Genomic DNA, 72089 nt, shown 5'->3' with positions numbered 1-72089 from the left:
AATCTGATGTTCCAAGATCGAGATGCTTGTTTCAGCCCATAAATGGACCTATTAAGCTTGCAAACTCTTTGCTCTTGATCTGAAACTACGAACCGCTCTGGTTGAGTCATATAGATGGTCTTCTCAAGATTACCATTCAGAAAGGCAGTCTTGACGTCCATTTTCCATATTTCATAATCATAAAATGTGGCTATGGACAGAAGAATCATGATAGACTTTAGCATGACAACAGGTTAGAAATTTTCCACATAATCAACTCCTTCAACCTGGGTATAACCCTTTGCCACGAGTCTAGCCTTAAAGGTTTGTACCTTTCCATCTACACCTCTCTTTTGCGTATAGATCCACTTACACCCAATAGATCTCACTTCATCAGGTGGATCAATAAGTTCTCAGATGTTATTGAAGTACATAGACTCCATTTCCTGGTTCATGGCCGTAACCCATTCATCTTTGTCAACATCCTCCATTGCTTTCTTAAAAGACAACGGATCCTCGACCCCATCAGTCGTAATGATGTTTTGGGCTTCAGTCAAACCCATGTAGCGATCGGTGGGTTCATAACCCTCCCACTACGTCGAGGCAGTCTCAACTCTTAAGCTGGTTGACTAGACGTTCCAACTTCAACAACTCTTGTTGATCTGTCGGTCTGTTCAACAACTCTTGTTAAACCCTCAACAGTCTCAGTCTCACTAGAGATCTCATGTAAAACGAGCTTATTTCATGGCTTATGACCCCTCATGTGATCTTCTTCAGAAGATGGCATTAGTGGAAACAAACACTTTGTTCTCACTCGGATCATAGAAGTACCTTTCTCTCGTTTCCTTGGGGTAGCCTACAAAGAGGCAAACATTCAAACACGGTTCCAACTTCTTTGGATTAGTTGTTAGCACATGTGTCGGACAACCCCAAATCCTGAAGTGACGTAAACTACCTTTACGACCTCTCCATAACTCAAAAGGTGTTTTAGAAACACTTTTCGAGGGAACGTTGTTCCAGGATACAACATGCAGTCTGCATTGCATGACCCCAAAACGAGTCTAGAAGATGAGCATAACTCATCATAGACCGAACCATGTCCAACAAGGTCCTGTTTCTATTTTCTGATACACCGTTCTGCTGAGGTGTACTAGGGGCCGAGAGTTGGGATGCAATCCCATGTTCTATCATATAGTTTTAGAATTGGAGGTCCATATACTCTCCACCACAATCAGATCATAGTGTTTTTATCTTCTTACCTAACAAGTTTTCAACTTCAGCCATATATTCCTCGAACTTGTTAAGAGCTTCAGACTTACATTGCATTAGGAAGAGATACCCAAACCTTGAATAATCATCTATGAAAGAGATGAAATACTCATACTCACCTCGAGCTCTAACATTCATCAGACCACAGAGGTCTAAATGTACAAGCTCCAAGGCTTCCAGTAAAAGGTTGTTTGGTCATCTTGCCTTCGAGGCATGATTCACATACCGGCAAGAAGTTTTCTTCTAAACTCTTTAAAAGTCCAATTTTCACCAACTTCTCAATCCTATTGAGATTGATGTGACCTAACCATAGATGCCAAAGATGGGCATTTTCCTTTGGAGAAAACTTTGGTCTTTTAGCTGTTGTTGCCATATTGAACATTTCAGTATTAAACAAGGCTTTTATGACTAACGGTCTTAGTACATATAAGTTATTTTCTATTGAACCATAACCAATCTCCATTCCATTCTTGAAAATAAACACTTTATTCTCAAAAAAGGATACGATATAGCCTTGTTCAATGAGACAAGAAATCGAGATTAAGTTCCTCGTAATATGAGGAACGACAAAAACATTCTCCAGTAACAGATAATGTTTCTTGTCAACAAATAACTTCAGCCTGCCTACAGCAACAGCTGAAATGACCTCACCTGTACTGACTCGAAGAGTCATCTCTCCCTGTGACAACGTTTGCTACGAACTAAATCCTTGGTAAGAATAACTTACATGATTGGTAGCACCTGAATCAAGGATCCAGGCAGAATCATCATTCTCTACCAGACATGTCTCCAAGACCAATAATTCATATTTATTGTCTTGTCTCATCTTTTAGAGAGTAGTGGGATCGAGGTCGTTTGCCATGAAATTCGTTTCACACAATTCTTTCCACTGTAATAAATCAGTCATTATAAAAAACTTTAAACGGAAATACTAACGAGTTGCTGAAAAGAAAAACACATTGACTACGTTAGGTTTTAAGCAAATACCTGTTGTAAAACAAAACAACATCCAATAAGGTTTTAGCAAAACCAATATGAACCCCGTGTGACATCAAATTTCGCAACGAAGGGAGGTCAGTTATCCCTCCTCTGAATTGAGAAGTTTTCAACCTATCATTAATAACAGAACAACTCTTGTTCCTATAACGAAAAGTCATCATTGATTTGGCCAAGAGATCATTAACTTACTTAACAATCTCCCGTAAGTGTGACTCACCATTTTGAGCCCTAGAGGTCCATCCCAAAAGGCCAATCCAAAGGGAAAAAATCCGATTGGGGCAAAACCTAAAGCGACCCTATCCATATCTGGAGTTCACCTTGATATTGACCAACTACACAAAACCCATCCGAATGGGGACGCTTCCAGGGCGACACGAGGGCGTACAGAATGACCTCACGATGTGAACCAATGACAGAGACCATAGAACATGTTGACACACATCGTTTAGCTCACCCAGCCGTCGTTTAGTAAATCAATATTTACTTGACGACCACCGTGAGTTTCTATACGCCAAGAGAAAACTCAAAAATCCTTTTCAATTTTTGTAAAACTTCTTTTTCAAATAGGAAAACCAATTTTTCTTTTAAACTCACGGTTACCATGATCCAATAACCACCCACTATTTTGGTTATTTAAAAGAAAAATAATTAATTATCCAATAATTAATATTATTATAAACATAAATGATAACCAACTTATCATACTATATTTATAACCTATAGTTTTAATATTTCATCTCATGAAACATATAAACCATAGTTCTTTTTCTATTCCATGGTACTTAATGTAAATCTCATTTACATCAATCCTCCACTAGATGTATCTTATACATCAAACCGATTATATCATATATAATCAAAATAACTCTTGTCAATTGAACATTTCAAATCAACACCAAAAACTGATCCTCAACTGAATCCAAGCTACCAAGGGGACCTCATGGACCTGTAGCTCCGAAGCTCCAACGGTACGTGAATAACTGACTAAACTCTTTAGTCACGGGATCCACCATCCGTTAACTGCCAGGCAGACACTAAAGACCGACAGCTAAACTCTCCTTACTACAGATATATTATGTGTCCATCTTAACCAATCAGCAGTGTGACAACCCTTCACAGATCGCTCGTAAGTACAGCTGGGCCAATAACCGTTATGCCCCTGTAGTTACATCTGTCTTTTTAAGTACCATTGATTCCTCTAATGAACATAAGTCATAGTCCTACTATGACTGAGCCTTCTCTTTCCAAAGAGAAGTTGTGGCCACTATGTTCTAGCCCCATAATTAGCCCTTAAGGGAGCAATCTCTCTACTTATCCCTGCTTCAGAAAGAAGTGAATTCCATCTTGTAGATTGAGTTCCCAGCTCCCAAATCAGACAAGTCCCCAAAAAGGTAGGCATGTTGAGTTGGCAATCTGGCCACTCTCACCCATGTTAATCAAAGGACAGCCCTCAAAGGCAGAAGTTCCCAAGACACTCAAGATTAAGGTCGTGTCACCTATGGTCGTTTAAGTGAAATGTAAGTCTCTAGTATCAATGGCGTTATATATAGAGTCTAGTCATCTCGTGGTCCAGGTCTTATACAAAATCTTTGTATAGGACACCCCCGCTCCACGTCTCCACACGAATGGTCAGGATCTACCATCTATAGTAGTTTACAACACTTGCAAACCTCTACAAAGCGGGTTGTATCCATAGTTTCACCAAGATCAGGTATCCCACCTTAATCCTTATACTACAGACCGATTTAGGTTATCACTTAAGGCATGATCCACTTGTATATCACATATACATGCTTAAGTTCACATAAGATAACCAATGAGCTTTCTTTATTGGATATGAGTAAATGTCAGAATTAAATCACACTTATTTTATTCATTGAACAATATGTACCTTTACAAAACAATGAGACTCCGGAGAATTAGAACACCAATCTCAATAATCTCCCACTTGTCCTAATGACTCGGGAGACTAATGTATAATACAATATAAAAATGTACAATATACAATAAACTAGGGCATACCCCAGTCCCGCTTGGTCTTCTTCTTCGTTGAGAACTGCATCGCCATGCACTGAAGCTTCATCACGAATGACTCGACGAACTCGAACTTTTCGAATTACAGACTCGATTGCAAAGTTAATTTCACCCAAAAATGTAGGGGCCTTTACAATCAACACATTGTAATACTGAAAGCTTTAACAAACAGGAAATTTAAACCCGAAACTTTCATCAAATTCATCCACAAATACAAAAAACGGTTAACCATAAATGCAGAAACCCACTGTGACTGAAAAATGCGTTCGATTTAGATCTGTAATTTGGAATATTAGAGAACCTGGCTCTGATATCAATTGATATCAGAGCCAGGTTTCAATCCTGGGACCAATTTGTAACCTGGCTCTGATACCAATTGAAGAAAATCAGAACTCGAAAGATTTCCATGAGCAATGGAACAAGACTATTCCAAATTACAATCATGAATGAACATATATTTACAGTCGTCGTCAAACATAAACAGTTATGCAAATCATACATAAATTACAGCATGAAAATCTCAAAAGCACAAAAGGAAAATTGTACAAACAATGGTAGTAGCGTCTCCACGCTTCGTTGCGCAACCGCTCGAACAACAGCGACCACGAACACTCGATCTACACGACTGCAACACCGCACGAACACTTCATGCTCGTCCTCAACGATCTCCTCGGTCACGAACTCCTCCACAACATGAACAGCCTCCACAGCATGAGAAGCCTAGGCAAGGTAGAGGTAATATTTAGGAAGAGATTAGGATAGAAAGTAATAATGACAATGGTTCAGTGGTATGAATAAGGCATCATGAGAAGCCTAGGCAGGGTAAAGGCGATTGAAATTTTGAGAAATCTTTAGTTTATGCTTGAGGGCAAGCATTGTTTTAAATTTGGGTATGTGATAACTGGTAGAAATACAAGTTATTAAAGCTCAAATTATTAAAACAATGGGAGAAAGCGATGGTGAATAAGCAATATTACGATTGAATGCGCCAAACTAAAAGAAAAATTGTGATCGCTAACTCTCATCACATAAAAGCAGTTAAATGAAGTTATTCTCTGCAGGAACAATGCGATAGCGCGTTTTGAGTTTGCGATCCAAGGATACCTCAAAAGATGATCGTGTGATGACCTTACATAAAGGCGGTCGCCTAATATGATAAAATGTGATGGGACGTAAAGCCAATAACAGTCAGATCAAAAATTCAGTTGACGATCGTTGAAGACCATACCGTTGCAAATACATTGAACTTTCGGTGACTATCAGACGATGCAACAGGGTATGAAAATTAATGTTGCCCATCCACGCAATCATTAGAGAGAAGAACTGTTTTATCTGGAAGTCTACAAATACCCAATGCTACCAAACCAGCAGGATTTCCAAGTGAAGCGAGGCGAGGCGAGGCGAAGCCGAGGGAAGGGAATTCTTGAAAAGAAATTAATTTTCGGAGAGGTCGAGAGACTGTCGGAACCCTTGCGAAAGTAAGAGTTTACAACTTGGGAAAGAATTGAAGTGATAACAGTAGTGTAAAATGCCAGAGGAAGCAAGACGTTGCTTACCTAGCTTAATACTTACACCATTTATTGTTTTGTACTTAAACACTTTATTTGCATGAATGAAAACTTCATTTCAATTTATGTTCAGTCTCTTCACACCATACATGAGTAGCTAAATTTGTGAATGGGTTGAGAAGCACTTAGCTGGCATGACTTATGCTATGCACTTTATGCGATCATTTTGTCTTATGTATGCTTCATTCATCATTTAGAGTACTTGAGAAAGTAGTCTAAAGATAGAATCTAGACTTTAGAGAGATGGATTAGATCACATAAGGAAGAGTAGAGACTTAGAAATAAGTTCTATCTGCTGCATTCTATACACATCGCATGCATCCTAGACATAGGAAATGTGTCGTTATGCATTAAGAAATGTAGTGCTTAATATTTGTTTATAGCATGATCGCATGACTTGTACAATATCTTAAGAAATGCTAGCAAAACCTCTTCTCAACCCCTTTATCGCATATTTGTTACAACACTACCCTTTTATCGCTGTGCATTTAATTCCATCGCATTAGAAAATCAAAGTTAAATCACCAACGCAATAGGATCAGAGAGTCTGCCGCATATCTATTTAGTAATCCTTGCGTTCAACCCTAGACTTACCAGGGCCCTAAGAAGGCTTATACTTGCGCTTTGTTAAGAAAACTTGCATGATAAATCATCGCATCCACACATCCTTTCATCGCATCATACACCATACACAAGCATATAGTCCCTTGTTCTTCGACGATACTTGAGGATGTTTTTAATGGCAGTCCAATGATCATATCTAGGGATTGAACTGATATCTACTGACAATTCCAATTGCATAGCATATGTCAGGACGTGTACACAACATAACGTACATCAAGCTCCCGACTGCTGATGCATAAGGAATTCTTTTCATTTCCTCAATTTCTTGAGGTGTCTTAGAATATTGTTCCTTATACAAATGAAGCTTTGTTCCTTAGACAAATGAAGCTAACATATCTTACTTGGAATTTTTCATTTTATATCAAGACAACATCTTGTCAATATAAGATGTCTGAGACAATGCCAGCGTTCTGCTCTTATGATTCCGAACTATTTGGATCCCAAGGACATATTGTCCTTCTCCTAAATCCTTTATTTGGAATTACGTAGCCAACCATCTCTTAACATCAACTAGAAAGTCTACTTCATTTTCTATGAGTAGAATATCATCAACATATAAGACCAAAAAAGCTATAATTTTGTTGACAATCTTCTTATAAACACAAGGTTCGTCAACATTCTGTTCAAATCCATAAGATTATATCGCTGTGTCAAATCTCATATTCCAGGATCGAGAAGCTTGTTTTAACCCATAAATGGATCTATTAAGCTTACAAACCTTTTACTTTTGGCCCTATTTAATAAACTCCTCTGGTTGAGACATATAGATAATATCATCAAGATAGCCATTTAAAAAAGTTGTCTTGACATTCATTTATAAGACTTCATAATCATAAAAGGCGAAAATGGACAAGAGTATTTTAATAGACTTAATCATGGCAACTGGAGAGAAGGTTTTTTTATAGTCTACCCCCTTTCTTTAAGTAACCCCTTTTTCCACGAGTCTAGCTTTAAAGGTCTATACCTTACCAACTTGGTCTCGTTTTCTCTTGTAGATCCATTTGCAACCAATAGGTTTTACCTTTTCTGATTGATCTACAAGTTCCCAGACTGAATTGAAATACATTGACTCCATTTCGAGGTCATGGCTTTTATCCATTGGTCTCTATTCACATCTTCCACTGCTTGTTTAAAAGTCAATGGATCCTGTAGTCCATCATCAGGTATGATGACTTTAGTTTCTATTAAACCCATGTAATGGTTAGGCTGATAAACAACCCTCCCACTATGTTGAGGCATTCTCAATTCTTGAGAATGATGTGAAGTACTAGTTTCATCAAACTCTTGTTGAAAGACCAGCCTAATCAACAACTCTTGTTGATTTATCTATAGCTTCTCTGAGCATTTAACTCAATACTAGCTTACTGCAAGGTTGATTACTTCTAATGTGGTATTCCTCTAGGAATGTTGCATTTTTTGATACAAATACTTTATCTTCTTGAGGATCATAAAAATAACCACCTTTTGTCTCTTGAGAATAACTTATAAATAGACATACTTTTGAACGATGTTCCAATTTATTTGGGTTCTACACCAATATATGTGTTGGGCATCCCTAAATCCTGAAGTGACGTAAACTATCTTTATGTTCTCTCCATAACTCTTAAGGTGTTTCTGAAACATTTTTTGAGGGAACCATGTTCAAAACATACACTGCATTATGTAGTGCACGACCCCAAAAAGAACTAGGTAACTGAGCATAACCCATCATAGAACCATATTCAATAGGGTTCTATTTCTCCTTTCTGCTACACTAGTTTGTAGTGGTGTGTCAGGCACTGTGAGTTAGGACTAAATTCCATGCTCTATCAAATAGTCCTTGAATTTTAAGTCCATGAACTAACCACCTCGATCTAATTGAAGTGTTTTAACCTTTTTAGCTAATTGGTTCTCAACCTCTGCCTTATACTCCTTGAACTTTTCAAGTGTCTCAAACTTATGATGTATTAGGTGAATATAGTCATATCTTGAATAATCATCTATAAAGTTGATGAAATATTCATACCCTCCTCTAGCTTTAACATTCATATGACCACAGAGGTCTGAATGTACCAGCCCCAAGGATTCTTTGGCTCTAAGACCTTTTCTAGTAAAATATATTTTCGACATCTTACCCTCAAGACAAGATTTATATGGAGGTAAAAAGTTATCTTCTAACTGATTTAGAAGTCCACTCTTAACCAATCTCTCAATCTTATTGAGATTAATGTGACCAAGTCTCCAATGCCAAAGATAGGCCTTTTGAGAAATCTTTCTTTTCTTATTTTGAGTCTCTGTTGTTTTAAACATCTATATATTTAAAATGGCTTTTACCTCAGTTGGTTTTAACACGTATAAGTTATTTTCTATATTTGCATAACATATTTTAATATCTTTCGAAATAATGAACACTTCGTTATTTTCAAAAGAGACTTTGTAATTTTGTTCAAGCAAATAAGAGATAGATATTAAATTCCTTTTCATAGAAGAAATATAATAAACATTTTCTAGTAAAATATGTTTATCTCCAATAAATAACTTCATATCTCCCACTGCTTTGGCTGAAACAACATCCCCGGTCCCTACCTTAAAAGTTGTTTTGCTTTCTGTAAGCTGTCTCCAAGAACTAGTTTCTTGAGCAAAAGCACAGATATGATTAGCGACACTTGAATCTATTATCCAGATCTTTTGATCATGTTCCACTAAGCACATCTCTATGACAAACAAATCGTATTTACTTTGTCGTGCTTTCTTTGTTTCTTCTTCTATGGTATTCTTGATTTCTTTAGTAGAAGCCATGTTCTTAGTTTTCTTAGCAATAGAATAATGTTTCAGGCCCTTTTATTTGCCTTAATCCATTTGTCATATTCATTCCAACCATTTTGGTCTACTAAAGATTTGAGAGATTGAGGACATTTCTCTGTTAAAATAAATTTTAAATCATCGTTTGCTAGTATATTTGATTTCAATGTTGAATGATTTTTACCATTAAACATATCGGAAGTGAGTAAATTTGAGGAATTCAACATGCTGGAAATTTAAACAAATTCTAATTAGTAAATTGTGTCTAAATCCAATACAATTTTAGCAAAAAGAAATAATGTATCTAATATTTATTATTTATTTGCAACGATATATAGTGAGTCGGAATAAGTGCTACCGAGGGGCAATCAAATAATCCTTCACTAAAGCAAGACATTCTTGACTAAATACTATCTCCAAAATAACTCTTATTCCTCTAGTCATTTAGTTATCATTTTTGGTCAAGAATTTACTAATACTTAGTAATTTTGTAAATGTACCATCCATTTTTAGACTTCAAAGGTTGACTCAAATGATGCTTTAGAATTGGATAGTCAAGGTTGGGTACTGACCTAAAAAATCTTGTCCATTTCTGGAGTTTGAGTTGTTCTGAATCCCATGATACGACCCTCCAAGGGGATAGTCGTTTGTCAAGCGACTAATAAAGGTTTCTTAAAGTCAACAAGAAGGTGCAACATAGGAATCTCATAGTCCAAACTAATGGAAGAGACCACAGGACACATTGACACATATCCTTCACCCACTTATTATGAGTCACTTCCCCTATTTACCTTGCTATTAACCCATACAAATACTTTCTGAATGGAGGTCACTTCTAGGGTGACTCGAAGCCGAGCATGAATCTCACTGTGTGAACTCTTAGGGATGTGAGAGCTAAAAACAGCATATCATATATGTTATTAATCTCCTACTGAAGTGTTCTAAATGTTTGGGTATAATTTGTACTTAGGTATATTTCGGCTAACAAACAAGTCTATGTGATTTATCTAAGTATAACATTTATATTTGAATTTAACCTATGATGTCTAGGTGATAAACCAGTTTTAAAACCTCACACGCTCACGCATGCTCATGAAACTGGTTAACAACACTCAGTATATCGGCTAAAATCCCCAGGTAGGAGGTGTAACATAAACCGTCAACTTAAGGACCTTAAGCCTTAGACAGGATTATAGACCGATCGAGTTTGTAACCACATTTTATAAGATAATGGCCTATTTTAACTATGAAAAGAAGTTGTTATTCAACCTAAGTGAGCATGCATCTTGTCTTTGTTATACATTTTAAATGTCTGACTCACTTTATAACCCATATAAAAAAAAAATAGACATACTATAATATTCACATAAGAATTTCATACATTAATATAACACTTATATTAAACTTATGAAACCCAACTCATGCATACTATATACATTATAACTAATTTATAACATACATCAATGTATGGAACATGCTTTCCTATGGTGGGATTTTAAATCTACATCGCATACAATATGCACATACATGTTTAATTTAAATATAACATACATTACATGCATAAAATATTTAAATAACACTTGATATGGATCAACTTTGGCATCCTAAGCAAGCAAAAACTAAATTTATTACAATAATAAATGTTAAAAAAAAACACTTGAGGAAGCCTTTGGACTGCTCGAATCACCCCTTCAAAGCTCTAAAAGAGGTCGAACCAGTCTATTTAGGGTTGAATCGGACCCCAAGCCACCAAACCGGTTGAATCGGACCGTCCCACGAACCAATTTGTGGACGGGTGCATTTCTGGGCTAGGATGAGCAGCATTGCAACACTTCAAATTCACAAAGAACAGCGTTGCAACGCTATCTGGGCAGCGTCGGCAGTAGCATCTTCTCTAGATTTTCCAGTTAAGCTTGCTTGCTTCAATCTTCAATTACAACCTAGTTTCAACTCTATTGACTCTATTAAAATGACAGACCCTTAGTCAAAAATTAAGTCTCATAAACTAAGAGCCAATTACAAATTTAACACTTCGATCAAAGAGAAATCTAAAGCCAAAGTTGAATTAAAAACTATATCAGTCACCAAACATGCATTGATAGAAATTCACCCACCAAACTCAAATTAACGTTAATTGAATGCTTCTATCATGCTCTGATACCACTTGAAGATTAAACATGCATAAAGCAGAAGTAAACAGAATCATTAAGTAATCTAATTACTTTTAATTTGAGCTACAAAAGCATGCTTAAAACAAATTTAAGAGAAAGAGGGTTTCAAGCATGTATACCTTTGAAGAATCCCTCTTGATCCTTGCTATACACCACGAATTTGACCTTTAAATCACTAGTACACCACCAAAATAATTTTCTCTACTATTCTCAGCCTTGGATTTGAGTGGATGAACTCTCAATTGAGATGGATCTCAAGTGGTTAGGAGAGTGTTTTTTGGAGAATTTCATAAAATAAGATTTTTCAGCAAATTCTCCATGCAAGCACACTTCAAATCTGAAGTTCTTTTAATCAATGAAAGCATGCAAAAACTTAGTCTTTGAGCTAATTGACACCTTAATTAGCACTAAGTGAGTGGGGAAGGTGTCCAAATATGGAAAAATCCACTACCAGCTTCAAAAGTTGGTTTTTTCCACTAAAGCTCATTTTTCAATTTTTAAATTAATTCAAAATAAGAATAATTTAAAAACTAAATTCAATTTCCATAAATTGAATTTAAAGAATGAAAAATGATTTTAATTTTGATTAATTAATTAAACAAATTTAATTAGTAATTAATTAATAATTTCATATCAAATATTAAATTAATAAAACGTCTAATTTAAACATGAATCTTATTCATGTAAGCAATATTTAAATCAACATTTAAATATCTTAAACTCTCCAAATACGTTTAATTTTGATAAATTTAAACGTTAATTATTTCAAATATAATTGTCCAAACCCTGGTTTGAAATTGTACACTTCAATATTCAAACCTTAAATTGAAATTTGAACACTTCAAATTGAAACCCTAATTTCAAATTTAAACACTTCAAATTCCTCAATTTTCTAATCCAAGATTTAATCTTTTACGAATTAGTAGAGTGATCTTATGGACCTACAGATCATGAGCTCTAACGATCTAAGATTAATCGGTTAAACTCTTTAATCCGAATTAATCAATATTCGTTAACCACCAAGACACACCACTATAGCTCGATGGTTGCACTCTCCTCACTGTAGATATATTTCTGCCCACTTGATTTAACCATAATTAGTAAGTCAACTCTTCATAGGTTGTTCGTAATAACGGCTGAGTCAAATGTTGTTTTACCCCCGAAATTACATCTTGCTCCTTAAATCTCATTGATCCTCTAATGAACAATTAGTTTATGATCCAATTACTGAACTGAGTCCCTTTCAGGCCAATGAAAGGGTGGGGCCCTTTGTTCAAGACTTGGAATAAGCACTTAAGAGAACAACCTCTCTACTAACCCTAAAACGGTAGGAGTGAATTCCATCTTACACTCTATATCCCCAGCTATCTACCCGGTCTTATTCCTAAAATGGGAAGCTTATTGAGCCGACGTTGTTGAGCCAACCCTTACCTATGCAAATCTAAGGATAATCTCGAATAAACAGGAGTTCATAGTTAGCTCAGAATTCAGGTTGAGTTATCTAGATCATCGATTTGAAACAATCAGTCTTAAACAATAACCAACATTATAAAGTAAGAGTGACTTATTTATTGGTCCCGGTCTTATACAAACTCATTGCATAGGACGCCTCCACTCACATGTCTCCACATGAACGATTGAGGATCACATCATTTGTACTATCTACAAAGTGGATCGCGTCTAATAGTGTTATCAGAATAAGGTACTCAACCTTATTCATAAACTATAGACTGTTTTTGCTATTTACTCGAACTTGACCCATCTTTATGTCTCCAAATAAAGTTCAAACATTCATGTAATAGTCATGGATCTTAGTTTATTGGATTTATTCTATGCAAGTACAATTTACCTATTCAACAATAATTTTTATTGAATAAATATCAATAACATCTTTATTTCAAATAGAATATATTAAACATTACAAACTTCAAGTTTTAGGACATACAACCCAACAGGAACCTCATTCGAAAGTATGCCTATTTGTAGGCTATCCCAAGGAAACGAGAGGTGGGTACTTCTTTGATCCAAGTGAGAATACAGTGTTTGTATCGAAAATGCTACCTTCTTGAAAAAAGACCACATGAGGGATCATAAACCACAAAGCAAAATTTTTTTAAGTGAAATTTCTAATGAATCTACTGAGACTTCAACAAAGGTTGTTAAAGGGGCTGATACATCAACAAGAGTTGTTGACATCAGCTCATCTAGTAATTCACATCCATCTCAAGAGTTGAGATTGCCTCGACGTAGTAGGAAGTTTATGAACTCATCTGTATGCTACATGGGTTTAACAGAAGCCCAAGACATCATAGTTGATGATGGTCTTAAGGATCCATTGTCTTATAAACAATCAATTGATAAGGATTAATGGATTAAAGTCATGAATTAAGAAGTGGAGTCTATGTACTTCAATTTTGTCTAGGAGCTTATAGATCAACCTGATGGGGTAAAGCCTATATGTTATTAATGTATCTATAAGAGAAAGAGAGGTGTAAATAGAAAGGTACAGACCTTTAAAGCTAGACTTATAGCAAAGGGTTATACCCGGGTTGAAAGAGTGGACTATGAAGAAACTTTCTCACCTATTGTCATGTTAAATTCTATTAGAATTCTCTTGTCCATAGTCAAATATTATGACTATGAAATATGGAAAATAGATGTTAAGACTACCTTTTTGAATGGAAATCTTGAAGAGATCATCTACATGAATCAACCAGAAGGATTCATTGAACAAGATCAAGAGTAAAAGGTTTGCAAGCTTAATCGGTCCATTTATGGACTGAAACAAGCATCTCAATCTTGGAATATAAGATTTTATATTGTGATCAAATCTTATGGCTTTCATCAGAATATTGATGAGCCTTGTGTTTATAAGAAAATCATCAACAGCTCAGTAGCTTTCCTTGTGTTGTATATGGATAATATCCTACTCATTGGAAATGATATAGGTTTTCTGACTAACGTAAAAAAATGGTTGGCCGTCCAATTCCAAATGAAAGATTTGGGAGAGGTGCAGTTTGTTCTAGGGATCCAAATCATTAGGAATCGTAAGAACAAAAGGTTGGCCTTGTCTCAAGCATCGTATATTAGCATGATGCATGTCAAATATTTGATGCAAAATTCCAAGAATGGTTTATTAAAAGAACTATGAAGTTTCGTAGCGGAAGCAGGGATCGACCCAATCTTCAATTTTTCACAGAACAATGAAATTTACAGAACCAAACAAAAAAATTATACATTCATTCTAAATTTATAGCATGTGTTTAAAGAGGAAAAAAGGGAGAAGAAATTCATACCTTTGAAGATCACAAATCTTCTTCACGAAATCCCTTCTCCACAAACAGACACGATCCAACAAACAAAATTCCAATGAGGACCACCATAAGTGAGACCTCTGTATTCTCTTTTAGGATGAGAATCTCTCAGGAGTAATGGGTATCTGATGCTCTAGTTTAAATATTCATATTGTAGTCATGGGTTAGTTTATTAGATTTATAAAAGAATGCAATTCAATAACACCTTTATTGATAGAAAATTTAAATAATATCTTTATTGTGAATAGAATATGTTTAATGCTTATAAACTACGAGCTTTAGGACATTCCCAACAAACTTCCACTTGGACTAGAACTCCAGTGGGTTTTAAATATATACATATAAATATACAATGTTGAGTATGAGAGACCCTATGTTTAGAGCTACTAGGTGTCAATCTTGGGTGCAATGAGATTACATAAGGAATCTCACCAAAACTGCGACATTTTGGTGCTGAGAAGAAGACATGCAACTGGTTTTTTCTTGGCTGAAAATAGGTTGAAGAAGAGTTCTTCAAATTTTTGCAGAAAAAATCCATTTTGCTCTTCAAAACTCCCTAAATTCGGCTTATTTTGAATCCTGCAATTTAATCTAAGGTCTTAGAGAATAGTAGGGAAGATCCAGTTGTGGTCTAAACGAACTGCTGAGGAGAATCAAGCTCAATTTGAAGATTAAAGAGTTCTTCAAACGTATATTACTGAAACCCTCTTTTTATTTGATGAACATGCTTACTTAGATGCTAAAATTAATGAATTAAAGTGCTTAATGATCCTAATTTCTTCCGCTAATTGATGAATTAGAGTGCACCTCTCTCAAACTTACCATTGAGGATCTAGTTGGTCCTAGTGTTGAGGTGGATGCATCCCTCTTTCTGTTTGATCAGAACCATTCAAGTAACGTTCCTGTGTATGTCTCCCCTATTGCTAAAATTGTCAAAGTCATATATGTTGTTGAGAAAGATCAATCATTGAATGTTGAAAATAGAAAACAGTTCCAGGAATTCTGAAATTGTTGAATCGTTAAGGGATAGTTTATCTGATAACAGTCCAAATGTGGGTGATGTTGAGTCAAACACACTTTAAATGTTGATACTATTGAGAATGATGCATTAAATGTGTTGTCAAATTTCATTACATCTGGGGTGTTGAATGATGTTAAATGTGTTGAAAATGAAAATGATCATAGAGATACTGACAGTCAAATGGACAAAAGCAACTCAAGTAAGTCAAGTTCAAAAATTGAATATGAAAATAACGAATTTGATAAGGCTTAGGAGAGAAGAAGTTCTTTTGAGGAAAGTGATTGAGGCTCTAAGGAGAAAGAATCAAATGAGAGTTCAACCAGCCCTGTTGATGACTTTTCATTATACCAATTAGTCAGTTGAAACAAAAGGAAAAGAACAAAGGTGTTAGTAAAGATGCTGGTATCTGGAAGAAAAACTCTAAAAGTACTTAGTAAAGATGTTGGTATCTGGAAGAAAAACTCTAAAAGTACTGATGTCTCTGACACTGAATGGATTAATGTATAAGAGAATTTTTCTAAAGAAGATTATCAAAGTGCGCAGATTGAGGATATTAAAAAATCTGACACCAAGAGGAGAGTGAAAAAGAAAGACATCCCTTTTGTGCCTCTAGATGGTATATCCTTCCACACTGAAGATAGTGCAAAGATGTTAAAGTTTATGGTAAATAGAAGGATTTATATTGAAAGAGATCATTCAGAACAAGCTCAAGTTTGCTTAGAAATTACGGAGTCACTCGTGAAGGCTGATATTGTTCGTTTTGTGTTGAACCTTGGGCCCTACTACCCTCAATTGGTTCATGAATTCTTTGTGAATCTCTCTTGACAATTTAACAGTGAAAGCAGCTCTGACTATAAAAGAGTTCATGTGAGAGGGCATTGTTTTATTTTTTCAGCCTCTCTCATCAACAAGTTCCTAAATCTTCGTGTTCCTAAAAATGTCACTAAACAACGACCCTCTATGTCTGATCTTGTTTTTGAACTCACAAAAGGTGTTAAGCGTGCTTGGCCCAAGAAGGGTCAATTACCTTGTTCTGATCTTAGCGTGAAATATGTGTTGCTTCACAATATATGGGTTGAAAACTGGTGTCCATCATCTCACACATCTGGTCTCTCTACCATGTCGGTAAGTCTCCTCTTTCAGATTGGCATAAGGGTTACATTTAATTATGGTGCTTTCATTCTTAATCAAATCAAACATCATTGGTTCCCATGCCGCTAAATGCCGCTTATATTTTCCTCATTTTATTTGTGGGATTCTTCTTACTCAAATGTATGATATTCTTAAGGACTTGGATGTGCCTAGTCCTCTGCCTACTGCTCTATCTTTCAGCTATAGATTATATCAAGGAAAACACATACCTGACCTGGTTCATCCTGATGTTCCTGCAACTGACAGTGGTTCTATTAGAGAGTTTCTTTTGACTCTGTGTGGGAAAAAGGTGATGTGCATTCTAGAAAATGAGTCCAAAGATCTTGGTGTGTTGATTCAGAAATATATGCTTGAAAGTCTGAAGTGGATGATATGCTAAATTTGCTTCGTGGCTCTTTAAACAATCTTGATCATGGTGAAACCTCTAGTGCTCAAGATGTTGTGGTGAAGTTTGATGTTGATGATTGGATGTGTTAATTGTCTCCCTGCATGATTTTTTTTTTAAGCTTGCCAAAAAGGGGAGAAGTGTTTGTTGTCGGGTTATTGTTTGTTCTTTTGTGTTATCAAATGTTGTTGGTTTGTTCATTAGATTGTTCTACTTTGTTTCTATCACATTATGGTTTTGATTCTCTGATGGTTGTGTTCTGGGGTTTTTTTTTTTTTTTTAAATTTGTCGTAGCTTAAAAAATATTGGCAAAGGAGAAATTTGTTAGAGTTTGTGTGGTTGGAAATACTTGTTTAAGCATCTCAAGTATTATGAGATGTGTATCTGCATTGGTGGTTTTAGGAAAAGGAATGTTTACGACAATGTTGATCCTACAAAATACTTTCCTTATTAGTGGTTTCCTTTATTATCTTATTTTGTTGATATCTTTTCCTTTTTAGCTTGTGTTTCTATGGAAGTTAGGGTTTCTTGTTGTGTTTCCACTGTACATATTTAAAGGGATTTTAGTTTTTCAAAAAAGGCTGACCATTCTATTTTGTGTGAAACTTGTGTTTGAAAAACAACTCAGTGTGTATTTGATTAACATTGCAGTGTATTGACAGAGTTGAGTTTCTTGAAGACGTACTTTGTATTCCTCACATCGAGGCTAAGAAAATCCTTTAAGAAAGGATTCTCAAGCTTAAGGGGAGCCTAAGCCATTCGAACAAAGGGGACTTTGTTCTTAAAAGGAAAGATACAATACGATTGGGAAGGGGTCTCATGACTTGAGGTAAGCTCAAGTCTTATAGAGGGGAAGTCTCGATCTTAAAGGAAGCCTAAGATTTTCTTCACCGACAATACAACTTAGGGGAAGTCTAAGACACCGTGAGAAGGAGTGTCACACCTAGAGGCCAGGGAACCTAGATTATTAGTTGAGTGATAAAGTTGTATGAGTGTCATTGTTATCGTGCGTCTATTACATATAAGTATTTTTTTAAAATTACTTATCATTGATATTAGTAAAATTATCTTTCCTGGGTACACTATCCCCAAATGTAAGTGATTCACACCGAATTGGGTTGCCAACCTCTGGTGTTATTAATTGTCTTGTGGAATGTTATAGCATTGCTCGTAACATAGTTAACTTGCAGTAGGTACCTCCTTATCTCTTTTCACCTTGAATCCTAATTAGAATTGGTTTAGAAGATTTCAAGTCAAGGTAGATATTTGTTGGGATGTCTTAAATCCTAATTAGAATTGGTCTAGGAGATGATTTGGTATGTTTATTTGAATGCCTTGAATCCTAATCAAAATTGGTTTAGGAGATGTTTAATTATTTATTTAATTTGTTTCATTTCCCACTTTGGGTTTAGATAAATGCATTATATAAGTACTTTAACTCTTGAGGCATTATTAATTCTGGTCATTCTATATTATTTGTGACATTCTCTCTAATAAAATTGTTTTCACTAAACTCCATGGACATAGCTAACATATTGGTAGTGAACCATGTAAATCTATATTTCGGTCTTCTCTATTCTTTTATTTTTCTTTTGTACTCTTTACTTGTCAATTTTGTAACACAAGTTGAGAAAGTCTTTGTACAGTTAGAACAACCTCTTCGTGCTTGGTTTGACAAACTTGCCAAATTTATGATTAATAATGATTATCATCAATGTCAAGCTGATCATACTCTGTTTCTGAAATATGCAAATAACAAAACTGTAATCTTGACTATATACGTAGATGATGTCATCATCACAAGAAATGATCTACGAGAAATCCTTAATTTGAAAAAGATGCTTGCAACTGAGTTATTGAGTTATTCATTGAGTTATTCATTGTGATTAAATATGCTTAATTTATTTATGGACTAATTAAGTTAGACCACTTAAATGCTCGTTTTATATTTAATTAGTCATTGATTAACCATATATTTTCGAATTGAATTTAGAATGTATTAAGAACGTAAATGAAAAAAATATGTATCCTAGAACTCATGAACGATTAGCATCCCAATCAAATTCTGCCTAGAATACTGTTTTCTTGGAAATATTGACTATAGAACTGGACAAAATAGATTGTTCTAGTGGTTTTAATTGGTATAACATTAAACATAGCATCTATACATTTGATAGAATTCATTACTATTAATCATTGTTGAAGAATTGAAGGGATAAGACTAAAATAGATAGACGTGTCAAATTTAACTTCATCTTGCATCAAATTTAACCTCATCTTACGATGTGAAATCCAATTTGATAACTATTTGATTTTTTTATTTTTAAATTTAAATATACTTCTTCCTAGTTTCTTAAGGTATTTGCATTTTTTTTTAAGTAAAATGTTGAATTCTTAACCAAATTCTAAAACAAAAACAACTTTTTTAAAACTTCTTTTTTCAGTTTTAAAATTTAACTTGATTTTTTAAATCTTTGATAAAAATTAGATAACAATACAATAAATTTAAAAATAGAAGAGTTGTATATAGATTAAATTTTCAAAGATTTAAAATTAAAAACTAAATAGTTACCAAATGGACAATAGATATAAATTACAATTATTTAAGAATTAATGAGTAAATTGCTTAGATAAGCATTTGAACACAATAATGCATCCTATAAAAGAACCAAACCACTGTTGTGCAAGAACAAGTTTGAATGAACATGGTATAGCAAGAGACCAATAATAGAAAGAAAAGATGTTTTTAGTTCCACTTAAAGGTAAAGAACTAAAAATATGATCACTTTTGAGCAGCAAACTTTATCAGTAAATGCACACAACCTAATAGAATGGAACATAACAAACTAGTAAATGTTAATATTAACATCCATTGACCAAATCAACCATCGCACCTCAATCATTTTTCTCATTTTTCTAAAGATATGTTTGAAAATGATTCTAAAATAATTAAAATCACATTTATCATTTTTTAAATCATTTTAGAACAGGCTCTAAATCATTCAAGACAATTTTGATATGAAAATTGCATTTATAAGTATAAGATAAAATGCCAAGTTAATGTGAGTGATAAAAAACGTGTTTTAAAACGATTTTAAGCACGACACCCAACAACTGATATAAATTCTAAAGGAAACAGAATAAGGGAAAAACCATATATAGGTATAGCCAAACAAATGATATTTTTAGTAAACAAATTAACATCTGTATATCCTATAGATGACAAGATCCATGTTCAAATCCCCTACCCATTTGTATATTAAAGAAATAATAATAAATAAATAAAAACCCCTAAGTTTTGTCATAGTTCTTCCAGTTGAGAAAGGTAATATAAACTTAACTCAAGTAGTTTGATAAAGATGTTGAAATTAGGAAAATTGAACCAAAAAAAGTGAACTCTGATTCTCACTTCATATCAATCGTAATTCAGAGTACCTGTAGTTGAAACAGTGTCCTGTTTGTTCAACCAATACTAACATAACAATAAGTTGCCAAAAAAGTTGTACAGTTATTATAACCTGTGTACAACATACATAAGAGGTGTTCTAGTGTTACATTAACTTACCCAATAATACGAAGGGAATTAAAAAAAAAAAAAAGAAACACAACTAGGAATGAAAATTATAACTGTTTCCTCTTCTTTACCAAATGATGATTGTTTCTTTGAAAATTCAACATTGCCCACAAAAAATGCCAAAAATTCATTTCTGGCCAAAGTACAGAAGGAGAATACAAATAACATAAAGAGGTCTGCCACAAAAGGAAATTGCTCAAGCGGGCCTCTCCAGATGTGCGAATTAACATATCAGGGTCGGGAGCAACTCTGGTATACATATGCTTCTCGACATCGGCTACTGTTATGGAGTTCTCACCATTTTTAGCCACACCTAATTTGCTTAAACCATATCCTACTCCACTTGCACTTTTTGAATTCATCCCATTCCATTTCTCTTCACAAGACCTTTCAACAGCATGAACAATTTCATCAGTGGAAGTGTAAGCAACACAGATAGCAAGTTCTGCTCTGTTATTGTTTCTAGTGGCTTCCATAGCTCTTTGAACTGCTCTCCTGACAGGTTCACTCAATAGATTTAAGTTTCCTAAAAAGTGAAGTCTAACTCCATATTGATTCACAAGGCTTTCTTCTCTAATCAACAATTCAACTTTTTCCAACATCAGATCCATCACACTTTGAACTTCTTTAGGACTTCTTCGAAAATTATCGATGCTGAAGGCATAAACGGTTACATACTTCACACCCAATTCATAGCAGTACTTGAGCATGAATGTCAAAGCCAAATACCCAATCCTATGGCCAGCCCCTTCTGCCAGCTTTTTTTTCTTTGCAAATCTCCTGTTCCCATCCATTATGAAAGCAACATGAACAGGAATCGAACCCATCGATAGAACAATGAAAGCGCAACTCCTAAATAAACTAATTACATATTCAAATATCTGATTAAGTATAACCCAAATATTCATACACACATTTCCAACTCTCATTCTGCTTTGATTGTTTGATGTGTATGTGTAGCACCAAGACGCCTGTCAATGAAGCCAAGATTTATTAAATATAAAAAGAACCTTAGTTTCACTCCAATCTACAACTTTCTTGAAGGTATAAATGTATTGAACCAAATATCTAAAGTTTTATCTTCGAAATTTGTCAGAAATTATCCCCAATCGGATATGGTACTCATAGAAAACACTCCATCAATCCATCTAATCGCAACAAGGTAATAGAAACAAATCCCGTCATTTATATTAGAAATAATAGAGGTGAAAGCCCAGTTCAGGTAAGATGACGAAATGGGTAGTCATAAAATAGCAAAGAAGATTAGGAAAAAAAAAACAAGAAAGGTGTAATCTATCAGTTCAATTGTTAAAAAAATATTAAAGAACAGAGATATTTAATAGATAAAACATATAAAACAATAGAAATTCTAGGCTGTTCAACTAGCAAGAACGTGTGAAGGTGAAAACTGACAAAAGATAAGGAAAAGAAAAACTAAGCAAAAAACGCATAATTTATCAGCTGAATTGGTCAAAACAAAATGTGAAATAACATTTAATCAATAAAACATATAAACCAATCGAAATCAAACCAAATCAACTAGCAAAAAGCTAAACAAAAACTGGGGGGAAGAAAACTAAATAAAAAAACAAAAAACGCATAATCTATTAGTTGAATCAGTCAAAACAAAATATGAAAGAACAGACACATATAATCGATAGAAAACATAAAACAACAAAAATCTAGGGTGTTGAACTAGGAACAACGTAATTGAAGCAGAATATTCAAAAAAGAGAAGGGAAAGAGAAAATGGAGTTGGAATGTGGGGGTGTGGAATGAAGAAGAGACGAGAGCACCCTACAAAGGTGTGTTGGAGTACGAACGGTGTCATCAAATATATGTGTTAAACGAGAGAGTTAGAAGAAAGAAAAAGCAGGGAGAAGAAGGAAAGAGCAAAGAACATGTGCTCTGATTTATTACCACAATCCAATTTAGGACGTAAGCTTCACGAGTAATAAAAGGGTTATATAGAAGGTTTTCTCACGGAAGGTCCATTTTGAAGCCCAAATCAAATCTAACTTTTTATTTAGCACTAACAATTGCAATGGTGGAGATGGAAGATCGAACCTCCGACTTCTAAAGAGGAAGATCATACTTGTTAGCTATGTTTATTTTCGCTTAAGCTAATTTTTTTAAAGAATAAATTGAAAAAAAAAGTCACTGAACTTTGTATTTTGTGTCAAAAATATTCCTGAACTTTCAAAAGTTTCAAAAGTATACTTGGAGAGCATTCGGGGCGCCAGTTCGAAATCAAAAGCTTGGAAATAAAATTCATGGTGACTTATTTGAGGTTTTGAAGCCTAAGAATCACAAATGTATGTGTTTGAGGTGCATGGTTTGAAAGTCTAGGTTTTTGAAGTTTGTGTTTGGAGTACAGGTTACTTATGCCTAAGTTTGGGTAATTTGATTTTTTTCTAGTGTTTTAGTGGTTGATTTATGAACTATATAACTCTGGTGTATCATGGATTGATTTTTTATTTTTTTTATAAGAAACAAATGAAATTTACAAAAGGAGGGCATGAAGCCTTAACCAAAGGAATTAATGAAGACTTCTCCAATTGGTCAAAAGAGATGTAAAATCATGGATCGATTTTTATTATAATTTTAAATGAAAAATTTAATCTATTCATGTTAAAATGATTTTATATTTGATATGTCTATTGTACACGTCAATTAATTTCCTTGGTCTATTAACTTCTATGATAATAATGTAGAAATGAAGATAAATTAATTATTTTTATTTAGAAAAAAATAATTTTAGTAACACAGTAACAAAGCTTTGAAATTTAGTTTTATGAGAAATTCATAACAACTGTTCTTGGATGGCCATCTAGTAAACTTGTTAACTCTTCCTATCATAGATATAGATTTACATAGCATAGATAGTGAACCCGAACACACATAAACAGTCACTAACTTATCTAGCATGCGAAATACAGTCAATTGGACTCGTATCATAGTCATATTATTATAGCTAATTTATCCAGCATACAAAATACAATCAATGAATCTCATGTCATAATCACATTATTATAGCTCATAGATGTCAGCATGCTCCTATCGACCTTATCTAGCTTAGCATAATCATCTTAGTTTGGGCATTGGCTCAAAGGCATTTCAGTAGTAGTGTCACTTACCTCGAATTTAAGCTCAAGTATTAAAACAATCTCAAGCGTAGATTTGTCCAAAATCACTTCCAATCCTTCAAACAAAAACCTTGAACCTACACCGATCATGCAATAAAAAAAAAATTAGGATTCCAATTCCACCATTTAAGATGTCAATTAGAGTGTTTCGGAGAGGTAAATTCTTGCCGAAAAGTGGTTATAACCTCTTCGAAATTGCTGTACGACTCTTGACACCCAAAACTTACCTCTAAAGTACAAAACATATTGGATATCGATCCATTGAAGCTAAAAGTTAATAGATATTCAAGATATTCCCTAAAAATCCTTTAAAATACCAAAACCTTACCCCAAAAAACCAAGATTCCGACAACTTCCAGCGGCTTCCGGCGTCAATAAAGGGCTGGGCGGTGACGGCAGAGGGCGGAGGTGCAGCGGCGTGCGAGTCTGCGAGGCGCTAATTGGAAGAAACGCCAAATCGAACGACCTAGCGATTAGTGATGATGCAGCGAACGCCGGCGACCGATCCTGAGTACCGAAAACGTGGGCGGACGGTGACTGGTGTGCGCGAGGGAGACCGACGGTGAGCGGCGCGTCTGGCGGTCACGACTAGATCTGTGCATAAACGGAGGCGAACAACTGTTGTGCAGAACTCACCGGCGAACTCCCTACAAATCGATGACAACGGGCGGACGAAGGACGCGGCAGCCGACTCGACGATCGGCTGGGTTGAAGAGTGAGAGCGAAGAAGATGAACATTATGGGGGTTCGTGCGGCGTCCAGACAAGGGGAAATTTTAATTTTTCCTTTTTTTTTTTTTTTTTTTTATTCACATGTGTATGCATAACCCCAAATTTCATATAACTATATCAAATCAACTTCGAAATTTCAAATCTCTCCTCTAATTATATTTGAATTAATTGCTCTTCACACTAATTAAATTTTAAACCCAAAAATATTGAAATTTACGCCAATCAATTCAAGATAATTATTTTAAAATTACTTGAAAGGGTGCAATACTTCAACCATTGGAAGTCCCAGATGGAAGAGCCAATTTCTTGTTTTTGTTGGTGTGTGTGTGAAAATGAGTAAGAAAAGGAAGTGGAGAAAAAAGAATGTATGATAGGAAAAAAGTTGTCAACGGCCAATGGCCAATAACAACTTTCTTATGACAATGGTCGACTATCATAGATAAGTCATGCATCAATCCACAATCATAGTAGTTGGTCACTGATAAATGTGATGGTCAAGGGTCAACGCTCACGACGGTCGGTGATCGACAATTACAATAGTTGGTCGCTGACGATCGTGATGGTCAGTAGCCATCATAGAGTTTGGTCGCTAGATGTCATCATGGTCAATCGTTGATGGTCATGACGTTTGGTCACCAATGGTCAAAAGGTTTGGTCGTTGATCGTCAAGATGTATTAGCTTATGATGGTTGGTCTTCGATAGTCAACATGATCAGATGCCCATGATCAATCAAGATAATCGGTTGACGTTCACCAACAATTGATAAGAAGTAGGAGATGAAGCAAACATTTTCTCAAACTCATGACATTCATTTAAAAAAATAAATAAATAAATCATATTCCAAACTCTTTTATTCTAAGGGCCAAACATGGGTTTGGCTTCAAATATCAAATCCCCTAATTTTAACTCTATTGGACAAGTACTCACTTGAGCTTTCAAAAAGAGTTCAAAAATACTCTTACCATTAATTTTGAATGGAAACTATTCATGTTTTATTTTAAAAATACCTTTGAATTTTCAAAAGTTTAAAAAATACCCTTTACTTGAAGAAAAACACAAAATTGATCTTACTTAATATATGAACATAAATTGTTGAATACCTCGTTGCAAAAATACTTCCAATCTCAAAAGTAGCATTAGTACTCTTACCTTAAAAAAAAGTTAAAAATATTTTTATTGTTTTATCAACAATTTCCCTCTTCCATGTTTTCTCTCTCCCTACTTTAATTTATGACCTAAACTTCTCTATTTCTTTTTTTTTTCTTTTTTTTTTTTACTATCTTGTTCTCTTTCTTGTTAGTTGTTTGACGTTTGTTGATCTCATTTAACAAATAGTAAAAGAAATTACCCATTCAGTTATGATATATAGATTATAACAGAAGGATAATAATCAAAGTCCAAGGGAGTCTTAAGACTTAAAATGCTTTAATGAAATTGTATGTTAATAATTGAGCGTATTCATAGCCTAAAAAGTCCTTTTTGTATTTGGATATTTATCGTTTTGGTAAGTTTTAAAAAGAGATTTTGAATTTTGAATTTTGAATTTTTTTTTTTTTTTTTGAGATTTTGTGGAATTTTATGAACTAGTGTTGGTTTATATTTTTTTATAAGAAAAAAATTGGTACGACAATAGGACAAATGGGAGAAAAATGATATATATAATTTGTTTTAAAATTGACGAATGGAATAAAATTTCAAACAAATTAGTCGCTTTATTTTTATTTTTTATTTTGTAAGGTTAAGAGTATCAATGCAACTTTTGAAAGTTTAAGAATATTTTTATGAATATTAATGCTTTGGGTCCCAACTAAGAGGTTTTTTTTTTTTTTTTTTTTTTGAGTTTAAGCATATTTTTTAAACTTTAAAAAATTCAAAGGTACTTTTAATTAAATCAAACATTAACGATTTCCATCTAAAACCAATGATAAATATATTTTTAACCTTTTTTTAAGTTTATGGGTATTATTTAAACGTTTGAAATTTCAAAGATAGTCACAAAATACAAAGTTTAAGCCTATTTTGTATAATTTAGTCTTTAAAAGAAACTATATATCGGAAAAATACATTTTTGGTCCTTAGATTTTGGTGTCTGTTTTCATTTGGACCTTAAGTTTCAAAATATTGTACTTTTAGTCCTTAAATTTTTAACATCAGTTTCATTTTAGTTCATATGTTACAAAATGTTATAATTTCATTATTTGTATTTGAGTTTTCTTTCAATTTGGTCTCTAAGTTTTAAGATTTATATTTTAACCTTTTTTTTCATGAAATATTCACTTTTAGTCTTTAATATTAATGTCTATTAATTAATATAAAAAAGTAAAAAAAAAAATTTGTGATTAATTAAGTTTCATTATCTTCTTCATCGATATTAAATTTAAATTTTTATTTTTATTTTATAATTATTTTTAATTAATTAATAGACATTTACGGTACAAATAAAAGTGAGTCTTTGATAAAAAAAAATCGAGTTTAAAAATTTTAATCTTCAAATCTAAAGATCAAATTAAAGCAAAACACAAAATTGACTAGAAGTATAATATTTTGAAACATACTAACTCAAAACTTAAGAATGAAACAAGTATGACCAAAAAAGTATTTTTTTCAAAAATAAAAAAAGGTTTTTGACCTTCTACTTCCTTAATTGGGATCTTCCTACTCTCACTTTTAAAATCATTAAATGCTAACAAAGAGCTTACTACATATGTAATAAAAAAATCCGTAAGCTCTCTATTAACATTTAACAGTTCTTTTAGAACTGAGAGATTATTTAAAACTATTCTAGAAAACTAGAATAAAATGGTTCATTTTAAAAATTCAGAACCAAACAAACACGTTAAAAATATGTTTGGTCCTTTTACTTTCATGTAAGTAATAATCTGGCCTCTATACATAGTTACAAATTTTAGTTTATAATAATTTAGTCGTTGTACTATAAACTTTAAAATAATTTAATTGAGCAATAAACATTTCCATTAATTTGTATTATGTAACAACATGGTCTTAATTTGTAATTTATAAATACATTTGATCACCCATCAGTTTATCAATCTACATTCATTAGAAATTCCATCAAGTTTTAATAATACTTTTTATGACACGGACTTGTTATCAAAATTTTTAAGATACAGGGACTAAATCATTATATATTAAAGCTTAAAGACTAAATTGATACAAAATTGAAAGTGCACATATTAAAATGTTCCAAAACTTTCATAGATTAAAGGGAAATTGTTTCAAATGGCAAAACTGTTGAAAATACTTATAAATATAGTAAAATTTTACTTTTTATTTTGATAGTGTTGAGATTGATGTCCTAAATCTAGTGTATCTCGTTGTTTGTAACACAAATTATTTATCTAATAAAATCAGAAGAAGTTTATTTGACATTTAGACAACATTAATTCAATCCAATAAACTAAGATCCAAAGTTATATGATGTCACTTGAACAGTATGTGGTTGAAATATAAGTGGTTCATGTTTAAGTAATAACCTAAAAGGCTTGCAGTAAATGGATGAAGGTCGGGTACTTATTCTAATAACACTACGGATACAACCCACTTTGTAATTGTTACATGAGATGTAAGTGTTACAAACAATATGAACCATATTGTTCGTGTAAAGACATGTGAATGAGGATATCCTGTATAAAGGAGTTTATACATAGACCGGACCATGAATAATTAGTTTCTCTTTATAACACGATTACTTGAAGAAACTAATATTTTACTAGGATGACCATAGGAGACTTGATCTTAATCTTAAGTGAGTTGTGAACTTCTATTTATGACGACAATCCTTTGATTTATGTGGGTGAGAGTGACCATGATAGCCAACCCAATAAGCCTACAACTTTGGGGATTTATCTGATTAGGGAGCTGGGAACACAGCTACACAAGATGGAATTCACTCATTCTCATTGAAGGAACTCTTATATAAGAGTACCTCTGAGCGGAAGCGGATCGTTCCAAACTCAATGTGATAGAATTACCGCATTTACATTCTAACAAAATAGATATGCAATATACAACAAATTACTGGCATGCTTTTAAAACTAAACAACAAAGAGAAGAGATACGTACCAGTTGAAGAACCTTTCTTCACCAAACCTCGTTTTCTCCAAGGATTGCTCCTCTCGCTAAGCACGTCCAAGTAATCGTTCACCAAAATACCAGACGTCTACCCACAAACGACCTCCACATGAATACAGTAATGGGGATGACACCACCACTTAGAACCCTCGGTATTCTCGTTGTGAGAATCTAGGAGATGTGGGCTCTGTTAGATTTGGTAGAGGGGAGGAGGAGGAGAGGATCGTATACCACGACTAAGCAAGTGGGAGAATATCGAGTCTATCATATAGACAATGCTTGATCATTTAGGAAAAGGTACACGATCATTTAATAAATAGGTTGCGATTGTATAGATGATTTTTTAGTAAACGCTTGGGCACACGATCATTTATGAAAGAGCTAGACGATCGTTTAGCAAATTCTATGCGATCGTTTAGAAAGAGGTGCGCGTGTATCCTATCGTGTAGAAATTTTGAGCCATCATGTAGTCTCTCAGTTTGCTATGCGATAGGCTGTATACATAAAGCGTAAGTAAATGACCAATCTCTTTGCAAAATGAAAACGATTTTCATTTTATTCTTCAGTTACAAAAACTGAATGAAACCTCCCACTATCACACGGTTACGGAGAAAACGTTGACATAATTATTCCATAATTTTCCAACTAAAAAAAATAAATATAATCATATTATATTCATTAACCTATGGTTTAATATCACATATAAACCATAGTGTTTTCTCCTCAACTAGATATAAATCATATTTATATCATTTTCCTCCAAATTAATGTATCTCATACATAATGTCAATCATATCATATATAATTAACCAGTTCAATTATATCATATATAATTAGACTTCCTCTTGTCAATTTGAACACTTCAAAATGACCGAAAACTGATTCTCAACTTGAATCCATTGAGCTACCAATGGGACCTTATGAACCTATGACTCGAAGCTCCAACGGTGTGTGAATAACTTACTAAACTCTTTAGCCACGAGATTCGCCATCTATTAATTGTCAGACATTCCACTAAAGACCGACAGTTGTACTCTTCTCACCACAAATATATTTCTGTGTCCATCAAATATAACAAATCAACAGTACGATAACCCTTCACAGATGCTCATAAGTACAGTTGGGTCGATTTACCATTTTCCCCCTGTAGTTACATCTAACGCCTTAAGTACCATTGATCCCTCTAATGAAAAATACAACATAGTCCTACTATGTGTGGACATCTCTTAGGCCATGAGAAGGTGTGTGGCGCCACATCGTTCAAGCCTCGAGATTAGCTCTTAAGAAAGCAATCTATCTACTTACCCCTACTTCGGGGAAGGAGTGAATTCCATCTTGTGTAGCTGAGTTCTCAACTCCCAAATCAGACGAATCTCTAAAGTGGTAGGTTTGAGTCGACGATCTGGCCACTCGCACCCATGCAAATCAAAGGACCGCCCTCAAAGGCAAGAGTTCCCAACTCACTCAGGATTGAGGTCATGATACCTATGGTCATCTTAATGAAATGAAGTCTCTATCATGAACGACGTTATATAGCGAGACTATAATACTTCGTGGTCCGGTCTTATACAAACTTCTTTGTATAGGACGCCCTTACTCGCATGTCCCCACATAAATGATCAGAATCAGACATTTGTAGCAATTCATAATACTTGTAACTATTCTACAAAGCGGGCCGCATCCGTAGCATTACCAGGATAAGGTTTCCCTCTTATATCCATATACTACAGACAATTTTGGTTATCACTTAAGACATGATCCACCTGTATGTCACCATATACATGCTTAAGTTATAAACGACAATAAGAGATTTTAGTTTATTGGTTTATAGTAAAACAAATAAAACATCCAATGTTCATAGACAATAAGTGAAGAAAATATCATATATTATACATCACAAGCGTTTGTTCAAAACTATGTTTACAAACTACAGGACACGAAAGTTTAGGGCATCATCCCCAACACCCATTCCTTGGGAAAGTAGATAAATTATTTCCTTAATAGCTGGTTTCGGGTTTTGAACAATGAGGCTTCAACCTCTCACTAGCAAGTATTAGTTTATAGTTGGATATAATTTGTTTGTTCATTAGAGAAATCAGTGGTACTTAAGGAGTTAGATGTAACTGTAGGGGTAAAACGATATTTGACCCAATTGTAGTTATAAGCATTTGTGAATGGTCATCGCTCTATTGATTGGTTATATCCATGGACACATAAATATATCTACAGTGCGAAGAATGTAGCTATCGGTCTTTAGTTGAGTGATCGGTAGCTAATGAATATTGATTAATTGGATTAAAGGAGTTTAATCAATTAATCTCATATCATTGGAGCTTCTAATTTGTAGGTCCATCTTGTTAGTTCACTAAATGATAGTAATGAGGAATGATTTAAATTGTTCAAATCAAATGAGAGAATTTTATATTAGGGAGATTAATATATAATGGTTAATTATAGATATGATATATAATCCAAATTAGGAAGAGAGAGATATTTGAATAAGATTCAAATATTAAATTTATATAAATTGGATTCATAAAGAGACATACACATATAAATATTTGATATTTATATGTTAATTAACTCCATATTAAATATGATTTAATATAGTTATTTAATTGATTAATTAATGATTAATTAATTGATTAAGAAATAGTAGAGATTGGAGGTTAGTATAAATATATGATATTTATGATAATTAAATAAATGTGTATTGAATAGGATTTGATATATGGTTATTTAATTAATGTGTAAATTAATTAAATAAGGGTTATTTAATTAGTTAGCACTAAAGGAATAAAGAGAAATTTTTAGAGAAAGGGTTAACCTTTTTCCATATAAATATGTCCTTAAAGCCCATTTAGGACAATGAGTTTTTTACACAAGCCTCCACCTTCTCTCTAGAATTTTCTACAATTTTCTTCCTTATAAGTTCTTGGAGACCACTCTTCCAAGTTCTTTGGAGCCACAGAGAATAGCAAGGTAACTTTGTTGGTGATATCCTTCTTCTTGGAGAAATTTGAGATCACCGATACTGGTGGAAGAGGAAAACTAGAGGAATCAACAAAGGTAAATTTTAATTTATTCTCTTCTTCCTCTTTTCTAGCATGCCTATGTTTTTGTTTGAATGTTTATCCTACAAATACATGTGTTTATTTTACTGTTTTTGTTTCCATAATAAATGACTGTCTAAATGCAAGACGCTCACACGCTTTTGCGAGAATGCGATTCCTTCAAATAGATCGTAATAGACTCAGATAGACATCTATCACTTTAGCGATAGACCCAGATAGACATCTGATGTCTATATGGGTCTATCGCAGTCTATCACAACTAGAAAGTAAACTTTTGTTATATTTGTAAATATTTTCAATAGTTTTGCTATATTTGAAAACATATTTGAACCTTGTTGGTCCGTGATGAGCTAGCAAGAGCACCTTTTAGACTTACAGGTTATAAACTCCAATGATCTAAGAATAATAAATTAAACTTTTTAAACTAACCTTCATTCATTAACTACATAGTTGACTTTTATGCACTGCATAACAACTTGCGTCCATGGATATAATCAATATAAGCAAGTCGATTCTTCACGCGTTGTTCATGTTTACAGCTCAATTGTTCGTTTAAGCTTTACAATTACCTTTTTTTCTCTTAAGTACCACTGATTCCTCTAATGAACAATTTGTTTATGGTCCAACCATAAACTAAATTCTCTTGAGATAGTGAAAGGGTGTGGTTCCTTGTTCATGATCCAAATCACAACTTAAGGGATCTACTTACCCTATACAGGAAGGAGCGAATTTCATCTTGTAAAATTATGTTCCCAGCTCCTCATTTAGTCAAGTTCTCAAAATAATAAACTTATTGAGTCACAACCCGGACCATCTCACATGTGCAAATCAAAGTACTAATCTTATAGATATGAATTCATAAATCATTCAAGATTAAGATCAAGTTGCACATGATCATCCTATGAAATATTAATCTTATCAATTAAGGGATTTAAAAGGAGAGATTAAATATTCCACGATCCAATCTTATACAAACTCTTTGTATAGGATACTCCCACTCACATGTATAGGATCAAACCATTTGTAACTATAACAAAGTAGGTTGTATCCATAGTGTCACCAAGCTAATACATCAAACATCATCCATTTACTATAGATCTTTAGGTTATTTCTTGAACATGATTCAACTTGTATGTCAACTACACATTGTTTAATACTACATGTAATAACCTTGAATGTTTAAATGTTAATAGATAATTTAATTTTACATGATTAATAATTACATTAATTAACTAATAAACGATGAGAGTTTACGGCATAAGTTCCAACAATCAACTCCACCAACATTTAAAGTTGGTGGGCCAAACATCCCCTTGGAGATTTTTGTGTATATTTTGATTCTGCTTTGGTTTTCCCTTTTATTTAACCATATTCATGCAAGAAATGTAGTTGGTTGATTGTTATTCATTACAAAGAAAAACTTAAAAATAAAAGAAAATTAAAAAAATAAAAGAAAAAGAAAATACAATCCATATTTTATTCAAACAAAGATAGGTAGAATTATTGAATAAAAAAAATTTAAACAAAGATAATAATCATAAAACCATTATGAAGAATTAAAAAAATATACCAGATATCTTTGACATATGAACTCAACTCTGTACTCAAAATACAAACATATAAACTTAGACAAAATAACTCTACACCCCAAACACAGATAAATGAACTTCACAGATATGATCTTCACAAATATATAAATTCAAGTCATCTTGTTTCAACTCAACGTTTCAAATAATCTCTTAAAAGTTCTTCAAAGGGTGCCAGTTTTTCACTAATACAAGTCCCATAATATCTAGAAGAAAGTGCCAAGAATAGCCAATTAGTTTTGCACCAATATAATTAGGTTAAAAAATTATTATTCAGCAAGTGACTTATCAACCATTTGAGACTAAAAATAATACTCCACAAATTTTATAAAACAAACTTTATAATAGAAAGTTGTTTAAGGATCGACAACATTAATAAGTGCAATGGATATCTCACTTAAGAGTGTCAAATCAAAATTCAAAATACTTAAGATAGAATTAGATTTGTTTGCACTGAAAAGATAAATTGAGTTCATTAAAATTTGATTATAGACTTAACTTACGAATGAATAGAAATGAAGCAAATATTGCAAATATTGCAAATATAAAATAAATATACTCATACATTATTGCGTTGAGAAATAAACTTAAATATATTATGGAGATTCAAAAACATTAAATAAACATTAAGCATATATTGAACTCCTTATTTGGAAGATACGACAATATATAACATTTAAATATAATTGATGCTAAATTTAGTTTCACGTGATTAAATTAGATACATTAGTTATCTTTGGATATACCAAAATATCTAACCAAACATCTCAATCAACATTTGGATGATTCAAAATGTTTTATAATAATGATCATTAATATATTCCTGATCAAATCTTTAGTCTTTTCTTTATTTAGTTTTCAATTGGAATCTCTTTTGAAATCATTTTTAAGTGCTTGGGGTCTCTTCTTATTTCAAGATTCCATATCTAAGAAAAATTTTTAAACAAGAAATTGAATATAGATAAGATGGAGATTCTATATAAAATTGTTGGAGACCAAATTGAAAGTAGATAAATATTCTTAAATTCATACTAATTGAATGATCAAATTAAAATATCGATGTCGATATTGTTATCATTATTTTAGTTTTATAGATATATTGATAGATCTACAATAAAATATCAACATCAAAAGATATATATATATATAGTAGAAAAAAATTAGATATTTATCTTAATTTACAAGTTATTTCACAAATGTCTTAAATTTAAATTATACTTCATAACTAAATTTCTACATAAATTTGAGATAAGTTTAACCTTATAACATGGGTCTCTTATTAAATTTTTGTATTTTTGTATAATTAAATATTAATAAAAAAATGGTATGAATTTTAAATCATGTAGAGTTTGTTTTTGAATAATCACTAATTGTTGTATATATCATAATTAATGTTGTATTGTTCATTTGATGATTATTATTATCCCTTATCGTTGACCGTATTGATCTTACCGTTGATAGTGTGGATGATATGCACAAATGAAAAACTTCAAATTGGTTGTGTTTGGGAAAAAAAAAAGAAAAAAAAAAGAACAGTTTAGGAAAGAACTTCTTATAAGCATGTATTTCTAATATTTTCCATATGTAACGTTTCATATTTAATTTCTTTTAACCGTCACAATTATGTAAGGTTGTATATGATTTTGGGGCTAAATTTTTATGAAATATCCTAACACATTAAGCTATTCGTGAAAAATATAGTGACTTTAGGCTATTTCCATAATTAGGCCTATTTAAATAGATTATTAATGTAGAAAACTTTTTTTTTTTTAAATGATGAGAGAGAAATTGTTACATTTGGGTTAGAGATATGAATTGTTATTTATTTATTTTAATATGGACAAGAAGTAAAAGATTACTAATGTGAAAAATGAAGTCATGTGTAAAAGACATTAATGTAATATAGACTTATATTTAAGCATTATATGTAGACATCCTTTCCTTATGTATTAATTACGATATTATAACTAAAATGTTAAATCACTCCCATGTCAATGATAAACTCATAAAAATATAAAAATATTGACAAAAACATGAGAAATTGTGCCACATGAATTTACATTAGAGCATATTTTAAAAGTTGTTTTCTACCAAACCATGATATTGATCTTGTTAGTGATATTTATATTTATATTTGGTGAATATAGATATTGACCAAGTATTTATATTTATCTTTAAATGAATTTCTTGAATTATTTATTTTTTAAGCTCTTTCAACAAAGGTTGGATTTCCTTTACTTCTTTATTTTCTCCAATACTTCAAGATTGATGTATAAATTGGATATTCTTGAATAAACTTCAACATCATACTTGTTGTAGAACCACCGATTCTTGAAATTTTTTTGAACATGTCTCAATCTTTTGTGGTCGTTCTCCATGACCAAAATAATAACTTTTTGAAAAAGAGGGAAAAACATGTAAAAGGGTTACATCACCATAATTACAAATTCCTCTTCCTTTTCTAAAGTAATTAGAAATATAATTTTATTTTCACAAGGTCAAATAAACGGTAAGTTATTCTTATCAACTTATGGGTTCGTTTGGATTGACTTGAAACAAAATGTTTTTCAAAAAATACTTTTGACAAAGATTATTGAAAATACACTTCAAAAGTTACTTTGAGCGGTTGTCAAACACTTCAATTTTTTTTCTAAAATGACTTATTTTTTAAATTAAACATTCAAAAATACATTTCAAACACACACTAAATCAGCCTTTTTAGTTTTCTTCAATTGATCAAGTATAAGTTGTTCAGTATTATGAGCAGCCCATTAAACATGTATAAAACATCTAAGTTTCATCAATAAAACACCTACATGATCAGAAACTTCCTTGACCTCTCCTCATCTGAAGATCTAAAATTGAAATGCCACCTACCTCAAAATTAGACCTACTCAATGAAGCAGCTCCTTGCCATGTGTTCTGCTTAGAAATGTTAGAGATGACTATTATAGATTAGGGGTTTTCAGAAATCCAATGATCCAAAAAAACCGATTAACCTAATCCAATTCGTACGGGTTGGGTTGGGTTCAAATAAATGAAAATTTTAAAGGTTAGGTTGGTTCATAGGTTCACCTAATATAACTCAAACCAACTCGAACCAATCCAAATTTATTATTAACTTTAAAATATATTTTTTATTATTTATAACACAATTATTTATATATATATATTAATTTTAATTTTATTTAATTCTAATATTTTTTTAATAGTTTATTCTTCAACAACTCTTAAAAGTAGTTTCTTTGTACTTTAGAAAAAAAAATTCACTATATAAATTAAAATTGAGTTGTTAATCTTAATTCAATATATGAAAATAATTAAATTTGATTTTTACATATTTACGTTTTGCTACTTTTTAGAACAAAATTTTAAATAAATGATCCGATTAACCCGAACCAACCCAACCTAAATATTTCATGATTGGGTTGGGTTGGATTCATTTTTTAATAAGGGTTATTTGGGTTAAAAAAATTTACAATTCAAACAATTAGATTGGGTCTAAAAAATCTTTCAACTCAACCCAACCCATGAACACCTCTATTATAGATCGAGTTTGATTTGGTAACTATTTGATTTTATATATTTCCACTCAATTTTTTTAAAGGGTACGCGTTTTTCTTAAATAACAGGTCGATAACCGAATTCCAAAATCAAAAATAAGTTTGTAAAATTATTGTATTTTTTATATTGGATTAATTTAAAAAAAAAAGAAATACAAACCAAAAGATTATCAAACGAAATAATAGAGATAAATTTCAAGTATTTAAGAGTAATGAGTAAATTGTATATGAAAGATAATAATGCAATCCTATAAAAGAGCCAAACCATTGTTGTGCAAGAACAAGTTTGAATGAACAAAGTAATGCAAGATACCAAAGATAGAAAGAAGATATTTCTAGTTCCCCATGGAGGGAAATGAACCAAAAATATGATCCACCTATGATAAGGAGCAACAAAACTTTATCACTAAATGCACAAAAGATAATAGAGATGGGACATAACAAATTAATAACTGTTGTTCATTCTTCTAACAAGTAACATTTCGTTTGAAATTGCTGTAACTTTTAGAATAATTATTGACAGTTGTATTTCAAAAAAATTCAATTATGAAAAGAAGTAAAATAATTTTTGGTGAATTCTAGCTTAAACTTGAAAAAGTAGATTAGAGTATTTGGTAAATAAATACAAAAAATCTTATTTTAGATATAGTAACTAAAATAGACTTATAGTCCATTTTTTGTTTTTAAAAAATTGTAATGTAAAATTTTAAATAATTGTTTAATATGATAAATTTTGTTTGTTATAGATTAGTTTTTAAATATTTTGACAAATAACTTTATTTAGAAAAATGAAGATGGTATACATTTTTAAAGAATGATGCATTTAACTCGTGAAAAATAGAAAATAGATTCAATTAGGTGAGAAATGATAGATATATAAAATAAACCTTTTGTTTAAAGTATAAAATTGAGAACTAAATATTAATTAAAAATTCTACCTGATTTTAGGAAAATCTAAAACCTAGAAGGATAATGCTTTTAAAGTATGAAATTAATTGATTTTTAAAAGTGATTTTAATATATTTAATTTAAATCTTGTTTTACAAAAAACGAAAAACAATTAAGATTTTTTCCAAATGGTTTTTTCACACGGCTAACACAATGCCAAACGTAGCCTAAAATACGTTTTAGAGTGATTATGAAATGATTAAAATCACTTTTATCATTTAGCCCCGTTACTTATGAAAATCAAAGTGATAATGATTAAAATCACTTTTTTTCACACGGCTAAAAATGTTAATTATGAAAATTGAAGTGATAATGATTAAAGAAATGTTAATTATTGAAGTGATTAAAACGTGTTTCAAAGTAATTTTAAACATGACAAAAGTAATTTTAACCATTTAAAAATCGTGGTCAGAAGTTACTTAAAAATATATTCTAAAGGAAATAGAAGAGGTATAAAAAAAACCATAAATAGGTGCAACCAAATAAATGAACAATTGAAATACTTTGAATCTATTTGCTGACACTTCAAACAACCAAGTACGAGGGATTATGACTTTAGGATTTAGAGTAGTGCACTATATAAACTCTTTAACCCTAGAGGTGCGGTGCCATTACCACATATATCTGTGTGTTAGTCTTCCCTATCTCTACGTCCTTTTTGTGTTCTTTAATTGACGTTTTCGCAACATGAACACATTTAGGAAACAAGTTAATTATGGTATATATAAAGTGTTGCCATAGTTCTTCCAATTGAGAAACGTAAGCATGTAAGCATATAAACTTAACTCAAGTAGTTGGATAAAAATGTTGAAATTAGGAAACTTAAGACAAAAAATGAACCCTGATTCTCACTTCATATAAATTCTAATATAGAATGCCTGTTATTGAGACATTGTTCTGTTTGTTCAAGCAAAACCAACATAACAATAAGCGGCAAAAAAGTTGTACTATTATTATAACTTGTATACAACATACATAAGAGGTGTTCCAAGAGAAGATAATAGAGTTACATTAACTTACCCAATAATATTAAGGGAAAACAAAACATGAACCTCCATAACAATAATCATCAAATCTATTTCCTTGAGAAAACTAGGAATGGAGATTATAATTGTTTCCTTTTCTTTACCAAATGATGATTGTTTCTTTGAAAATTCAACATTGCCCACAAAAAATGCCAAAAATTTATTTCTGGCCAAAGAACAGAAGGAGAATACAAATAACATAAAGAGGTCTGCCATAGAAGGAAATTGCTCAAGCGGGCCTCTCCAGATGTGCGAATTAACATATCAGGGTCGGGAGCAACTCCGGTATACATATGCTTCTCGACATCGGCTAATGTTATGGAGTTCTCACCATTTTTAGCCACACCTAATTTGCTTAAACCATATCCTACTCCACTTGCACTTTTTGAATTCATCTCATTCCATTTCTCTTCACAAGACCTTTCAACAGCATGAACAATTTCATCAGTGGAAGTGTAAGCAACACAGATAGCAAGGTCTGCTCTGTTATTGTTTCTAGTGGCTTCCATAGCTCTTTGAACTGCTTTCCTGACAGGTTCACTCAATAGATTTAAGTTTCCTAAAAAGTGAAGTCTAACTCCATATTGATTCACAAGGCTTTCTTCTCTAATCAGCAATTCAACTTTTTCCAACATCAGATCCATCACACTTTGAACTTCTTCAGGACTTCTTCTAAAATTATCGATGCTGAAGGCATAAACAGTTACATACTTCACACCCAATTCATAGCAATACTTGAGCATGAATGTCAAAGCCAAATACCCAATCCTATGGCCAGCCCCTTCTGCCAACTTTCTTTTCTTTGCAAATCTCCTATTCCCATCCATTATGAAAGCAACATGAACAGGAATTGAACCCATAGATAGAACAACGAATGTGCATCTCCTAAATAAACTAATTACACGTTCAAAAATCTGATTAAGTATAACCCAAATATTCGTACACACATTTCCAACTCTCATTCTGTTTTGATTGCTTGATGTGAAGCACCAAGATGCCTGTCAATGAAGCCTAGATTTATTAAATTGAAAAAGAAACCCTTAATTTCATTCCTATCTACAACTTTCTTGAAGATATATATGTATTGAACCAAATACTCAAATATCTATAGTTTAGGCCCGTAACCATTTGATTTTTTGTTTTTGTATTTTGAAAATTAAGCTATAGACACTACTTCTACCTCCAAATTTCTTCCTCTGTTATCAACTTTTTATCAATAGTTTAAAAAACCAAGCTAAATTATGAAAACTAAAAAAAATAAGTAACTTTTTAAAATTTGATTTTGTTTTTGAAATTTTGCTAAAAATTTAATGATTGTACTTAATAAAGTTGCAAATAATCGTAAGAAAGAGAAGACAATCGACATAATTTTCAAAAACCAAAAATAAAAAACGAAATAGTTACCAAACGGACGCATAAATCCCCAATCAAGCAGAGCTCCTCATATAGAAAAAAACCTCATCAGTCCACATAATCGCAACAAATGTAAGAGAAAGAAATCTCGCCATTTCTATTAAAAAGAATAGAGGTAAAGGCCTAGTTCAAGTAAGATAGCGACATAGGTGGTTCTTTTAATAATGAAAACAACAACTTTCATTCATGAAAAATGAAAGAATACCTCCAACAAAAAAACACAACATGGGTGTTAATAAAATGGCGAGGAAAGATTAGAAAACAAGAAACATGTAATCTATCAGTTTAATCGGGAAACAAATACTAAATACCAGAAATATTTAATTGAAAAAACATATAAAACAATAGATATCTGGGTTGTTCAACTAGCAAGAACGTACGTGAAGGCGAAAACTGACAAAGGAGAGGGGAAAGAAAAGCTAATGTATAATCTATCAATTGAATCCGTCGAAACAACATATGGAAGAACAGAAACATATAATCGATAAAAACACATAAAACAACAGAAATCTAGGTTGTTGAACTAAGAAGAATCTAATTGAAGGAGAAAAATCAGAAAGAAAAAAAAAAGGGAAAGAGAAAATACTTGGAGTTGGAATGTGGGGGTGTGGAGTGAAGAAGAGACGAGAGCGCCCAACGGAGGTGTGTTGGAGAACAAACATTGTCGTAAGATATATATGAGATGTTGAAAGGGAGAGTTAGAAGAAAGAAAAAGGGCAAAGAGAAGAAGGAAAGAGCAAGGAATGTGTGTCTAATTTGTTATCACAATCATGTCTAGGGCATGAGTCTCGCGTGAGTAAGAGGGGGTTATATAGGGGGTTTTCCCACTTAAAATCAAATCTAACTTTTTATTTAGTTCCAACAATTGTGGATATGGGAGTGAACTTTGTGTAAAAAATATTCATGATTTTTTAAAGGTTTTAAAAATATTTTTATGAGGTATTTAGAGTGTAAGTTCGAAATCAAAAGCCTGAGAATCAAATGCTTAGAGACTTATTAAAGGGGTTCTAAAACATGAGATTTACAAATGACTATGTTTCGATGGTAGGGTTTGAAAGTTTGGTTCTAAAATCTAACTTTAAAAAATAAAGTTTGAAAGTTTGGAACAAACTCTTTATGTAATTAATAATATATGATATTTTATTCACTTTGTCTATAAAATATGTGATCTTTTAGTTGCATTAACCACAAACCAATAAACAAACATTCAAGGTTATCATTGTAACTTAAACATGTATATGGAAACATACATGTGGATCATGTTTAAGTGATAACCCTAATGGTCTATAGTATATGGATAAGGCTGGTACCTTACCCTGGTGACACTACGAGTATGATTCGCTTTGTAGTTGTTACAATCGTTGTAAAGTGCTATAAATGATCTGATTCTGATCATTCATGTATTAGACATGTCAGCGGGGATATTCTATACAAAGAAGTTTGTATAAGACCGAACCACAAAATGTTTAGTCTCATTATATAACACCGTTCATAATAGAGACTTATATTTCACCAAGATGACCATAGATAACATGACCTGAATCCTGAGTGAGTTGTGAACTCCTGCCTATAAGGTTGGTCCTTTGATTTGTATGGGTGAGAGTGGCCAAATCGCCGACTCAACAAACCTACCATTTTCGGGATTCGTCTGATTGGGGAACTGGGAATACAGCTACACAAGATGAAATTCACTTCTTCCTGAAGCAGGGGTAAGTAGATAAATTGCTCCTTAAGGTCTGATTCCGGGTCTTGAACAATGTGGAGCCACACTCTCTCCTAGTTCGAGAGGGGTTTAATCATAATAGAACTATGATCTATTGTTCATTAGAAGGATAAGTGATACTCAAGAAGTTAGATGTAACTACAAGGGGAAAACGGTAATTTGGTCCAGTTGTACTTACATGCAATCTGTGAAGGGTCATCGTACTGTTGATTGGTTATATCCAATGGACATAGAAATATATCTATAATGCGAAGAGTGCAGCTATCGGTCTTTAGTGGAGTGCCCGACAGCTAACAGATGGTGAATAATGTAATTAAAGAGTTTAATTAATTATTCATGTACCATTGGAGCTTCAAGCTACAGGTCCATAATATTCCTTTGGCAGCTCAAAAGGATTTAGTTGAGAATCAGTTTTTTTGGTTAATTTGAATTGTTCAAATTAATAAAATGGATTTAATTATATATGATATAATTAAATTGTTTTAATTATATATGATATAATTGTCATAATGTATTTGATACATTATAGTTTAATGGGAAGAAATAAATATTTGAATGAGATTCAAATATACTTTCTATGAATGTGATTCGTAGTTGTTAAATTTAATATAAATATAATTTATATTAAATGCCATAAAATAGAGAAAAGAAACTATAGTCTATATTGTATGTGATACAATATTAAAATTATAGGTTATATGTTATATGTTATTTTTGATATAATATATAATTTAATATAAATATAATATGATAAGTTAGTTATCATATTTATTTATATTGTTTTATTATTATTTGAATAATAACTTCCCCATTTTTTCTCCCCAACCACCTTAGTGGGTGGTTATTAATTTTATGGTAAAAATGAGTAAAAGAAAAGTGTGGTTTTCTCTTCTCGCTCAATGATTGCATTTTTCCGTTGAATGATTGAGTTGTAGAAAAGTTCCGTGAGTTTTTGAGAGAATCCTCAATCTACTTCCTCCACCAAATCCTATCCCTTCTTACCAAAATAGTCAGAGCCCACCACTCCTGGATTCCCACCTCGAGAATACTAAGGACTCTTTGTGGTTGTATCCGGTTGTTTGGTTCGAGTTTTCTTGAAGAAGGTCTTCAAGAAGTTGCTCAATTTGTGATTGTTCGAGGGATACGTGAAGGAAAAGGTCTTCAAAGGTAATGTATCTTAAAACCATTTTTCTTGTAAATAGCATGCTGTAATTTATTTTGAATGCTTATCTATTGTATGTTTACTGTAAATTATGTTTTCAATAATTAATGGAATTTGGACGATCCGCTTCCGCTCTCTCTTCAAACAAATTCTTTCAATTGGTATCAGAGCCAAGTTGTTGGTTTCTGATTCCAAATTCCATTCTTGTATTGAATCATTTACAGTACTGGTGGGTTCTATAATCTGTATTGCGTTTATATGATAAACGTTTGTGGATGATTTGTTGATGGATGTTTACGGGATAGAAGTCTCAGTTTTAAGGCTTTCTTTATTTTTACAAAGTTGTTTTATAAGGCCCCCTACATTTTTGGGCAATATATTGCAATCAACTATGTATTTGTTAAGTTTTTTAGTCACTCGTGAGGCTTTAGAAGAAGGATTGCAATATGTTTTGATGGAGAAGATGAAACAAAGGTTACCATGTCGTGTAGCTAGAGCTAAACGATCGGATAGCTTTTGTTATGCGATCGTGTAGAGTTTACTACGTGATCGTATAACATTTGCTAAACGATCACATAACTAATGCTACATGATCGTGTAGAGTTTGCTACACAATCGTATTGCGTTGGCTGCATGATCACGTAAGTGCTCGCTTGGTGGACGATCGCACAATATACGATCGTGTAGAATATCATGCTCATCGCATAGTCATTAGCTACATGATCGCATAGTATATGATACTCGACACATGGATGATTACTACACGATCGCGTAGACTTTCATGCTCATCGCATCGTCATAACTACGCGATCGGATATAAACGATCGTATATACTCGATGCCTCGTTGCTCAAGGATGGGGTGTTTGCTACACGATCAACTGTAAGGGTTCTTTGTGGAGCGGTTTGAGGCGAGCGGTTCAAGACCCGGTTCACTTGTTCTGAACCGATGGACTCAAATTTGTAATAGTTAGCCTTTTCATTTCTGTTTTGGAGATGTTCTATCCCGATCCATCAACTTTTATTATAAATATACATGTGATGTATGTTTTTTATTATATGCCATAATGTATGTCATATAGTTTTAAAACCCACCATAGGTTATGCATTTATTTTCATGCATCATTTTATATTATAAGTGTTATAATATATTAGTATGCATGATTTTAATTACATAAAGCATGCTTATGTATCATATAATATAAGAGTTATAGTATATGTATGCATGCATTATAGCATATCCATGCATCATTTATATCATAAGTGTTATAATATAAGGTTGAATGGTTGTATGGAATGTATACCATAGCATGGTTCATTACTTAGTTTTACAAAAGTTATATATTAGTAATAAATGAACATTGCATGAAGCATGACATTACCTTAGGTAAATTATAAATATTATAATTAACTTATATATGTCTTTCATGTAATGATTGGTTTTAATTGTTTCATTTACTTATAATTGTTATAATAAATGAAATTAGAATTAAAATCAATAATAAAGAGTTGCATGCAAACCTTAGGCTATAATCATTTTTTTAAATTGTTTTAAAATTTGATTAAGATAGACCTAAGATCACGTTTCTAATGAGATTAGAAATCTAAGTTTAATCTTTTATATCGGTTTAATAGAATTAAATTGATTCCTAAAAAGATTAAATATGTAACAAATGTATCTATAAGGGTCCTTTTGTCTAAGGTTGGTTCTAGCTAGGCTGAGGTACTTGATGGAAGCGTTGCACCCCTATCTAGGAACCTACCTGGAAAGGTGAATTAGATAGATTTGTTACATGCCTGCAAGTTTGATGAAAGTCGGTTAAAGAGTTTAATAAGACTTAAATTAAAGTTGTTTAATCATCAAAGACAAGAGTTGTTTGAGAAAATTAAACAAACACTTATATAAAATCAGTAGTCGGATTTTCTAAGTTAATTAACCCCAGGTAGAACACTTAGTGGGAGGAAAATGGGGTATATGATACTTCGTTTTACCTCTACACATTTCTCCCTAAAATTTCACACCGTGAGATCTACTATCGGCCTTGAGGCATCATGGGTGTCCTTCTACGGGTGGCATTTGGGTAGATCAATACCAAGGTGAATGGAGAGAGTGTTTATAGTAAGTGGGAGCAGGACGTGTGACAACATAACCCTTAATCTCTCTCATTAGGTTGGATAAAGTTTCATGCATCGCCTCGAGGCGTTGTGGGTGTCCCCCTAAAGGATGGTAGTATTGCATGACGCTTGATTTGATCTTCAGAAATGGATAAGGTTGCTTTAGTCTCTTGTTCCAATCGACTTTTCCCTAAGGTTGGCTTATTGGGGTGGGACTCTAGAACCTAAAATGAGGGGTTACACTTATACAAAATTGTTAAGGATGTTAACAAATTCTTGACCGAACAATGATGACTATTATTTTTAGTTACAAGGAATTGTTTCTATCTAATAGTTGAGAATGTTTCATTTCAGTGAAGGGGCACTTGATCACCCTATGGCGACTTTTGTCCTGCCTCACTGAAAGCATCATTGTAAAATAGATGTCACTTAGGGTACACTAGACTATTTTTCTAAAACTTGATTGGTTTTCTAAAAGTGGTTTAATGCAAGTAGACTAAATTAAGTTTGTTCTTTTTCATCGATTTAAAATAGCTACCGTTACACTTAGTTTGCTTACCATCGATAAATTAACTGGCGAGAACTACGCTAGTTAAAAAACATGATAAACACAATTTTAATCATCGATGACCTGCGTTTTGTCCTGATGGAGGAGTGTCCTCCCATTCCGCCTCCTATTGCTCCTCGAAACGTTCGAGAAGCATATGAGCATTGGACAAGGACAAACGAGAAGGCCTGAGCGTATATCTTGGCAAGCCTTAAGGAAGTCTTGGCCAAGAAGCATGAGCCCATGCTCACAACCTGTGAGATCATGGAGTCTTTAGGGGGAATGTTTGGACAACCGTCCGCACAACTCAGACACGACACTCTCAAGTACATCTTCAATGCCCGTATGCAAGAAGGGGCATCTGTTCGAGAACACGTTCTCAACATGATGATCCACTTCAATGTGGCAGAGATGAACGGGTCAAGCATCGATGAGGCCAGCCAGATTAGCATCATATTGGAATCTTTACCTAAAAGTTTCCTTCACTTTCATAACAATGTTATTTTGAATAGGATTGACTACAATCTGACTACCCTACTCAATGAATTGCAAACTTTCCAATCCTTGTTAAAAAGCAAGGAGAAGAAAGGTGAAGCAAATGTTGCTTCATCATCTAAAAAGTTCCATAAAGGTTCGACCTCCGAAACTAAGTTTGTACCTTCTTCTTTGGCACCAAAAAGTGGAATAAGAAAAAGGGTGGAAAGGGGAAGACTGTTGCTAACCCAAGAGTTGTTGCTCCAAAGGGTAGACAAGGGAAAATATTTTCATTGCAACCAGGATGGACACTTGAAGAGGAACTGCCCCAGATATTTAGCAGAAAAGAAGAAGGCCAAACAAGGTAAATGTGATCTGCTTGTCTTGGAAACTTGTTTAATGGAGAATGATGATTCTGCCTAGATTATTGACTCTGGGGCCAATAATTATGTTTGTTCTTCATTTCAGGGAATTATTTCCTTGCGGCAACTTGATTCTGTTGAGATGACGATGCGAGTTGGAACCGGACACGTTGTCTTAGTTGTGGCAGTGGAAGGTCTCCGGTTAACTTTACAGAACAAATTTCTCATTCTGAATAATGTATGTTGTTCTTAATTTAAAAAGGAACTTAGTTTCTGTAAAGTGTCTTTTGGAACATGATTATCAATTCAACTTTTCTTTTAATAAGGTGTTTATTACAAATAATGGTGTTGATATATGTTCTGCTAAACTGGAAAACAATTTGTATGTGCTAAGGCTGTTAGCAACAAATGCCCTTCATAACATAGAGATGTTTAAAACTGTTGTAACTCAACATAAAAGACCTAGAATTTCTTATAAGGAAAATGCCCAACTTTGACACCTAAGACTAGGATACATTAATCTCAATAGAATCGAAAGGTTGGTGAAGAACGAACTTCTAAGCGAGTTAGAAAAAAAATTCTTTACCTGTGCGTTAGTAGATGACTAAAAGGTCTTTTACTGGAAAATGTCATAGGGCCAAAGAACCTCTAGAGCTAGTGCATTCAGACCTTTGTGGTTCGATGAATGTAAGAGCTAAGGGAGGTTATGAATATTTCATCACTTTTATTGATGATTATTCAAGATATGGGTACGTTTATTTAACATAATATAAGTCTGAATCTTTTGAAAAGTTCAAAGAATTCAAGGCTAAAGTTGAAAATGCATTAAATAGAACGATTAAAACATTTCGATCTAATCGAGGTGGAGAGTTTATGGATTTAACATTCCAGAATTATATGATAGAACATGGAATTGTCTCCCAACTCTCAGCACCTGGTACACCTTAGCAAAATGGTGTATCAGAAAGGAGAAATCGAACCCTATTGGACATGGTTCGGTCTGTGATGAGTTACGCTTCCTTACCTGACTCATTTTGGGGTTATGCAGTGGAAACTGCAACGTATATCCTGAATTGCGTTCCCTCTAAGTGTGTTGCCAAAACACCTTTGGAGTTATGGAATGGTCGTAAAGCTAGTTTACGTCATTTCAGAATATGAGGTTGCCCAACACATGTGCTTGAGGCCAATCCTAAGAAATTGGAATAACTTTCAAGGTTATGCCTATTTGTAGGCTACCCTAAGGGAACAAGAGGTGGTTATTTCTTTGATCATAAAGAAAACAAAGTATTTGTGTCGACAAGTGCTACTTTTCTTGAAGAAGACCACATAAGGGAGCACAGACTCAGAAGTAAAGTCGTGTTGAATGAGATTTCCAAAGAAACTACTGAATCTTCAACAAGAGTTGTTGAAGAGCCTAGTACCTCAACAAGAATTGTTAAAGTAGGTTCATCTAGTAGGTAAAATACACCTCAAGTGTTGAGGGAATCTCGACGTAGTGGAAGGGTTGCGAACCCATCCGTTGTATGAGTTTAACTGAAATCCTAGTTATGGTAGCTGATGGCGAAGTTGAGGATCCATTGTCTTACAATAAGGTAATGGAGTATGTTGACAGAGATGAATGGATCAAAGCCATGGATCTCGAAATGGAGTCTATGTACTTCAATTCAGTATGAGATCTTATAGGTCAACCTGATGGTATTACACCTATAAGTTGTAAATGGATTTACAAGAGGAAACAAGATGCTGATGGGAAAGTGCAAACCTTCAAGGCTAGACTGGTGGCAAAGGGTTATACCCAGGTAGAGAGAGTCGACTATGAGGAGACTTTCTCGCCTGTTGCCATGCTGAAGTCTATCCGGATCCTTCTATCCATTGCCTCATATTATGACTATGAGATATAGCAAATGGATGTCAAGACTGCTTTTCTGAATGACAATCTTGAGGAGACCATTTATATGGTGCAGCTCGAGGGATTCATAATCCAAGGTCAAGAGCAAAAGGTCTGCAAGCTTAATCGGTCTATTTATGGACTGAAACAAGCATTTCGATCTTGGAACATAACGTTTAATACTGTGATCAAATCTTATGGCTTTGATCAGAATGTCGATGAACCTTGTGTCTACAAGAAGATTATCAACAATTAGTAGTTTTTCTAGTGTTGTATGTAGATGATATCCTACTTATTGGGAATGATGTAGGTTTACTGACTGCAGTTAAGAACTGGCTAGCGATCCAATTCCAAATGAAAGATTTGGGAGAGGCTCAGTTTGTTCTGGGTATTCATATCTTTCAAGATCGAAAGAACAAAATGCTAGCACTGTTTTAGGCGTCGTATATTGACAAGATGCTTGTCAAATATTCGATGCAGAACTCCAAGAAAGACTTATTGCCTTTCAGGCACAGAGTTACATTGTCTAAGGAATAGTGTCCTAAGACACCTCAAGAGGTTAAGGATATGAGACAGATCCCCTATGCATCTACCGTGGGTAGTTTGATGTATGCGATGTGTACTAGACCTGATATCTACTAGATTATGGGGATAGTTAGTAGATATCAATCTAATTTAGGATTAGATCACTGGACAACCGTTAAGAACATCCTCAAGTATGTACGGAGAATGAGGGACTACATGCTTGTGTAGGGTTCTAAGGATTTTATTCTTAAAAGATATACGAACTTTGATTTTCAGACCAATAGGGATTCTCAGAAATCCACATTAGGATCAGTGTTCACTCTTAACGGATGGGCAGTAGTATGGCGAAGCACCAAGAAGAGGTGCATTGCTGACTCCACCATGGAGGCTGAGTACGTAGTGGCTTATGAAGCTGTTAGGGAGGTTGTTTGGCTTAGAAAATTCTTGACTGATCTGGAAGTTATTTCAAACATGTCGAAGCCCATCACATTTTATTGTGATAATATTGATGTTATCCCAAGAGCCTAGGATTTATACGCGGGGCAAGCACATAGAGCGGAAGTATCATCTCATCCGAGAGATTGTATATCGAGGGGACGTATATTGTCACGAAGATAGCTTCGGAGCATAACGTTATTGATTCGTTTATGAAGACCTTCACGACTACAGTGTTTGAGGGCCGCCTGTAGAGTATGGGTCTATGGGACAGACCATGATTGGACTAGGCAAATGAGAGATATTGTACTGGGCGTGTTATGCCCTAGTTTATTGTTTGTATACTTTATATTTTGTTTACATTGTACACCCTACTAGCTTTATGTCAAATGAGAGATTGTTGGGATTGATGTCCTAAATCTCGTAGGGTTCTATAGTTCGTAAACATTGTATGAACATACTCTTTATGTGATTAATAATATATGATATTTTATTCACTTTTTCTATAAATATATGTGAAATTTTAGTTACATTAACCACAAACTAATAAACAAATATCCAAGGTTATCATTATAACTTAAACATGTATGTGGAGACATACAGATGGATCATATTTAAGTGATAACTCAAATGGTCTGTAGTATATGGATAAGACTGCGTACCTTATCCTAGTGACACTACGAGTATGCCCCGCTTTGTAGGTGTTACAATTGTTGTAAAGTGCTACAAATGAGCTGATTTTGATCATTCATATATTAGACATGCAAGCGGGGATATTCTATACAAAGGAGTTTGTATAAGACCGGATCACAAAATGTTTAGTCTCATTATATAACACCGTTCATAATAAAGACTTACATTTCACCAGGATGACCATAGGTAACATGACCTGAATCCTGAGTGAGTTGTGAACTCCTGTCTATGAGGGTGGTTCTTTGATTTGTATGGGTGAGAGTGTCCAGATCGCCGACTCAACAAGCCTACCATTTTCAGAATTCGTCTGATTGGGGAGTTGGGAACACAGCTACACAAGATGAAATTCACTCCTTTCCCGAAGCAGAGGTAAATAGATAAATTTCTCTCTTAAGGTATGATTTCGGGTCTTGAACAAATGTGGCGTCACGCCCTCCCTTGGCCCGAGAGGGGTTTAATCATAGTAGGACTATGATCTATTATTCATTAGAGGGATCAGTGGTACTTAAGAAGTTAGATGTAACTACAAGAGCAAAACGGTAATTTGGCCCAACTGTACTTACGAGCAATTTATGAAGGGTCACTGTACTGTTGATTAGTTATATCCAATGGATACATAAATATATATGTTGTGCGAAGAGTACAACTGTCGATCTGTAATGAAGTGTCCGACAGTTAACGGATGGTGAATAATGTAATTAAAGAGTTTAATTAATTATTCATGTACCGTTGGAGCTTTAAGCTACATGTCCATAAGGTCCCCTTGGTAGCTTAAAAGGATTTAGTTGAGAATCAATTTTTGGATTAATTTGAATTGTTCCAATTAATAGGAGGGATTTAATTATATATGATATAATTAATTTTTTTTAAATTATATATGATATAATTATCATAATGTATTTGATACATTATAGTTTAATGGGAGAAATAATATTTGAATGAGATTCAAATATATTTTCTATGAATATGATTCATAGTTGTTAAATTTAATATAAATATGATTTATATTAAATGCCATAAAATAGAGAAAAGAAACTATAGTTTATACTGTATGTAATACAATATTAAAACTATACGTTATATATTATATAATTTAATATAAATATAATATAGTAAGTTAGTTATCATATTTATTTATATTATTTTATTATTAATTGAATAATAACTTTCTCATTTTTCTCTCCAACCACCTTAGTGGGTGATTATTAATTTTATGGTAAAAGGAATAAAAGAAAAGTGTGGTTTTCTCTTCTTGCTCAATGATTGTATTTTGCTGTTGAACGATTGAGTTGTAGAAAAGTTCTATGAGTTCTTGAGAGAATCCTCAATCTACTTCCTTTACCAAATCTTATCCCTCCTAACCAAAATAGTCAGAGCTCACCACTCCTGAGTTCTCATCCGAGAATACCAAGGACTCTTTGTGGTTGTGTCCGGTTGTTTGGTTCGAGTTTTCTTGAAGAAGGTCTTCAAGAAGTTACTGGGTTTGTGATTGTTCGAGGGATATGTGAAAGAAAAGGTATTCAAAGGTAATGTATCTTGAAACCATTTTTCTTATAAATAGCATGCTGTAATTTATTTTGAATGCATATCTATTGTATGTTTACTGTAAATTATGTTTTCAATGATCAATGGAATTTGGATGATCCGCTTTTACTCAAGGATCTCTTTAAATGAGTTTCTTCAATAACATCCTTAATCCATCTGTCAATTTCTACATTTTTTGTGTGTGTATGAAAATGAAGAAGAATAAGGGAATGAGAAATTAATATAAAAGAGGGAGGAAGAAATAAAGAACATAAATCATAGGTGTTGTCAATGGGTTACTAGTTCAGATACATGTTTTTGGTGAGTAAGACTTCTTAAGCTCACGACAATTCTCACAGTTCTCAGAGTGAACGTATTAAAGTATTGTTGATTATCAACATCTTAAGTTTCATAGTTATATATGGAAGAGGTTGTCATACTTTTTGAGGCACCCATTTTATACCTTTTTTTTTGGGAAGGTGTTAGGTACTCAATTAGAATTCAATACAACCGTTCATCAACAAACTGATGGTTAGACTAAGCGTTGAATCGGACTCTAGTGCACATGTTACATGCTTATGTGTTAGGTTTGGTAGGAAGTTGGGACTCTCACTTGCACCCTATGGAGTTTGCATACACTAGTAGTTATCAAGCTATGATCGACATGACACCATTGGAAGTGCTTTAAAGAGAGAGTTTTAGGTCTCCCATTTATTGATATGAGGTTGGGGAACAAAAATTATTAGAACCCCAATTAGTGCAGACTACTAATGAGGCTATTCAGAAGATTAGAGCAAAATGCAAAATACATAACAAAAGAAAAGTTACATGGATGTTGGAGACAGAGACTTGAGTTTGAAGTAGGTGATAAAATGTTCTTAAAAATAACACCTACGAAGGATGATTAGAGCTTGATTTGTCTTCCATTCTCCACAGTGGCCAAATTGATTTTAGAATTGCCCTTACCAAAATCACTTTCCCCTTCCTTAGCACCAATGCCGCCTTCATCCTTTGTAAAATCGTTTGATGCAACCAATAAGATCGGCTACAACTAGTTCATTGTATTCATGGGAGTCGATTTATCCATCATCCTCTTTTTCTGCTTTTGGCCTGCATTTTGATCGAGCTCAAACTTCTCACACTTGAAGTCGACAAAATTGTCGTGATAGTCATTGACTAGATCTTCCTCACACTTATTGTTGCTGGTAGTGACACCAAAGATAAGGGGAACACAAGAGTTTGTTTGTTTATGTGTAGATCTTACCTTTTAGAGTCGAGTTAGTAGTTTCCATGATGGTGGTCGCTCAATATGAAATGGTTTAGTTATTTTGTCGGTAATATCTTTATAATAACAAATAACACCTTTCATAGAGTAACATGTAATTTTGAGCCTGTAAGGAAAATCATTCTAATATTGATTGAAAAGAAAATTTAACCATGAATGTAAAGTTGTCTAATTATTGAAATTTTGAAACTTAAATTGATGAAATTGAAAGATTAAAATTGATCCAACCAACCAAGTTTAGGTTAATACAATCTTCCCAATAACAAATCTATTATTTATCATTCAAATTTCATGATCAATGTTTAAAATGTTAATGTAATGGAAATGTAAGGATCTTAATTTTATGAAAACATCGATACAATATCAATGTTAATAGTTTTATTAATAATAAATGCAAAAAATTCATAGAAATATATTTAAATAAATAAATGAATATTTTAAAATAAGTTAACATGTTTATTATTTATATTATATTCAAATAATAACATTTTTTTCTTATTTTATGTTCCATTATTTTTTAAGTACAAGTGGGCGTAACTGGATTCAAATCACACAGGCATCGTGGTCATTAGCATACTCAATTTTGAGCTATGCTTGTTTTGACATGTTCTATTGACTTTGTATGAATATAAAATACAAATGTAAATTCACTCTTTTCGTCAATATCAAATTCATAGATATATGAAAGTATCAATAAAAATATCGATATATCAACGAAAATTTAATAGCATGCTAATTTAACTTATGAATATCCAACGTTTATTCCCATACTCTTTAGAAAAGAATAAACTAAATGACTAAAAGAGTTGTTTCTTTTTTTTTTTTGAACCTTTTGAGTATCTCTTATTCTCATCTTCTCCATGAGGTCGTTGCCCACTTGTTCATTATTCTAGTTGAAAACGAAAACTCACATTTTATTTCATTTAAAAAAAAATTAAACTGATAAAAAATCATTTTAAAAAAAATTAAACTGATAAAAAATCGGTGGAAATGATTTTTATGATTTTTTTATTAGCGTCATCTTAAAGCATATAAATCACTTTCTCTTTTTCTTTTTCTTTTCCCCTTCTTTGCCCCACCTTCGAATCTACTTATTTGGTCCCATTTTTTTCCCTTTCCCCTTCTCCACTTTCATTATTCTATGTTATCCTTCCTTAAATTCCTTTCCTTTTCGAGATTTAAAAAAACATCTTACTGTGAATGGATTTTAGAATCAAGGGTAAAATGATCAACGAACAGTAAAAATAGGAAAGAAGAGCAATCCAAAAGAAAGATGGTCTGATCGACGTCGGTCAAGCTGAGACCAAGCCCATCAATAAGAACCCAAGGTTGATGAGACCAACATAAACTTAACTAAAAAGGATGGAACCCTAAAAGCACTAGGTAACAATGTTGGACTGGACGATTTCAACTCTAAAAGAATCTAGGAACAGTCGGCCCAGAAACCCTAATCAAATAAGGAATAGAAGAAGGATTGAAATCTATACATACATCATTATAACTCCATATGAGGTAACTTAAACTTCCAAGTTATTTTCTATTTCATATTCTCTTATTGACTTAGGCATCATGGTAATTTTTCTTTATTTTGCAGGTTCATTTACCGTTGATGGTGTGCAAAGTTCAGGTACGCTTTCTCTTGGCCAAAATTTGACATCCACACTAATAAATAAAGTTATGTTTTACAATTTTTTAAAAATGTTTTGTTATCAAATTAACCTTTACATATTATAAAATAAAGACTAAACTATAGAAAATATCTCTAAATTTTGGAGTAAAAAATATCATTCAACTTTTAAAAGTTTCATATTTTCCTTAAATTTTCACAAATAGTTTTAAAATATCCTTATAATTAATTTTGGATAGAATTGACTAGTTCTTTGGGGTAAAAATAATCCTAAATTTCAGAAATTTTAAAAATACCCTTAAAACTTTAAGGAAAAAAAAAACCTTAACTAATATAGGAACAAAAATCATTAATATACTCTCTAAATTAAGAGAACATTAAAGAAGGAGGAGAAAATGGAGGGAAAATAGAGAAGTGAAAGGATATTAACCGTTTCTATTCATATACGCGCGGTAGGGGTATTTTTTTTAGTGATTTTTTTTATTTGTTTTTTAAGTTTAAGGGTAAGTTTAAAATAATTATTTTTTTCTATCTTTAAAATTTATTCTAACAACGTTGCATATTCAATTCCTGCCATTATAATTTTTCATTAATGATGGTTCAAATCTTCATTAATGAAAGAGTAACATGCATGAATTCATTTCTCTTCGTAGTTGTTTGACATTTAAAATATTGACTGAAAGTTTCATATAAGATTTCTTTTAATTAAGGTTAACTTAAACTGATTTAACTTTCAACTTTTATTAACAAAAATAATAATAATAACAACAACATATATTATCAAACGTGAGATTCAATCTTCCGTCCATCAATTATTATACTAAAAGAAAGTTGACTATGTAATATAGGAGGTCCATAAAACAAAGTTGAGACTCATTGTAAAAATTCTGAAGCATATAAGTTGAATAGTTTTGCCCCGAAATAATAATTTAGTTTAAGAATTTTGATGTGGGGCGATTTCATCTTTTATTTTTAATTTCGTAATAATTTAGTCATTTTATGACAATTTGGAAATTATCGTGAAATTTATCTATCAAAGTGAAATTATCAACTACTATGTGATAATATCACACTAAATTAGTTTTTTAATCTGCATGTACAAAAAAAAACCTCTATAAATTCAAACCAGATGTCACATAGTATAAAATTAATCAAAAAGAAGTGTTTGGAGGAAGGAATTTAGTAGGATGAAGCATAATTTACTCTGCTCCTTATTTAGTTTAAAGGGTTCTTAAATTCATTGAGAATTCACATCTTATTAATATCAAACAACTTTATCTTTTGTTTTAAATGTTTTTTAAAATTTTAAAACTATAGAAATTAAATAGTCACGTGTCAACATTTAGAGACTAAAATATTACATGAACTGATAAATCTTACGTTAAAACTCATAGTTTTACCAATTTCAACATTCAAAACTTACTCTATAACATGATTACATTACAAATCTGAGTAATTACAGAAACATGAATTTTGGTCATAGAACCAAAGTTTCACTGGATCAATGAAACATGATAGAGAATCATAGTGTCATTCTCTCATTGTTCCATAGTAGAAACAGCTCAAAGTTGGTTCCTTTCCTTAACATGGGAAAGAGATTCGCAGGCGTAAAAGAGAAAAGAAGGCCATGAATGGCGTAAAACAGGCGCTACCACACTCTTCTCTCAGACCCCACCGCATAATTCGGCCTCAAATCCGAATTTAACCCGTTCTATACACTTGTCTTCAATTTCACAAAAACGCTCATTCACTCGCCACTCCCTCCCCAATTCCCCTAACCGACCATCTGGCACCACGTTTTGCTTCGAAGTTTGGGGATTCTTCCTGTTTTGTCATATAAATCCCTTGTTTTCCCACTTGAGTCGTCCTCTTCAACACTTTTCTCTCTCGCTTTGCATTCATTGTTTGTTGTTACACCATGGCCTCTGCTGCTACTCTTAGCCCTGCTGATACTGAGAAGCTTTCCAAGCTTAAAGCTGCTGTTTCTGGTCTTACCCAGATAAGGTATGGGAATGTGGATTTAAGCCCATGTGTATCTCTGTATTTGTGGCTGTTTTTGGTTGTGATTTGGATCTGTGGGATCTGTTTGAGAAATGGGTTGTGGGTTTTGATTTCTGTTTATGATGTTTTTGTGCTGTAATGGGTTTTCGTTGAACTTGGGTTTGGGTTATTAGATCTGATTCTCTCTTGGTTTTGGCAGTGAGAATGAGAAATCTGGATTTATCAACCTTGTCTCCCGCTATCTCAGGTAATTTCTATCTAATATGTTTTGTTTACCTTGCAATGGGAGAGAATGTGGTTGTTTTTTTGAACCTAAGAAGGTCTAATTATCTAGTCGAGCTTTCAGATTCATGATTGATATGATTTGAGAATGGGGATTTTCTTTAGTGATATTAGTTTATGATTACAAAATGTTTAGTTACTGTTCTTCTGGAGGTTTTTGCACCTGCTAGAGGGATGTTCTTCCCCACATTTGAATCAAGAGATTTCAATGCGGAATTTTGCTGAATCTCAATCCGGAATTAAAAGGAATTCTAAAAATGATTGATTAATGGATTTCATCGCAAGTGTGGTACTGTCTATTGTAACAACTGAAAATTTAATTTCTTCTTCTTGATCTTATGAATTTCTGGTTGAAGTGGGGAAGCACAACATGTTGAATGGAGCAAGATCCAGACTCCAACAGACGAAGTAGTGGTTCCTTATGATTCCTTGGCACCTGTACCTAATGGTATCATCAACCGTCAACTATTTTTGGCTTCTTTAATTAATTAGAAAAATATTCTCTACTTGGTCTTTTTATCCCTTTGTTTTTATCCTTCTTTCCATTTCTCAAAGGGTTTATCATTATTTGGCATTATCTACATCTTGGATTCATGTGATATTTTCTTAATTTTTAGAACTCAAGGACACACTTGTACAATCTATAGAACAGATCTTGTTCATGTAATATTCTCAAGATCATGTAATATTCTCTTAATAGAAGCTTATATAGATCTTTCTTAACGTAGATCCTGCTGAAACCAAGAAACTATTGGACAAGCTTGTCGTTTTGAAGCTTAATGGAGGTTTGGGGACAACAATGGGCTGCACAGGTCCTAAGTATGTCACTTTCAACCCATTTTCTTTCATTCCCCCCCTCTTATTATCTTCTGCCGGTGCTGAAGTTATTATCATGCATTTGATTATCGATTTGTTTCATTTTGTCATTTTTGCTATTAAGTTCATGCTGAGGGAATAAACTTTGAGTTTCAATACGAGCACGGGATCACTTTTTTGCGTCCCATAACGTAGTCTGCTTGAGCTTTGAAACCTATACCCTTCAGGACTTCCTCAAAGTGGTCTGTTGGTCTGCCAGAACGTTTACAAAGACATTATACACATGTAGGTCAACACATAGGGCTGAAATCTACCGCCAAAATTGCATTACTCCACTTGGGGAAGAGAGTAAAGGGTCTGTTTGGGAGTAATAGCTGGTAGTGATTTTAGAAGAAGAGATTTATGTACCATTGATTTTGTAAATGTGATTTTTTGACAATTAAATTTATGTTTGCTTCCAAACTTTTAAAAGTAATTTTGAATTATTATGTTTTTGTTCGAAAAGTGACTTTAAAATTACCAAATTCTATTTTATATTTGGAAATTTATTTAACTAGTTAATTATAATAAATATATATTTTTTAATTAGCTTATTTTTTTAATTGTTTTAAAAAATGTTTTTATATAAAAGTTGGCCACCGACGATCGTCAGCAAACAGTCGCTGGAGGCGGTGGTCAGAGGTGGCTGACACCGGTTGCTGAAAAATGGTGATGGAGGTTGGCAGCAGCGGTTACTGGAAGTTGGCTGACGACAGTCACCAAAAAATGGTCATCGGCAGTTGGGTGGCAACGGTTGCCGAGAAAACGGTCGCCCGAAGTTGGTCTATGGCGGTCGCAGAAAAATAATCATCAGAGATGGCCTAAGTGTTTTTATGTCAAACGCTTTTTTAAATGCACTTTCTGGAAAATTAAATATCATGGACGGTCTTTTTCCTCTAAGTTTTTGCGGATCCACTAAGTTTAGAAATTGAAGGAAGAGAATTATTCAAAGGAGAGAACTAAAAATTTTCTACCAGTTTTTTAGAAATTGGAAGGAAGAGTTAGAAACTTTCCTTTCTAAGTTTCTTAGATGATTTTTGATCCACTAAATTTTTGTGAATAAACTAAGTATCATGTCATGCAAGTTTAATATGAGCCAATTTAACATAGAGACTAAATTGGGGAAAAAACCCCAAATATTAGGAACTAAAACATATAATTAACCTTAAAAATAATTGAAGAAAGTACAAAGATTAAGGAGAGACTTGATATTCTTCTTGAAAATTTTGGCTTTAAAACCATGAGGTCTGGGGGACCTTTATAATTATGCTTTTCTTATTAATTACAATGTTAATTTTTTTTTTTTGTGGGAAGAAATTAATGTTTCATTTTGTTTTCCATCTAAATCTTCTTCATGAGGTCTTTAGGTAGGTAAACTGTAAACATATTAACCGGTTCTTGTTTATCTTCTGTGCTGCAGGTCAGTCATTGAAGTCCGGAATGGTTTGACATTTCTTGACTTGATTGTTATCCAAATAGAGGTTTTACTCCTCATCCTATTTTCTCTATCATGAATTTATTTACATTCTCTCTTTTATTTATATTGGTTTTTATACTTGATTTTGAGAACCATCCTTGTCAACTTTGACAGAACCTTAATTCCAAATATGGGTGCAACGTTCCTTTACTTCTGATGAACTCATTTAACACTCATGATGATACTCAAAAGGTATTTGAATTGGTCTGCTTATTACCCACGTTTTCCTCAATATCTTGTGCTTTACTAACGCTTCTTCAAATCAGATCATTGAAAAATACAAAGGTTCAAATGTGGAGATTCATACTTTCAATCAGGTGTGTGCAAGATAAACTAGGTTGGCTTTTTTCATATCTTCTTTTTATTCTTTGGAATAACGTGTTTCTCTTTCCTATCCCTGGACTATAAACAGAGCCAATATCCACGTTTGGTTGTTGAGGACTATCTTCCACTCCCTAGCAAAGGACGCACTGACAAGGATGGATGGTATGATAAAAGTACTCAGTTTATCAACTTGTCTCCTTCGGCATTTTCTCATTAAAATTAATAGTGTTTTTGCCTAGAACCACTTTTATTTTGGTCTGAGGTGCCAATATGTACGTTTTTGCTTCATGTCTTTATTTCTATGTTGATTGATCAACAAATAGAGGAGATTTTTTATGCCTTCTTACGTTTACCCTTTTTTTTTTATTGGGAGTCTGACAAAAGAATATATACACACACCTCTTTTTAAATGTTATAAAATAAAAAGACTATTAAAATTTATAATTAATTATACAATACTGTTAGTGTTTATTTTAATTTCGTCGTACTTGTGTACATGTGATGTGAAGGTACCCTCCTGGACATGGTGACGTTTTCCCATCCTTGAAAAACAGTGGCAAACTTGATGCCCTGATATCTCAGGTCTTTGCACATGATCCACTGAACATTTATTACTCAGATGAGTCCTTGTAGTTTACTTTCCATGTTTCTTGTGCAGGGTAAGGAATATGTCTTTGTTGCCAACTCGGACAACTTAGGTGCTGTTGTGGACTTGCGTATCCATATTTAATTTTTCAGAGGCCTTAGTTTCTTTTAAGCCTCTAGTTTACTTCTTACCGTACTTGTTGCTTACTACACATAACATGAAATTAGTTCCTTGGGCTTTCATTATCCTTGACCCTATATATTATAGAAATCTTAAATCATTTGATTCGGAACAAGAATGAGTATTGCATGGAGGTACGGAAACCAGTTCAATCATTTCATGAGTGAAAAATAGTTTGTTACATATTCATTTCTTATTCTCAGTGTTTCTCGTGTTTATAAAATTTTTCATCATTGATTACGTGTAGGTGACACCCAAAACTTTGGCTGATGTGAAGGGTGGTACTCTTATTTCTTACGAAGGGAAGGTTCAGGTATATATTACAGAATATTAACAAAGTGTATCTTGATAGGGTGATTCATCACCTATGCTTCCTTAGTTTCCCGATCGTCTTTGTTTCAATGCATCACATGTTCAGTTGGTCTGCAAACAATAAATAATTTTCGTTTGTAACCTTCTTTTCATCTTATGATGCAGCTACTTGAAATTGCTCAAGTCCCTGATGAACACGTAAGTATATTAGTGATGATTTTGTTATTTCACGTTGGTAGAACTCTTTGTGTTTTTCAAGTGGTTATCTGTGCTTTTCATATTATAGAATATGACTTTTATTGTTCTTTGTTTGGTACAGGTCAACGAATTCAAGTCAATTCAGAAATTCAAAATTTTCAACACTAATAATTTGTAAGTCATGTTTCTAGAGAGTTTTTGACACACATTTATCAACCACTGAGAATGCCTAGCTAATAAACTACTTCTAATGTATGATTCAGGTGGGTGAACTTGAAAGCAATTAAAAGGCTTGTGGAAGCCAATGCACTTAAGATGGAGATTATTCCAAATCCCAAGGTAGTTTCTGTTCCTTGTAATGGCGGGCCAATGCATGCATCTTTAAAATAATGTTGGTCTGCATATCAATCCATAGGTTCTTAGTTAGGTGATTAATTTTTTGTAGTTAAAAGATAATTAGTAAGATCCACTAATCTATTAAATGCAATATCAATAGATCCATCGAAATGAACTACATTAGTGTTGTTTCTAAATGGTCAGGGACTGACATACATGTACTGTAATCATTCTAGGAAGTTGATGGGATTAAAGTTCTTCAGCTTGAAACAGCAGCTGGTGCAGCAATCAGGGTACGCTTTCTTCTTGATTTTGTGTGTGCTACGTTTGTATACATGGATTTCTAATGCCTTGTACTTATCTATCTTTTTCCAAATAGTTCTTCGATCATGCCATCGGTATTAATGTACCACGATCGCGATTTCTTCCTGTCAAGGCAACTTCAGATTTGCTTCTTGTCCAGGTTCGTTATTTCATCCATCATCACAGGCTGCTATTGTATTGGCTTGGTGTTTCTTAATAAACTAATATTATGGTTTGCCTTTCTCTGCAGTCTGATCTGTATACTTTATTTGATGGCTTTGTCCTTCGCAACAAGGCTAGAAAAGATCCTTCCAATCCTTCTATTGAACTGGGGCCTGAATTCAAAAAGGCAGGATATTTTTCTGTGGACTTGGTGTCCTAAATGCATGTAATTTATTGAATGGGTTAGTTACTGTAGTGTTTTCTTTTTCCTACTTTCGCAGGTTGGTAACTTCTTGAGCCGATTCAAGTCAATCCCCAGCATCATTGAACTCGATAGCCTTAAAGTGGTTGGCGATGTTTCTTTCGGGGCTGGTGTCGTTCTCAAAGTATGAATCTTCTTCCATCTTCTGGTTTCCTTCCCTTTCTCTTTCCTAGATTTTATTATCCAATTAGCAGATACCATATAACATAATGGCCCTATAATTAGGAATGCAAGTTTGTTGGTTTGGGTAGTGGTAACCAAATGAAACCAAACTAAATATTTTCAATTTTATACTTCAGAAATCAAACTAACCCTTCGGTTCGTGCCACGTTGTCGATAGCTTAAGGGCGGTGACAGATGATGCTATGATCGAACCAAAAACAAGCTTTTTTACATCTTGATAGGAATCTGTTCATCTTTTTTTTCTATAGATTTACGGAGCCGTTTCGTATGAATTCTAATAATAGTTTACTTTAAACAAACTGAACTGATTCAATTCTAATAGTTTTGCCATTTTATCTCTAGGCTTTTTAGATGTCGGTTTGTAACCTTGTAGATAACTAACAAAATCTATGGGCCTCACACGGACATGTAACTACCCCTTACACGGCTTTCCCTTTCTTCACTCGCTTGCGTGTTCTCATACATGTTATTTGAGGTCTAAAAAATATCACAAGAGTTTGAACACTGTTAATTCATACTTTCATGTCATATTAAATCATCACTTCTAACTATGACTTACAGGGGAAGGTGACTATCTCGGCTAAACCAGGGACAAAATTGGCGGTACCCGATAATGCTGTAATTGAAAACAAGGTAAGAGAGAAAAAAAAAGAGTTAAAATCTGTTATTGAGGATCATGATTCTGTGCTGTGGATACACTGAGCTGAATGTTTTGATAAATTTCATATACAGGAAATCAATGGAACAGAAGATCTCTAAACCTTTGGTTGCCTTCACAAGTTTTTCAGAGCAGGAGCTTTATGGCATCTGAGTACTTTTTTCTTTTAATACCAACAAAATCATGCAGTTCTACCTGTAATATGTGTCCAGTTTGGCAACTGTTGTTTTTGATATGATGAACTTTGTTGGCATTAAAACCAAAATGAGTTTATATTAATGTAATACAGAATAAGCGAGATTCCTAAAGCCTCGTTTTGTAACCATTTTGTTTTTGAAAATTAAGTCTATTTCCTCTCAATTTCTTACAAGAATTTGTATATTATCAAGTACAGTTGTTGAATTTTTAACTCAATTCCAAAAATAAAAACAAATTTCTAAAAGTTACTTTTTTTTTTTTTTTTAGTTTTCAAAGTTTGGTTTGGTTTTTTAAACTAATGTTAAAAAATATAACTACGGAAGAAATTTGGAAGAAGTAACGGTTTATAGGCTTAATTTTTTTAAAAAAATAAATAAATAAAATGATTATCAAACGAAGTCTTAAATATTAGGAATATGTGTTCATTGAACATTTTAGATAAAAGGTGTTTAGATACATATTGAATAGTTCATGACTAGAAAATTAGAATTTTTTAAATTAAGGAAAAAAAATATCTTTTTGGTCATTGAGTTTTGAAAAATAGGTGTGTCTAGCCTCTCATGTTTGAATTAGCCAATTTAGTCCCTAAGGGACCGTTTAGGACAAAAGTTATCATCAAATAAAAACTATTTCAAAACCTTCCATTAGCTACCATTAACATTATTTCAAAACTTTCATTTACTACTGTATTTACTATTTACTATCTTTTTATTATTTTACATTAATTATTTTTTTTTATTTTCTTCCTAAACTAAAATAGTTTACACCTCAAACACATATTATTATAATCCAAACTAAAATAAAACGCCTCCTAAGTTTTCAAAAATAGATTTAAAAAATCCCTCAATTAAAAAGTCATTAACTTTGAATAAAAAAAATTGATTAGATGAGTTGGAAAAAAAATATATTTTTTAATATTTCTCTCATCTTTCTTCTTTCCCTCTCCTTTTTCTTTGTCTCCAAGCTCTTCTCAATAAAAATCTTTAATTCTCATATTCTCTCACCTAAATTAAAAAAAAAAAAGAAAAATTAAACAATTGTTTTTTCTAATAGGAATATGAGCCGTAGCAGCGACAGTTCTAATAGTTGTGTATAGAAATGGCGAACATGATGATGAACTATTGTGACTCAACCATGGCTAACTATTAATGTTGATTTAGTCCCACTGGATAATCTTTATGTTTTTTGAAAATTAATTCTATTTTCTCTTATTTTTTGTAATGATTTACATCTTTATTAAGTATTAAAGTTGAATTCGCAGCAAAATTTTAAAAACAAAAAAAAGTAGACAATAATATAATAAATTTAGAGATATAAAAAGTGTTTATATATTTAATTTTTAAAAATCAAAATTAAAAACTAAATAGTTTACATGTGCTTCGTTACGTGTGGATCTAAATCAAAATTTTATCTTCACATTTATTGTACTAGAAATAAAAAATATGTTGAAACAACTCGCATCATCACCTTAAATGTTATCATTAAGAACCCCTTGAAGTATTTATTGTCAAAATATTACTCATACGTGTGGCATAGATGAGTTAAATCCTTCGTTTTTATACGCAAGACTCAAATTCTAATCAATCAAAGCAGTAGTAAAAACCAAATTAGGATTTAGTCAATATACTTTTCATACGTCTTAAAATTAGTTAGAGTTAGTATGAAGTTTTTTTTAAAGTAAAATAATAATAATAATAATAAAAAATATTGGTAATAGATAGTAAAATTTGGGAAAATTTAAAAATGTATCATCTCTTTAAAATATTTGCAAATATGGAAATATTAATTCAACAATCTTTGAATTTTTTCTAATTTCCAATTTCGCTCTCCCTTGTCTTGTCTTGTTGTACACATTCTTTTTCTTTTTATCTTGTTTTTTAAATTTTATTTTCTTTCTCCAGTTTTTGCTTCCGCTTTTTGCTTTTTGTCTTTTTTTTTTTAATTTTCTTTTATTTCTCAAGTTTTTGCTTCTTTTCTTTTCTTTCTCTAGTTTTTGCTTCTTCTTCTTCTTCTTCTTCTTCTTCTTCTTCTTTTTTTTACTTTCTTTTATTCCTCCAATTTTGCATCATTTAGATAGAATTTAATTTCTATTTTCAGTTTGGACAAATTTGGTTGTTCTTGTTCTTTTGAAAATAATAAAGTTAGTCTTTTTCAAGATTTCAAGCTTATTGGTACCGGTCTTTAATTGATAATCTATATATGCTTGATTATTTTGCTTCATTTAACAAGATTCTATTATCTAATTCATGTGGTACAAAGTGTAAACTAAATGAGAATTCCACTATGTTATGGCACAAACGTTTAGGTCACATCTCTAAACAAAGTATTCAGAGACTTGTGTCAGATGGAATTCTTGATTCCCTTGATTTAAGTAACTTTGACGTTTGTGTGGAATATATTAAGGAAAAACAGACGAACATAAGAAAATTAGGTGCCAACGGATACTCAAACGTCTTAGATACATACAGACATTTGTGGTTCATTCCCTACGATTTTTTGGAATGGACAACAATATTTTATTACGTTCATAAACGAATTTTCAAAATATGGGTACCTATATTTAATTCATGAGAAGTCTAAATCTTTGGACGTTTTCAAGTCTTTCAAAGCTGAAGTTGAACTTCAACTTAGAAAGAAAATTAAGGCTGTCAAATCTGATTGTGGTGATAAATACTATGGTAGATATGATGGATTAGGTGAACAACATCCAGGGCCCTTTTCCAAATACCAAGAGGAATGTGGAATTGTCCCGCAATATACTATGCCAGGCAAATCCATCATGAATGGTGTGGCAGAAAGGTGAAATAGAACACTCAAGAATATGGTAAGAAGTATGATTAGTTATTTTTCTCTACCTGAATCCTTCTGGGGTGAGGCACTAAAGACTGCAACATATTCTTGATAGAGTACCTAGTAAAGCAGTAGCTAAAACCCCTTATGAGTTGTGGACAGGAAAGAAGCCTAGTATTAGGCATCTTCACATCTGGGATTGTCCAGCTGAGGCTAGGCCTTACAGGCTTAATGAAAGAAAATTGGACTCAAGAATTATTAGCTGCTATTTTATTGGGTATTTTAAGCGCTCTCGAGGTTTCAAGTTTTATGATCTCATATCTAGATCATTGTTTGAGACGAAAAATGCAAGATTCCTTGAGGATGTTGAATTTGGGGGAAGATAATATAAGAAAAGATATCTTCGAAGATAAATTAGTTTCTTTTCCTAATGTGCTTATAAATGATGTTCAAGCTCTAATTCCTGACTTCACTATCGAACCACTTATAGAAGAAGACAACATTGAAGTCCCTGTTGTTAAAACTGAAGTTTTAACTCAACAACTTTAAGAAGTGCCACTAAGGAGATCCACTAGAGAGAAAAAGTGCAATTCCAGATGATTATATTATATTTCTTCAAGAACATAAGGATGATGTGGGCATAATAGAAGAAGATCCAATTGAAAGAACTCTTATACAAGAGTACCTCTAAGCGGAAGCGGATCTTTCCAAACCATTATGATAGAATTTCTACATTTACATTCACACGTACAGATATGCATTCAAACTACTAAATTACCGGCATGCTTCTAGATAAAAAAACAAGGGAACGAGTGAACTTACCAGCTGAAGACTCTCTTCACTTGAAATCTCACTCTCTCCACGAACGGCATTCTTGCACTCTCGCTAGAAGAACAAGCTATGGTTTAGCAACACCTCGGTCGTCTACCAAGAACGACTTCACACAAACAGCAGGAAATGGGGACCACACCACTATTTGGAGCCCTTAGTATTCACAGAGTGAGAATCCAAAGAGTGGGCTCTGTTCGGATTTGGTAGAGGAAATGAGGAAAAGAGATCGTATACAACGATCAAGCAAGTGGGAGAAGGCAACGACTATTGTATAGTCAAGATGCTTGATCGTTTAGGCAAGGTACACAATCGTGTAGGAAAAGCTAGGCGATTGTCTATACGATCGTTTAGTAAACTCGGGCGTTAAGCAATCGTTTAGTAAAATGTGGGCAATTGTTTAGAGAAATGTGCGCAGGTGTATGTGATCGTCTAGTAAACTGGCGTTATCGTATAGGCTATGAATTACTAAGCGATTGAATGCAAAATAGTCCGTGAGAAATTTAGCGTGTTCTTTTCAAAATGAAAACCATTTTCATTTTATTCTTCAGTTATGAAAACTGAATTGAACTTCCCACTAACATATGGTTACGGAGAAAACGCCGGGCAATTATCCCATAACTGTCCCATTAATAAAATAATAAATATAATCACATTATATTCATAACCTATAGTTTGATATCATATATCAACCATAGTGTTTTCTCCTCTACTAGATATGAATCATATTTATATCCAATTTCCTCCAAATTAATGTATCTCATATATAAAGCCAATTATATCATATATAATTAACTAGCTCAATCATATCATATATAATCAAACTTCCTCTTGTCAATTTGAACATTTCAAACTGACCCAAAAATTGATTCTCAACTTGTATCCAAGCTACTAAAGGGACCTTATGAACCTATGGCTCGAAGCTCCAACGGTATGTGAATAGCTGACTAAACTCTTTTGCCATGAGACCCACCATCTGTTAACTGCCAGTCATTCCACTAAAGACCTGTTGGGATTGGTGTCCTAATTCTCCTGGAGTCTTGTTGTTTTGTAAAGATACACCTTGTTTAATGAATAAAATAAGTGTTATTTAATTCTGACATTTACTCATATACAATAAACAAAGCTCCTTGGGTATCTTATGTGAACTTAAGCATGTAAATGTGATATACAAGTGGATCATGCCTTAAGTGATAACCTAAATAGGTCTGTAGTATAAGGATTAAGGTGGGATACCTGATCCTGGTGACACTACGGATAACCCGCTTTGTAGAGGTTTTCAAGTATTGTAAACTACTACAGATGGTTGATCCTGACCATTCATGTGGAGACGTGCGAACGGGGGTGCCCTATACAAAGAGCTTGTATAAGACCTAGACCACGAGATGACTAAACTCTGTATATAACGTCGTTGATACTAGAGACTTGCATCTCACGAAACGACCATAGGTGACACAACCTCAATCCTGAGTGTTTTAGGAACTTCTGCCTTTGAGGGCGGTCCTTCGATTAGTATGGGTGAGAGTGGCCAGATTGCCAACTCAACATGCCTACCTCTTTGGGGACTTGTCTGATCTGGGAGCTGGGAACTCAATCCACAAGATGGAACTCACTTCTTTCCCGAAGCAGGGATAAGTAGAGAGATTGCTCCCTCAAGGGCTGATTCCGAGGCTTGAACATAGTGGCCACAGCTTCTTTTTGGAAGAGAAGACTAAGTCATAGTAGACTATGACTTATGTTTATTAGAGGGATAAATGGTACTTAAGGAGACAGATGTAACTATAGGGGCATAACGGTTATTGGCCCAGCTGTACTTACGAACGATCTGTGAAGGGTTGTCACACTGCTGATTGGTTAAGATGGACAAATAATATATCTGTGGTAAGGAGAGTTCAGCTGTCGATCTTTAGTATAGTGCCTGGCAGTTAACGGATGGTGGATCCCATGACTAAAGAGTTTAGTTAGTTATTCATGTACCGTTGGAGCTTCGAGCTACAGGTCCATGAAGCCCCTTTGGTAGCTCAATGGATTCAGTTGAGGATCAGTTCTAGTGTTGGTTTGAAATGTTCAAATTGACAAGAGGTATTTGGATTATATATGATATAATCGGTATGATGTATGAGATACATCTAATGGAGGATTGATGTAAATGAGATTTACATTAAGTACCATAGAATAGAAAAAGAACTATGGTTTATATGTTTCATGAGATGAAATATTAAAACTATAGGTTATAAATATAGTATGATAAGTTGTTTATCATTTATATTTATAATAATATTAATTATTGGATAATTAATTCTTTTTCTTTAATAACCAAGTGAATGGATGGTTATTGGAATCATGGTAACCGTGAGTTTAAAAGAAAAATGGTTTTCCTATTTTGAAAAGAAGTTTTTACAAAAGGTTGAAATTTTTTTTTGAGATTTCTCTCGGCAAAAAGGGATCTCACGGTAGTCGTCAAGTAAATACAGATTTACTAAACGATGACTGGGCGAGCTAAACGATTGTGCAATATTTACTAAACGATCACATAGTTGTGCTAGATGATCGCTTGCCCTAAGTAAACGACCGTGTAGAGTCTGTAGGCGATAAACCGAGCTAAACGATGCACTAAACGATCCATAGCTTTTGCTAGACGATCGCTTAGCTTTATCTAAATGATTGGGCATCGACCTATACAATAGGTCTCCGCCATCTCCCACTTGCCCAATCGTGTACGCAATCGATGTTTCCTCCTTCGTCTGCCTTACACCAAGTCCGAACAGAGCCCACCCTCTGATTCTCACAACGAGAATACCAAGGTAGCCTTGTTGGTGGTGTCAGACTCAACTCGACACCGTCGAGGTTTTCTGGAGGCCATTCGTGGTGCTGTGGAGGCCGTTCACTGTTGTGAAGGAGATTATGACCGAGGCGATCGTTGAGGATGAGTGCAAAGTGTTCGTTGCGGTGTTGAAGTCGTGTAGATCGAGCATTTGAGGTTGCTATTGTTCGAGAGATCGCGCAACGGAGCATAGAGACACATCTTCAAATGTGCGTAGAGTTTGCCTTTTGTGCATTTTAGTTTTCATACTGTAATTTTTGCATTTTAATTGTATAATCGTTTGTTTGAAGTCGACTGTTAATGTTATGTTCATTCATGATTGTGATTCGGAATTATCTTTCTTCCGCTGCTCATGGAAATCTCAAATCTGATTTCCTTCAAGACCGACAACTTAACTTTTCTTACCACAGATATATTTCTGTGTCCATCGGATATAATCAATCATGAGTACGATAACCCTTCACAGATGCTCGTAAGTACAGCTGGACTAATTTACCGTTTTTCCCTTGTAGTTATATTTTACTTCTTAAGTACCACTGATCCCTCTAATGAACAATACAACATTGTCCTACTATGTGTGAACACATCTCGGGCCATGAGAAGAAGTGTGGCGCCACATCGTTCGAGCCCTGAGATCAAACCTTAAGGGAGCAATCTATCTACTTACCTCTGCTTCAGGGAATGCGTAAATTTCATCTTGTGTAGTTGAGTTCCCAGCTCCTAAATCAGACAAATCCCCAAAGTGGTAGGTTTGAGTCGGCACTCGCACCCATGCAAATCAAAAGACCGCCCTCAATGGTAGGAGTTCCCAACTCAATCAGGATTGAGGTCATGTTACCTATGGTCATCCTAGTGAAGTGAAGTCTCAATCATGAACACGTTATATAACGCGACGTTAACACTTCGTGGTTAGGTCTTATACAAATTTTTGTATAGGACGCTCCCGCTCGCATGTCCCTACACGAATGATCATGATCAGACCATCTGTGGCAAGTATCAACACTTGTAACCATTCCACAAAGCGGACCGCATCAGTAGTGTTACCAGGATAAGGTTTCTCTCTATATCCATATACTACAGACCATTTTGGTTTTCACTTAAGACATGATCCACTTGTATGACACTTAATACATGCTTAAGTTACATAATGACAACCAGGGATTTTAGTTTATTGGTTTGTGGTAAAGCAAATAAAACATTCAATGTGCAAAATCAAGTAGTGAAGAAAATACCATATATTATACATCACAAGCATTTATACAAACTATTTACAAACTACAGGACACGAGACTTTAAGGCATCATCCCTAACATCAATCAACTTCCAACAAGCTCTACAAAGTTTTAACTCTCAAAAGTAGAATGAAACGCATAAAAAATGTGCATTATTGCCTTAGATTTAGAATGGTTTTTAATATGATTTTATAAGATTTGATGTGTTTGCAAGTTATTTTTAGGTTTTATGTCCAAAACTGGAATTATACCCAAAGTTAGCTAAAAAGGATCAAATTATGCCTAAAGAAGTCAAAACCGAGCAGTGGATCAAAAGGAGAGAAGAAAAGAAGGAAGAAAATATAAAGATGTGAAAATCTGTCGACTACCATCTTTTGCCTGTCATAAAAAAGACAGCATAATGCTCAGGGTAGCTACACTGCCTCATTACGCTGAAAGACAATAGCTACCTTAATTGGAGCGTTGCGACGCTAGGGCATAGTGTTGCAACACTACTGTTGAATGAGAAATTTTGGACCAATCACAAGTTGCCACGTCATTTACTAAATTAATGACGAAATTCCAAATCATTAAATTGGGCTCAATTATGAGATGACACCACGTGATTTTATTATGACCGTTGAATCAGATAAGATTAATTTGACCCAATTTGATATTATTATTTGGGTCAAAGGCCAACTAAGCCCAAAAATAGGTTGAATTTGACCCAAATGTCAAATCAGGCCTAAATCCGATTAATTGGGCCCAAAGGCCAGACCCATGGATCAACTAAGCCCAAGTCCAACTAATTGGGCCCAAAGGCCAGACCCATGAATCAACCAAGCCCAAGCCCACCTGTGAACTCTATAAATAAAGAAGCTCTCCTCATTTGGAGGGATCAACAATTCTATACTCTAGAGAGCTTATAAGGAATTCTCTACAATCAGAAGACTCCTTGACTTCTGAAGCTGACCACGCCTGAAGAATAAAATCCACTGAAGTCCTTTGAAGATACAAGAAATCTGAAGACTGAAGTCCTTTGAAGATGCAAGCATCCTGAAGACTGAAGTCCTTTGAAGATACAAGCATTCTGACCACGCTTGAAGATTGAAGTCCTTTAAAGATACAAGCAATTCTACATTCAGAGAGCCCAGAGAGAATTTATCAACAAGCAGAAGACTCCTAAGACTTCTAAAGTTGCACTCCTAGAAGACAGAAGACCCTTGAAGATACAAACACTCTTCCAAGACTTTCTACTTTAAGAACGTTCGGTGTTTTTCTTCTTCAAGTCAAGCACACCCACCCAACTGA

General features: G+C 33.3%; 2 protein-coding genes, 1 non-coding gene and 1 pseudogene across 7 annotated transcripts; 2 read left to right on the top strand and 2 right to left on the bottom strand.

The window, feature by feature from the left end:
* Positions 1–20912: 20912 nt before the first annotated feature.
* On the bottom strand, positions 20913–25068 carry LOC120067446 (dehydrodolichyl diphosphate synthase CPT3 pseudogene; annotated as a pseudogene). Its single transcript, XR_016527403.1, has 3 exons — positions 24346–25068; positions 24009–24094; positions 20913–21842 (listed from the first exon to the last, which is right to left on the bottom strand). The product of XR_016527403.1 is annotated as a dehydrodolichyl diphosphate synthase CPT3 pseudogene (transcript).
* Positions 25069–38939: 13871 nt separating this feature from the next.
* On the bottom strand, positions 38940–41231 carry LOC120070226 (dehydrodolichyl diphosphate synthase CPT3-like). 4 transcript variants are annotated; one of them, XM_039022108.2, is made up of 3 exons: positions 41037–41226; positions 40442–40477; positions 38940–40035 (listed from the first exon to the last, which is right to left on the bottom strand). In XM_039022108.2, the coding sequence occupies exon 3, from the start codon at positions 39997–39999 to the stop codon at positions 39118–39120; it is 882 nt and encodes a 293-aa protein (XP_038878036.1). In that variant the 5' UTR covers positions 40000–40035; positions 40442–40477; positions 41037–41226; the 3' UTR covers positions 38940–39117. The 4 variants fall into 4 exon arrangements, with proteins under 4 accessions (XP_038878036.1, XP_038878035.1, XP_038878033.1 ...); XM_039022107.2 differs by having other exon boundaries at positions 40442–40474; XM_039022105.2 differs by lacking the exon at positions 40442–40477 and having other exon boundaries at positions 41037–41231.
* A 14726-nt stretch (positions 41232–55957) lies between these two features.
* UGP2 (UDP-glucose pyrophosphorylase 2) lies at positions 55958–63235 on the top strand. The gene is made up of 21 exons (XM_039049786.2): positions 55958–56812; positions 57009–57056; positions 57448–57539; positions 57820–57910; positions 59367–59427; positions 59538–59615; positions 59690–59740; positions 59836–59909; positions 60257–60329; positions 60406–60463; positions 60601–60647; positions 60761–60826; positions 60991–61023; positions 61145–61197; positions 61287–61362; positions 61596–61652; positions 61739–61822; positions 61913–62011; positions 62106–62210; positions 62831–62902; positions 63002–63235. Exons 1-21 carry the CDS (start codon positions 56727–56729, stop codon positions 63026–63028), a joined length of 1431 nt encoding a protein of 476 aa, XP_038905714.1. The 5' UTR covers positions 55958–56726; the 3' UTR covers positions 63029–63235.
* Positions 62404–62548, top strand: LOC120070437 (small nucleolar RNA snoR2/U65). The gene has a single exon (XR_005479933.1). It is a non-coding gene; the product is annotated as a small nucleolar RNA snoR2/U65 (small nucleolar RNA).
* Positions 63236–72089: the final 8854 nt, after the last annotated feature.

Source organism: Benincasa hispida, chromosome 1, assembly GCF_027475165.1.
Source record: "Benincasa hispida cultivar pf3 chromosome 1, pf3_genome.v1.1, whole genome shotgun sequence".
Classification (NCBI taxonomy): Eukaryota; Viridiplantae; Streptophyta; class Magnoliopsida; order Cucurbitales; family Cucurbitaceae; genus Benincasa; species Benincasa hispida.
This window is presented reverse-complemented; position numbering and strand designations above follow the sequence as displayed.

Excerpts from the sequence above, each read along its gene's own strand:
- LOC120070226 (XM_039022105.2), bottom strand. The coding sequence starts at position 39,999 with ATGAGAGTTGGAAATGTGTGTACGAATATTTGGGTTATACTTAATCAG.
- UGP2 (XM_039049786.2), top strand. The coding sequence starts at position 56,727 with ATGGCCTCTGCTGCTACTCTTAGCCCTGCTGATACTGAGAAGCTTTCC. Across the intron at positions 57,911-59,366 it reads ATGGGCTGCACAGGTCCTAA|GTCAGTCATTGAAGTCCGGA; the intron begins GTATGTCACTTT and ends TCTGTGCTGCAG. Across the intron at positions 60,330-60,405 it reads TTGATGCCCTGATATCTCAG|GGTAAGGAATATGTCTTTGT; the intron begins GTCTTTGCACAT and ends TTTCTTGTGCAG.